Genomic DNA, 72,089 nt, shown 5'->3' with positions numbered 1-72,089 from the left:
CAGCTATCCTTAGTGTTAGTGTATTTTATGTGTGGTACAAGATGATTCTTCTTTCAGTGTAACCCAGAGAAGTCAAAAGACTGAACGTCCCTGACCTAAAAGACCATGTTTGCTGAAATCCACACATTCACTGCCAATTACGAGAAAGGCCTCTGCTCCCCCTCCATCTTCCAAATCTGGTGCAGGTACATGGCATTGCAAGAATCTATAGAGTATCAGAAACTCCAGTAGCAAAGAAGACAAGGAAATGCAGCTCACAGACTTTTAGTCCCCGGGAAGACTACGGGAGGAAATGGAAATGATGCTGAATGACATTAGATAATATCTGGCATATTCATCAATAATAATTAAAATAGTTATACATTTACAGATTTTTTTATATTGACACAGGATATCCTTGACTAATTTTTCATAAATTGAAAAGTAACTTTTACGAGTTCTTATATGTCTAAAAATATCTTTATTTTGAACTCACATATGATTGATTATTTGGATGGATACAGGATCTTAGGTCCAAAATTATTTTCTCAAGACTTTAAAGATACTACTCCATTATCCAGTAATGGGATGGCTGGGTCAAATAGTATTTCTAGTTCTAGATCCCTGAGGAATAGCCACACTGTCTTCCATAATGGTTGAACTAGTTTACAGCCCCACCAACAATGTAAAAGTGTTCCTATTTCTCCACATCCTCACCAGCACCTGTTGTTTCCTGACTTTTTAATGATCGCCATTCTAACTGGTGTGAGATGATATCTCATTGTGGTTTTGATTTGCATTTCTCTGATGGCCAGTGATGATGAGCATTTTTTTCATGTGCCTTTTGGCTGCATAAATGTCTTCTTTTGAGAAGTGTCTGTTCATACCCTTCACCCAATTTTTAATGGGGTTGTTTTGTTTTTTCTTGTAAATTTGTTTGAGTTCTTTGTAGATTCTGGATATTAGCCCTTTGTCAGATGAGTAGATTGCAAACATTTTCTCCCATTTTGTAGGTTGCCTGTTCACTCTGATGGTAGTTTCTTTTGCTGCGCAGAAGCTCTTTAGTTTAATTAGATCCCATTTGTCAATTTTGGCTTTTGTTGCCATTGCTTTTGGTGTTTTAGACATGAAGTCCTTGTCTATGCCTATGTCCTGAATGGTATTGCTTAGGTTTTCTTCTAGGGTTTTTATGGTTTTAGGTCTAACATTTAAGTCTTTAATCCATCTTGAATTGATTTCTGTATAAGGTGTAAGGAAGGGATCCAGTTTCAGCTTTCTACATATGGCTAGCCAGTTTTCCCAGCACCATTGATTAAATAGGGAATCCTTTCCCCATTGCTTGTTTTTCTCAGGTTTGTCAAAGATCAGATAGTTGTAAATGTGTGGTATTATTTCTGAGGACTCTGTTCTGTTCCACTGGTCTATATTTCTGTTTTGGTACCAGTACCATGCTGTTTTGGTTACTGTAGCCTTGTAGTATAGTTTGAAGTCAGGTAGTGTGATGCCTCCAGCTTTGTTCTTTTGGCTTAGGATTGTCTTAGCAATGTGGGCTCTTTTTTGGTTCCATATGAACTTGAAAGTAGTTTTTTCCAATTCTGTGAAGAAAGTCATTGGTAGCTTGATGGGGATGGCATTGAATCTGTAAATTACCTTGGGCATTATGGCCATTTTCACGATATTGATTCTTCCTATCAATGAGCATGGAATGTTCTTCCATTTGTTTGTGTCCTCTTTTATTTCCTTGAGCAGTGATTTGTAGTTCTCCTTGAAGAGGTCCTTCACATCCCTTGTAAGCTGGATTCCTAGGTATTTTATTCTCTTTGAAGCAATTGTGAATGGGAGTTCACTCATGATTTGGCTCTCTGTTTGTCCGTTATTGGTGTATAAGAATGCTTGTGATTTTTGCACATTGATTTTGTATTCTGAGGCTTTGCTGAAGTTGCTTATCAGCTTAAGGAGATTTTGGGCTGAGACGATGGGGTTTTCTAGATATACAATCATATCATCTGCAAACAGGGACAATTTGACTTCCTCTTTTCCTAATTGAATACCCTTTATTTCTTTCTCCTGCCTGATTGCCCTGGTGAGAACTTCCAACACTATGTTGAATAGGAGTGGTGACAGAGGGCATCCCTGCCTTGTGCCAGTTTTCAAAGGGAATGCTTCCAGTTTTTGCCCATTCAGTATGATATTGGCTGTAGGTCTGTCATAAATAGCTCTTATTATTTTTAGATATGTCCCATCGATACTTAATTTATTGAGAGTTTTTAGCATGAAGCACTGTTGAATTTTGTCGAAGGCCTTTTCTGCATCTATTGAGATAATCAATATAAATTATGCTGCTATAAAGACACATGCACATGTATGTTTATTGCAGCACTACTCACAATAACAAAGACTTGGAACCAACCCAAATGTCCAACAAAGATAGACTGGATTAAGAAAATGTGGCACATATATACCATGGAATACTATGCAGCCATAAAAAATGATGAGTTCATGTCCTTTGCAGGGACATGGATGAAGCTGGAAACCATCATTCTCAGCAAGCTATCACAAGGACAAAAAACCAAACACCACATGTTCTCACTCATAGGTGGGAATTGAACAGTGAGAACACTTGGACACAGGAAGGGGAACATCACACACCAGGGCCTGTTGTGGGGTGGGGGGAGAGGGGAGGGATAGCGTTAGGAGACATACCTAATGTAAATGACGAGTTAATGGGTGCAGCACACCAACATGGCACATGTATACATATGTAACTAACCTGCACGTTGTGCACATGTATCCTAGAACTTAAAGTATAATAATAAAAAATATATATATATAAAGAAAAAAAAGATACTACTCCATTATCTTTCGGCATTTAGAGTTGCCAAAACTTCAGAGGCAATTTGATCTTTATTACTTTATAAGTAAGTTATTTTTACCTCTGTTGAAATTTAAAGGATTTGAAGTTTCAAACGTGAGCATTTGTATGGGTGTAGTCTCTTTTTATTCACTCTGTTTGGCACTTGGTGGGTTCTTTCTATTCTCTGACTCACACTAGTACTAGAACATTTTCTTCTGTTATTTCTTTATTTTGTACACGAGCTTTCCCTCTCCAATCTAAATGATCTAGAAGAGCTTTTAGATGAATGTTGGAACCCTCCACCCATCCTTCTTCCTTTTTAACTTTTCTTTTAATGGGAGTGATATGCTCTGTTCTTCATTTGAGGATATTAGCTATTCTTATTTCAAAGCCCTCTGTTTCCTTCATTAAGCCAATCTCAGATTTTCTGTTCATTTGTTTTTGTTTCTGTTTGTTTTATTTTAGTGTCTCTATTTTATGGCATTTGCTTTTCTCAAACATTGTGATTCTCTGTGGCATGCTCTTCTTTATTTCTGAGCTTTTGTTTGCAGGCATTTGAATGCCGTTTCTATTTAGCATAAACTTCGTGTGGTGAATATAGAGAGGGGGAGGGTGTGCTGTGTAGAGGGAGGGTTTGTTTGTGGGTATGTGGACTCCTATGCTTCTTTGGTGGAAATAGCTATCTGAGGCACTACTCTGCCTCTGTGTCCTTAGGGCTTATACTCTTGGGACTGCTTTAGTGTGAGTCCAAAGAGTGATCACTGCCCAATGCTCAGCAAAACCTGGAAAGGGGAAAGGAGTCAGTTGGACTGGATGCTCAAGAAACATGTTCTCAATTAAATATGCACTCATATCTGATGGCTTTAGCATCTGTTACCTCTCGACTCTGGGCTTAGGGCTCCCCCAAATTGCATATACCTCTGCAATACATGGCTTCCACCAGCTAGGTTTCTCTATAGATCTGAGTCCATTTGTCTTTCGGAGGTTGCTCAAAATTTCTGGCCTGGTTGTAGAATCTTTGTTTTCCATTACTGCAGTGGAATTATTTTATCTTTAAATATCTTTGATGCCATTTCACAGGTTTTGAGTAGAGGCAGTGATACATGAATGTATCCAGCCCTACATCTTGATCCAGCTGGTGACTTCTCAATTATGATTTTTCAAAACTTTATTCCTTAAATCATTTATAGTATCACTGAAATGAAAGGAACTCACCATTGACTTTAAACATTTTAATTAAAAAATTAGATTTCAAAACATGTATATTCACAATTATCATCCTTGGTTTATAGCACCAAAATTACAAAGTTGTTATTCTGTCTGCTCTGATGTGTTACAACGTGCAGACCTGCCCAGTGACGGAAAAATCAACTTGTTAATCTGCTGAAATTATTTTTAAATCTGAGTTTTTAATTGTTTTGTTTTTTACTACCCAGACACTTAAAAAAAGTTGTCATTGGCTATGGTTGTGGGTTATAGCTATGAAAAGAGAAGATGAATATCAAAATCATTTAAAAAGTATGTGTTCTCTTTATTTTATCCATTCATTTTCATTCATTCTTTCACTCCATAAGTATTTATAAGACTCCTGCTATAAACTAGGCACTGTGTTAAATGTTAGGAATAGGAAATCACAGTATTTTCCAGAAACCAAAGGAAATGAGGCTGCTACATAGGTTATGAGGCTCTGGTAAGAGATGAAAGCAGTGAGATCACAAGTTTGTAAATTATGCTACAGAATTTAGATTATCCTAAGGGCAATGAGAATCTCCCAAAACATTTTAAGTGGAGAAGTGACACAATCAGATTTCAATTTTAGACACCTCCCTCCCTCTTTGGTTAGAGTGTGTAGAACAGATTGGAGGTGGGTAATTTTTTTTTTTCCAAAAGACCGCCTTGTTTCTAGCACTTTTTTCTTGCTCTTCTCCTACATTTGGTGTTAACATCATTTTACAAAAATGAAAACCTAGCCAAAAAATATAATCTAGTTTAATTAAGAAGGTTGCATTTGATTCTGTAATACATATTCTGTAACAGTAGACATTGCTCACGTTTAATAGATTTTTTCCCATCTCTTTTGTGGTAATATATAACTATGCTTGGTTTATAGCCTTGTACTAGAAATTATGTTCCTTTCTTCTGTAACCATTAATTTCATATTGAATGTGCGAACATTAACAGTTTCCAAGATAGATATTACTCAAGATGTGAAACTTTGGAAGAATCCTTGAGTCATTCTGTTACTCCCACTATTTTCTTAGAGTATATAATTTACCATTAATTATTCATCTCCCAGTAGATAATGAAAGAGCTATAGAAGCAAAATATTGTTTCCGAGTGAGTGCTTGTTAGTGAGTAAGTAAATGAATTACATATAGAAAGTTGTTGACAACAGTTTGAGGTTGTAACTGATTCTTATGTTTTGTTGGGTGATATATTCCGTCAGCAAAGTAAAGGTATGTGACTAATATGTTTGCTCTTTGTGGCTACAAAAATTGTGAGAATAAATATATTTATTTATACCTTACCATGTTCCCAAAATGGCCATACACACACACACACACACACACACACACACACGTATATAGGTTCTCACTGCAGGCAAATATGTGTTTGAAAATTAAATCTCTAATAAAACTTCTAAGAGAATGTAAGTTGTCCAGGTAAAACTATAAAAATTCTTTTGAATAGCTATTTGGAATGAGTTTAAAGTTCATGAAAGAAAAGTTTGTATCTCAGCACTATTCCTATCAAGCTACCAATGTCATTTTTTCACAGAAAGAGAAAAAAACTTTTCTAAAATTCATATGGAACCAAAAAACAGCCTGAGTAGCCAAAGCAATCCTAATCAGAAAGAACAAAGCTGGAGGAATCACACTACTCAACTTCAAACTATACTATAAGGTTATGGTAACCAAAACAGCATGGTACCGATGCAAAAACAGACATGTAGACCAATGCAACAGAAGAGACAACGAAGAAATAAACTGCACACCTACAGCCATCTGATCTTTGATGAAGTCAACAAAAATAAGCAATGGGGGCGAGGACTACCTATTCATTTAATGGTGCTGGGATAGCTGGCTGGCCAGATGCAGAAGAATGAAGCTGAATCCCTGCCTTTCATCATATATAAAAATTAATTCAAGATGGATGGATTAAAGACTTAAATGTAAGACCTTAAACTATAAGACTCCTAAAGGGAAACCCAAGAAACACCATTGTGGACATCAGTCTTGGGAAAGAATTAATGACTAATCTTCAAAAGCAACTGCAAAAAAACCAAAAATTGGCAAGTGGGACCTAATTAAACTAGAGAGCTTCTGCACAGCAAAATAAACTATCAATAGATTAAACAGACAACCTACAGAATGGGAGAAAATATTCACAAACTATGGATCTGACAAAGGCCTGATATCCAGAATCTATAAGGAACTTAAACATTTGAACAAGCAAAAAACAAATAACCCCATGAAAAATGAGCAAAAGACATGAACAGATAGTTCTCAAAAGAAGACATACACGTGGCTAACAAACATGTGAAAAAATGCTCAACATCACTAATCATCAGTGAAATGCAAATCAAAACCACAGTGAGATGTCATCTCATGCCAGTTAGAATGGCTGTTTTAAAAAAGGCAAAAAATAACATGCTGGTGAGGATGCAGAGAAAAGGGAGCACTTATGTACTGTTGGACTTATGTACTGTTGGTGGAAATGTAAATAAGTTCGTCCACTGTGGAAAGCAGTTTTGAAATTTCTCAAAGAACTTAATACAGAGCTATAATTCGACTCAGAAATCCTATTACTGGGTACACATCCAAAGGAAAATAAATTCTACCAAAATGCTGAGTGTGGTGGCTCATGCTTGTAATCCCAGCACTTTGGGAGGCTGAGGTGGGAGGATCACTTGAGCCCAGGGGTTCAAGATTAGCATGGGCAACATAGTGAGACTCCATCTCTACAAAAATTTTTTTAAAAAAATCAGCTGGGCATGGTGGTGCACCTCTGTAGTCCCAGCTACTCGGGAAGCTCAGGTGGGAGAATGGCTTGAGCCAGGTGTTTGAGGTTGCAGTGAGCTGTGATTGTGCCACTGCATTCAGCCTGGGCGGCAGAGTAAGACTGTGTCAAAACAAAACAAAAAAGCAAAAAAAAAAAAAAAAAAAAAAAAAAAGACAAACACCCTGTATTAGTTCATTCTCACACTGCTATAAAGGACTGCCTTGGAGTGGGTAATTTATAAATAAAAAGACATTTAATGGACTCACAGATCCACGTGGCTGGGGAGGCCTCACAATCATGGCAGAAGGCAAAGGAGGAGCAAAGTCACATCTTACATGGTGTCAGGCAAGAGAGCTTGTGCAGGGGAACTCCCATTTATAAAACCATCAGATCTCGTGAGACTTATTCACTACCATGAGAATCATGGGGGAAATTGCCCCCATGGTTCGGTTATCTTCACCTGGCCCCACCCTTGACATGTGGGGAATATTACAATGCAAGGTGAGATTTGGATGGAGATACAGCCAAACCATATTGCCTTCCCAAAACCCAAAAAGACACATGCACTCACATGTTCATCACAGTACTATTCACAATAGCAAAAAACATGAAGTCAACCTAGGTGCCAGTCAGTGGTGGACTGGATAAAGAAAATGTGGTACTTATACAACCTGGAATACTATGCAATCATAACAAATAATGAAATCATGTATTCTGCAGCAACATGAATGTAGCTGGAGGCCATAATCCTAAGCAAATTAACACAGAAACAGAAAACCAAATGCCACATGTTCTTACTTATAAGTGGGAGCTAAACCTTGGGTGCCCATGGACATAAAGATGGCAGCAGTAGACACCAGGGACTAGTTAGACGTGGGTGGGAGGCAGGGGGAAGGGCTGAAAAACTAAATATTGGGTAGTACGCTTAGGACTTGTGTGACGAGATCATTTGTACCTCAAATCTCAGCATCACGTGGTATACCCATGTAACAAACCTGCACATGTACCCCTGAATCTAAAATAAAGTTGAAATTATATTTAAAGAGCTTGCATCTCGGTTCCTTTTAGATAAAAATAACAAAAATAATGAATACTTTATACTTTGTAAGTATAATAGTATGTATGACTCACTAGGGGTCAGACATTGCTTTTAGTACTTTAAGTTGCTAATACATTTAATTCTCACTAAACTTTATGAGGTTGTTACTATTATTGTCCTCCAATTTACATCTGAGGAAACAGAGGCCAAAGGGGTTAATCTATTTGTTTACTGTCACATGACTGCTAAGTAACAAAGGTGGGCTTTGAATCCAGCATTTTGTTCAAAAGTCCAAAGTATTGTCTAGCACATCATGCTGTTTCCAAATAGCTAGGAAGCTGTTTCCAAATAGCTAGGAAGCTATTTCAATAATCCAAACAAGAGATAATGGTAGATTAGTCAGAGGTGATAGCGTCTATATCTATATGTATATCTCCATCTAGTTAGGCAGATTTTGAGAATAGAGGCAACAGAATTTTCTTACGTTTGTCTGTGGGGCATGAAGAGAATAAGGGGAATCAAAGATAGTACAAGAATTTTGGCTAAGCAATTAGAAGAATGAATATGCAAGAGATGGGGAGGGAATGTTGGGAGTATTGTTTTGGATGTGTTTTGAGATGCCACTTATGTATACAAATGAAGATGTTTAGGTAGTCAGTTCATCACATGAGACTGTAGTTCAGGGGACAAATCTGGAAAAATGAGTTTGGGAACTAGCAGCATATATATGATGTCTGAACTGTAAGATGGGTGTAGATCACCCAATGAAGTAAGAGTAAGCATGGATACAGAAAAGAAGGAGACCAAAGACTGATCCCTGGGGCATGCCAACATTTAGAGTTTGGGTAGAAGAAGAGGCAGCAAAGGAGATAGAGAAGCAGCAATACTGAGATGACAGGAAAGCGAGGAAAGTGTGGGGTAGGAAAAGCCAAGTGAAGAAAGATATCAAAGAGGAGACTCATCAGTTATGTCAAATAATAGGTAGAGTAAGATGAGGGCTGAGAACTTACCATTGGATCTAGCACCATGGAGATCATTGGTAACCTGACAAGAATAGTGCAGCTGCAGTGGAATGAAGGTAAAAGACTTATTGGAGAGGGTTTATGAGAGAAGGAGAGGCAATAAATGAAAGACAGAGAGTGGAGACAATGCTTTTGGAGTTTTGTGTAAAGTGAACTAGAGAAGTATGTCAATAGCTGCTGGGAAAAATGGAATCCAAAGTTTTTTTTAAGATGCAAAAAATAATAGCATGTTTTATGCTGAATTTGTAGAAAGAAAAAATGATGAAATGGGAGGGAGAGAAGAGAATTTTCAGAGCAATACATCTGAGATAGTGAGAGGAGATGGGATCTAGTGTACAAAAGGAAGCACTGGCTTTAGATAGCTCATCTGCTGTAGTAGTCAGAAGGCAGAGCATAAGGGTGGTAGGTGGGTTGATGTGTTGGAGGGAGTCTATGGAAACTATCTTCTAATTGCTTCAGTTTCCCAGTGAAGTAGGAAGAAAAGTCATTAGCTGAGGATAGGAGAGGAGGTGTTGGATGTTTGAGGAGGTTTAAGAAAGTGTAAGACTAGGGACGTATAGTGTGATTGCCAGGAAAAATTAAGGGCTCACCTGAGGTTCATGTTCATGAATTTAAAGAGATACCAGTCAGCATGGCTATTTGGTTTCTACAATTATGTTCGTCTATATGGGTACAGGCATGGATTAGGTGGAGAGTTAATTTAGCTAGCATTATGGGTTTGACCTTCTGAAAACAATACATTAAGAGAGAGAGTTATTGGGTTATATGAGAGAGATTACAATAATGGAATGATTAGAATTTAATCTGGGTAAGGAGGGAAGACTAAGGATGATAAGGGACATGGAACGCTTCTATAAATGTATGGAAATCCCAGGGAGGTTGGAGGATAGGAGTCAAGCTACTCAAGAAATTTAGCTGGAAAGACAGGAGATGGTGGTCAGAAAGTGGCATACATGGAATGGAGATAATGGAAGCAGTGTGATACTTAGTAGTGAACACCAACAAAGAAGTGAAGTGTTTCAACAGATTGGAGACATGAGCTTCAAGAGTGAGTGTCTTAGACAGGACTAAGAATGATCTAGAAGTCACATATGAGAGCAAGGATGATACTCAGCATACCTCCTTGAGAAGACTGCAGATGGGGCAGTGTCTTCATGGGACAGACAGGAAACACTCTGTTTACCCCTCGGGATTCTCTCTCTGCTTTTCTTCATCCTGCTCGGCCTCAGAGGCTGAGTTCTACACACAGAACAACTGGGATCCTTTGCCCTCTAATTTCTGGTTGGATTTGGCCATTGTGAAACCTTGGCTAGAGATTGAAGGGTGAGGGAAGAAAGATATTTGGATATTTATTCCCAAATCCTTCCTTGCTAGGCTGCATTTGTTGGAGGCTGAGTTCGTCTCCTAAAGGTCATAACTTCTCATCAGGCAGTGCTTCATCATCCTTTGTTGGTTTCTCTTAATCTGCCAACACCCTGATATAGTTTGGATGTTTGTCCCCTCCGAATCTCATGTTAAAATGTGATCCTCAGTGTTCGAGGTAGGGCCTGGCAGGAGGTGTTTGGGTCATCAGGGTGGATCCCTCATGAATGGCTTGGTGCCCTCTTCATGGTAATGGGAGGGTTCTTGCTCTATTAGTTCATGTGTGAACTGGTTGTTTAAAAGGGCCTGGGGGCTCTCTCTTGCTCTTTCTCTCACCGTGTAACATGCCTGCTCCCCCTTTGCCTTCATGCCTTCTGCCATGAGTGAAAGCTTCCTGAGGCCCTATCAGAAACTGAGCAGATGCTGATACTATGCTTGTACAGCCTGGAGAATTGTGGGCCAAATGCACCTCTTTTCTTTAGAAGTTACTCAGTCTGAAGTATTCCTTTACAGCAACACAAAATGTACTAAAACACACCCTTTTAATATAATTGTCCTTCAATTCTCATTATTTACTCTTTTTTACTGTGCCTTCTGTTTCCTGCTAGGATCTAAACCAATATGGTGATCAGTAAAAACTTAATGACTCTTGGGTCCCCAGGTTTGGTGGACAGCAAACAGGCCGAGAAATCTGCTTCCAAGGAGATTCAGATTCCAAGGAGGCATATTTCTCAATGTCCTTGTAATGTGACCAAGGAGAATAAAGAAATAGGAAGATTTGATTAGAGAACAGAGCCAAGAGCCATGAAGAACATTGGACTGAGGAGCTCCTCTCTGGGAGCATAATGGAGACAGAGTCAAGGAATGTGCCCCGTCTCAATGGTAGAGGGCCTCACAATGTCTGGCCAGTGGAATGCCAGAATTTATATGATCAGTAAATGTGGTGTTGCTCCCATTCTTATCCTTTAGAATGAGCATATTTATTGTGATTATCCTGTCCCGTTTTGCCATTACATATTGAATATTCAGGGAATGATGACTTGTCTTTTTAATTTATTTGTTTCTCAGGTCGAAAGAACCCATGTCTAAATGTGTGTGTGTGTGTGTGTGTGTGTGTGAGAGAGAGAGAGAGAGAGAGAAAGAACTGTATATTACCCAAGACATTGAACTTGATGCCATGATCAAATGATACTTGGAAGTTTTATGTCTTGGGGACAATGTGAGTGTACTTTACATGGAGGAAGGAGAGTAGGCTAAATATTTAGTGACCAGTGGGGTGACAGTCATTGTTATGACTCATCAAATAAATATTTCTGGCTTTCCTCCTGAACTTATGATGAGACTGCACTTTTCTACCTATTTAGAGTTAAATGGGATCATATCACTTGCTTTGGCCAATGAGATGTGATGTGTGCTACTTCTGGGTAGAAGCTTTAAGAGAACCTGTGCATGATTTGCCATGCATGCACGTTCCCTCTTCCACAGTGACCAGCAACATTCCAGATAGAGGCAGCTCCATCGCATTTGGCTCCAGAGCGAGGCACAACATAGAGAAGAATCCACAGTGAGCAGGTTGGGCATATAGCAGGAGTAGGAAATAAACCTTTGTGGTTTTAATTTACTGAGATTTGGGGGTTTTATGACAGCCTGACTTAGCCTTTCCTGTTATACTGTAGTGAAGATAATTTCACACAGAGTACAACGTGTGTGTGGAAGCCTGAAATGTCATGTCATTGCCACGTCAGAGTGAACTGTTTGGGGTTCAACGAGAGTAGTGTTTGTTTTTGTTTTTTTTTTTTTGAGACAGGGTCTCTCTGTGTTGCCCAGGCTAAAGTGAGATGGCACAATCATTTCTCCCTGCAGCCTCGACAACCTGGGCCCAAGCGAGCTTCCTCCCTCAGCCTCTTGAGCAGCTGGGACTACAGGTGCATGCCACCATGACCAGCTAATTTTTTTTCTAATAGACTTGGGGTTTCACCATGTTGGCCAGGTTGGTCTTGAACTCCTGAGCTCAGGTGATCCACCTGTCTCGGCCTCCCACAATGCCGGGATTACAGGTGTGAGCCACCACACCTGGCCAGCTAATATTTAAACTTTTCATAGGAACAAGTTTTCGCTATGTTGCTCAGGCTAGTCTTGAACCCTTAGGCTCAAGTTATTCTCCCGCCTCGGCCTCCCAAAGTGCTGGGATTACAAGTGTGAGCCACGGTGCCTGGCCGAGAGTAGTGTTCTTGAGGAAAGAGAGTTGGTGGAACACTTTAATGTCATGTAGAGGAGTGCAGATTGCATTCTGCAGATAGAAGGGAGGGGCAGTAGAGTCCTGGAGAGACTTGGTCACTATGTGTGGGGGCTGTGGACTGGAGCAAAGGAGACTTGTGAGAAGGCTGCTGCAAGTGTCTACCAGGACCCAAACTAGATGGTGGTTCTGGAAGTAGAAAAGAAGCAAGGACTGCAGGACAGTGTGGAGGTCAAGTTGACACCATTTGATATTCAACTGGAGGTGAGTGGTGGGGAACAGTGAGGAATCCAAGATGACTCAGGTAATTTGGGGGAGCTTGGGGGCCTTAGCTTTGTTCTGGGCTCTGTGCTTGCCTTAGCAGTTTCAGCAAACTGCCTGATTAGATGTCAAGGATGTCTTGTCCAGGGGCTGGGAACACAGGGATGATGTGTTATTTGGCTGCTAAAGCCACAGAAGTCATGTCTCCCCCTTTTCATCCTCTCCCTCAGTAGGAGGAGGGTAGATGGGCCACAATATGCCTATAGCACTTTTTCCCCTATTGTTTTCTCCTCTCAAGTGTTGTGAAGGCTGATGAAGAGCACAAAGGCGAGAATCTTGCTAGAAAAGAGAATGACCTTTGTCAACATTCAGTTGTTCCATACATTTTTGGGTGTAGAGGAGATAGGGGAGGAGGGTGAATCATCAAACTAATGGAACTTTGTGAATTTTCACAGAACATTTCAAAGACATTTACGCAATTTAAACACGGTACTGAAGGAGCCAAGACTCTGTAAAAAAAAAAAAAAAAAAAAAAAAAGAAAATCTGTAACGGGAACCAGGCTAACAAACTGGGTAATTCACAGAATGGCAAATCCTTGCAAAAAGCACTCAGTTCATCTGTTAAAGGGTGGGGAGCATCTTCAGATTTTTGATCCTTACTGAAATCATGTTGTGTGAGAGATGCCGAGTCATTGGTACTCTGATTCCACCTTAGCTCTATCCCAGCCCCTGGCTGCACGATTGCTTCCATTATTTTATTATCCTGCAAGGCACAGCTGTTTATCTTGCTTTTTTCTGGATTCCTCTGCATCCTCCCACCCCCGAACTTTTTTGAATAAGAGTGAATGAGTTTCTCTTCTTGCCCTGCCTCCAATGGAACATGCCCTGATTGAAATGGATTCCCTCAGTGTGGCAGCCACAGAGAATCCACACACCTGGATCAGTTGCATTGTTGACAGCAGGGCTTCTCAAGTGAGGGCTGCAGACAAGCAGTATTAGCATCTTCTGGGAATATGTTAGAAATGCACATTTTCAGGCTTCCAGAGACCTCAGGAATCCAAAGCTCTGGAGGCAGGACTCAGCAATCTGTTTTTAACAAGCCCTTCACATAACTTGGAAGCACACTGACATTTGAGGCCCCCTGGCCTCACTGGTCTGGAAGGTTTGGAGGTGTTCTTTTCCCCCCCTATTGTGAATTATGCTCTTTTATTTATTTATTTTTATTTAAAAAATTTTTTTGCTTTTTTATTTCTATAGGTTTTTGGGAAACAGGTGGTATTTAGTTACATGAGTAAGTACTTTGGTGGTTATTTTTGAGAGTTTGGTACACCCATCACCCAAGCAGTATATGCTGCACCCAACTTGGAGATGTTCTTCTGAGGACCTCAAATAAGGGAAGAAGTCATGAGATGTGGGCATTGTGGTCTGGAGCCAACCACTCACCTTTCCCTCCTCTGCTTTTTCACTTTCTTTCTTTCTTTTTTTTTTTTTTTTTGAGACATGGTCTCGTTCTGTCACCCAGGCTGGAGTGCAGCAGTGCAATCTCAGTTCACTGCAGCCTTGATCTCCCCAGGCTCAGATCATTCTTCTATCTCATCCTTTCAAGTAGCTGAGACTACAGTTACTCCCCAGCATGCCTGGCTACTTTTTGTATTTTTTTTTGTAGAAAAGATATTTCACCTTGTTTCCCAGGCTGGTCTCGAACTCCTCCCTTCAAGTGATCTGCCTACCCTGGCCTCCCAAAGTGTTGGGATTACAGGCAGGAGCCACCGTGCCCGGCCTGCTTCTTCATCTTTGAGATTAGCCAGCTGGACTGGTCAGCAGTTTCAGTTGTCATACAAAGTACTATGAGAAGTTTGTCAAATATTTCTATTATTTCAGAAACTTCTTAGAAATGATCCATTTTCCCCCAGTATGCTGCAGAGGACCGACCAACATATCATGTTTGCTGTTTTGGGGCCCAAATAAGCTACTGGACTGTCAGCTTCTTGTGGTCATTCATGTTCATGTTTCCAGGGCTTATCATAGGGTCTGACCCAATGAGTAATTCGGGTAATGTTTTCCAAACTAAGCTATATAAAACCAGTATGAAGAGACAACTCATTTCATGCTCATCGGAAGCTCATGTGTTTCACATCAAGCACAGGCGTCGTTTGTAGCAGTGTTAGATTCCCACAAATATTAAAGGATATTCAAAATAGAGACCAGGTGGCCGCAACCCTAAACTTGGCTTGTTAGAGCTCCTATGGACCATAGCCCACTGTACTTATTCACAAATCTGTGTGGTTTCAATTATTTATGATTTTCTGCTAAAACTGGATGTGATTCCTTTGGTCCTGTAAGATCCATCTGGGTCACTAACAGGACCCTGCTGCGCCCATGTGTGCAGTGTGTTTATTGGCAGTACAAAATTCGGCAGTACGGCAGGGATCACATCTTAACAGACGGTCTAGGCTGGGGGAGGTGTTCTGTGGGCCACAGGCGAGAACTTGAGATAATGCCAGGAACCTTCAATGTTTCGAAAAGGGCTCACTTGCTCAGAATTATCAGTCTGAATCTTGTGGTATCTTGTTCAGTCCTGTATGTTTTTAAGGGGAGCAGATTGAAGACCTCTCCCACTGTGTTGGCCCATCAGAGGGCAAGAGAAAAGAGATGCGGCCTGCTGTTCCCAAAGGGAAATGACTCAGCAGGGCACTGGTTTCCTTCAAACTCTCCTTATTATCTCTTTGCTTGTGAGATTGTCTAATTCAGTGGCTGCCCTTTTGAAATCTGAACTCCAGGGTCAGACACATGAAGGGGCAAGAGAACAGACCAAACCTTTATTAGTTCACAGAACTCCAATTCTTTATTAATCACAGCTTGCTCACAATGACATACAGGAAAATAGCACTAATGAAGAGTAAATATGCAGGCAGCAACCTTCAGGAGTTGGGAGTTGGGGAGAAACGACTTCAAAACTGCGATAGGTACTTATGGTGGGTATCTGGTGATTCTTAGTTGGCACAAATGCCCTGCCTAGCCCCCTTAACTGCGTCAGCTTCACAGATGGAGTGTTTTGTTGTTGGTATTGTTAGTAGGCAGGATTGCCTTACACTGGGGAAGAAAGACCAGCTTGAGTGAAAGTCCGCAGTGTTTTTGATTTTGTTTGTATGTGTGTTTTAATGCAACAACCAGCTCACAGTTTCCAAGTGGAAAAATATTCAGTAGCATCATGTACTTGTACTATAGGTAAGAGCTTAAAATGAACATCATCAATCATGGCATCCACAAATAAGCCACCTGACACATTAATTAATTCATTCCATCAAAAGAACTTAAACTAGAGAATTAAGCCCACTTTATGAAGAGCGATTTCACGGCTGCTTGAACCATTCGAATTTGGATTTGTGTTCAGCACTTTAAAAGGTTCAACTTTTTGCTTCTACCCAGATTGGTCTCAGGTCTGTCTTCTCATCCATCCCTTTCTAAAGCCAAAGCACATTTGTAGCACATAATCCAGGAGAAGCAGAAGTAAATGCTATGACTGGTGGTATTTCTTAGCCTGGTTTTGTAGTTTTTAGGCAGTAAGTAGATTATGAGCGAACAAATGTGAAGGTTCATGTGGAATCATAATACCTGTGATCTAGGTATGGTCTTAGTCAAGCTCAGAGACAACAAAGCCTTCTAGGTCATTAGGCAATGGTGGGTTTCTAGCACCATAGACTGTCTACTGACCTCATTTTTCTTTTGGAATGGAGTTAGACATGGGGAGCTTCAAAAAGAACAGACCTAGCAAATTCATTTGAGTGGAAAGACACAACATCAAAAGCCTGTTACAGGACATGTAAGATTATGAAATAACTTGCATAATGCAATACTTGTATTTTTTAACAAAAATGTAAGTATTTACAAAATAAGATCCAAGGTATTTTTTAAACATCAAGCAAAACATTCTGCAAAGAGACCGCATTGATTTTTTTTTAATTTTTGATTCTTTTTTTTTTTTTTTTTTATAATGAGTTCTTTTTAAACCATGTCATACATTCCCCATCCTGATATCGCATGATCCATTATAATATAGGCAGGGGGATTTACTATTGGTGGGGCGTGCCAGACCCTCCCTTGCTTCAGCCAGACAGTTCAACCTGGAGTTCCTTGTTCCTGCGCACCTCCGCAGCATGCCTCTCCTAAAAAACACAAAAAGAAGAAGAAATGTCACAGGCCCTTGTTGTCTGGTCCTTTGCGTACCATGTGTTTGACTAGATGTAACCCAGTTTGGTGTCTACTTTTAGGAATTTTTCCCATTTCAGAAGAGAGGAAAATATGGGCCCTGCAAAATGTCATGTTAGAAAAGGTCTTACAAGACTTATTGTGTTTTAAAAAATATATTTAACACTGTTTTTGTTTAAAACTATGACGAAAAGTTCATGTTATTAAGATAATTTTGAATATTAGGATCACAGTGTAAATCCAGAGAAAGGCAATAAAACATCACATTATTGTTTCTTTATCATTTCTAATGATGTCATTCCTTTTCACTAATATTTTAAGGACTTTATAATCCTGATGGACACTCTGGGAGGGCTAGATCCAGGATGAAGACTTTCTATACTGCTTCTTAAACTCTTGACCTGTTTGTCAAGGCCCTTCATAATTGCAGTCCAAGTGACTTTTCCAGTCATAACCCCCATCTTTTCCTACACACACTTGATGTTTCAGTTTAATGGAATTGTCTTGTCATGCAATTTTCAATGCTAGTCTTTCATCTCCACTGGTCAGGATTATAAACTTACTCTTTAAGCCCTATGACCATCGTCCTTTTCTCCATAAAGATTTTTATGAGACTGCAAAGACTAATCTGCAAACTTATCTCACTTTCCATTTGAACACCTGCATAAATCTTTCCTTTTATTCGGCAGTCATTTTATTCTAGCTTGTATTATGAGCCTCTCTGTTCTTGTCTCCTCTGTTATATTTGACTGTAAGCTCATTGAGGGACTGGACTATGTTTTCTCATTTTTTTTTTTCCATTTGCAGGGCCTAGCAGAGTGCTTTGCAGACAGCATGTGATTGGTGGATGTTTACTTACATAAGGAACCAAGGTACTAGCCTTGGGTTGGGAATTGAACTTCCTGAGGAGGGAACTGATGGAGGAAGTAGTTTTTAGTACTAAAATCAGTATTTTTTAGTATGTGACTATACATCAGATGACTAAAATCAAACTGTCTTGCATATATCATAGGTGCTAAATAAATGTTCATTGAATTGAAATTTTAAGATGCTAATTATTAGTAGTATTATTTATATTTCTGTAGAATGTTGCTTACATTGCTTCTCTCCCTCCCTCTGAAGCTCCAGAAATTACTTGAGACTCTATAGATTCTTTTAGTTCAGAAGAAATAAACTTGACCAGCTATAAAGTAAAACATCATTAAACTCTATTAATCTCAAGGAGTCTACACTTATAGGGTTCTTTATATTATAATACTGAATATTTATTAGGCACTTAATGTGTACCAGACCTGCATCAGTACAGGTTTTACCTGTATTAATTCCCTTAATCCTCACAATAATCTTATAGTGGACATTCTATTATTGTCCCGATTTTGCAGATGAAGAAACTGAAACACAGGAAGGGTAAGTAACTTGCCCATCTTCATGATACTAACAAGTGGGATATAAACCCAGGGAACCTGGCTCTAGAGCTCACCCTCTTAATCACTGCTATACAATTTCAATGTTGAGTGAGGAGAACATTTTATAGTTGCGTGGAAAAAGTGTCTTTTCAAGTGTAGATTCTGGGAGAAAAAAGGCATAGACCACCCTACACTTCCTTCAAAGATACAGAGTTGGAGTAAGCAGGAAGTTGACTCTAGAGAAAGAGATTAAAAACAATTTTATTTAATTGGTTTAAATGAGCTTTTGTATATGTTCAAAAACCATGAAGAGAAGGAAAAAGGCATGCATAGAGAAATCAAATCCTGTTTGGAAATGTCACAGGGGAAATTAGCATGGATGCAGCTGATTCTTCTTTTTGTTCTGCTATTATGAGGAAAAAGATGAAGCAAAATCTTTTTCTCATGCAGAAAGAAACTAATTAGTGAGAGCTGAGCTCTGGCAAAAATTGAGAAAAAGCCCAGACCATCACTATGCTAGGAAAAAGAAGCCTCAAGTCTAAAGATTCATAGAAATTCAAATTGATAACATAGCAGGAAATATTATAATTAGTATTATTAGGCTACTTTGGAATACACTTCTTGTTAAACTCAAAATTAGTGTTAACAAAATGGATTTTGCCATAGGAAAGAATAAATATAATTTGTGAGCTTGAGATAATGTGGAAAAAGAGAAAATAAATAATTATGAGTTTCTAATTAAAAATTATTTGTTTTCAGGCATTTTAGTCACTCTATTATTTGAACACTTTACATTCACATTATTGAATATTTGCTCATGAAATCTTAATGTGACTTCATATCAAAACGTGGGAGAGCCAAAGGCAGTCATGCAGGAAGCGTGTAATTTCCCACACAGTCTGTTTTTCTTATCAGCTCACTGTTTGCAATTACCAGATCTTGAATCTAGAGGTTCCTAAGGCAGTTGTGATACTCAGAGACCTTGAATCTAGAGGTTCCTAAGGCGGTTGTGATACTCAGAGAAGGTTCATCGAGAAGACTACTCTTTGATAATATTTATTTCATTATTGAGCTCCTGATATTTGCTAGGCACAGTCAGAGGCCCAAGCATTTCTAAACTTACAATGTTTTCTGCAATTTACCCCCTTCCTCCCATCAATATAAAGGAAATGTAATACAATATTTGAGCATTGTATGCAACTATGCCTTGTATATGAAAAAAGATGTATGAAAGTTGATTTTAGGAAAAATTCTGGTCCTCTAATTCTTTCCTCTGATTTCATAGAAAGATTTCTCTACTGGAAGGTAAGAAATATGGGGTCTTTTCTTTCTTTACTTTTTAATGTCCCTTTAATCTCACCAGGTATCAAATATAAACAAGGACTTGGACTATATGACCTAGGATGTCAATTCCATCTATGGAATTCTGTCATATGAGCCTAATTAAATTCATGATGAGGTCAGTATCATCAAAAATCCTTTTTACTAATGACTGTGCACTTGCAATATAAAAGAGGGGTCAGGAGTGAGTTGTGTGAGCTAAGACAGCACATATTCATACATTAAGATGTTGGTAATCAGGGGTCATGGGGAGATAGTAAAAAGGTTTGGAGTCAAACAGACTTGCATTCAAATCTAGTCTCTGTGGTCTACTTGTGATCTTGGCCAAATGACAACCTTCTTAAAGACCAGGTTCCTTAGATGTGAAATGGGGATAATCACAGTGTTTTCTTTTAGGTTGTTGTTTGGATGAAATGTGATAGTACATCCAAAAATGTCTGGCCTATAGTAAACAATTAATAAAGGCTAGTTTTAATCCCTTTTCCTATTTCATTATTCATTCATCAGACATGTTCAATAGTAAGTGGTTGCACAAATGCTATTTGTGCATCAGAATCACAAGAAAACAAAAGATGAGAAGAATGCAATAGGTGTAAATTGATAATAGCTGAAATCTATAACTAAAGAGTTAAATATTATCAACATCAGGGAAATGCAAATTAAAACCACAATGAAATACCACCTTACTCCTGCAAGAATGGCTGTAATTAAAAAGTCAAAAAACAATAGGTGTTGGCATGGATGTGATGAAAAGGGAACACTTTTACACTGTTGATGGGAATGTAAATTAGTAGACCACTATGGAAAACATAAAGAACTGAAAGTAGAACTATCATTTGATCCAGCAATCCCACTACTGGTATCTACCCAAAGGAAAAGAAGTAATTATATGAAAAAGACACAGGCTCATGCATGCTTATAGCAGCACAACCTGAAATTACAAAGATATGGAACTAACCTAAGTGTCCATTGACCAACAAGTGGATAAATAAAATATGGTATATATACACCATGGAATACTACTCAGCCATAAAAAGGAACTAAATAGTGTCTTTTGCAGCAACTTGGGTGGAGCTGGAGGCCATTATTCTAAGTGAAGTAACTCAGGAATGGAGCACTAACTATCATATGTTCTCACTTATAAGTGGGAGCTAACCTATGAGTATGCAAAGATATAAGAGTGATATAACGGACTTCAGAGACTTGTGGGGGGAGGTTGGGAGTGGGGGCGAGGGATGAAAGACTACATATTGGGTACAGTGTACACTGCTTGGGTATTGGGTGCACTAAAATCTCAGAAATCACCACTAAGGAACTTTTCCATGTAACCAAACACCACCTGTATCCCCAAGACTATTGACATTTACAAAACAGTTACATATTATCAAAATTACCTCTTAGGGAAAGAATCACAAAATCTTATTCCCTGAAAATATTTTTATCATTTTAAGTTACATCATATTATGTGCTACTATTGCCACTAAAATATGGCTATAATATTTTCATTTGACATTTTCTAGATATTAGAAGTGAAATGATGAATTATAGTGAAACAATTTCTTTTATTTCCCAAGTACTGTACTTCATGGTTGGATAGGGGAAAGCAGTTGTGAAGTTTGTCTGGGTTACTTGCTTCTCTCCTTTCTAAACAATACTGAAAGCTCCTTTGGTATTTGTTACCATGTTATGAGCTCAGATGTCTTGGCATTGACTAAGATGATATGGTAGAATTACAAAAGAAAGAAGATATGATACAATCTGGATTAAGTGGGGAATTCAACAAGGTGCAGTAGAAGTCCTCTTCAGTAACTTGCCATGTTAACCCTCTCTGTTCCTTCCATCGTCCTGCTGTCTTATGGCTCCTAAATGCTGAGTTGCTTGAGAGGAAAAGGCTCTTCCCTAATATCGCCACATACTTTCCTTCTCAACTGGTTGTGTTATATGCTTGATTATAGCCAATGGTATTTCCACACCTGTTTAGCAATTTGCATTTGAAAATTTAACTATCTAATTTAATTAAGTACTACACTAATGGAAAATTGTGAGGGTGGAGAGAAACCTTTGGAAATACATGAGAAAGTGAAGTATTTAGTAGATACTGGGTGAGTCAACTATAAAAGCTACAGAAAAGTTGTAAAAAGTCTATATCCAGGTTATTTTGCAGATGTCTTTAGTCCCTACTCAATTTTAAAGAAATTAAAACTGCAAATCATAGCTAATGTGACTTAAGTGTGAATAATGGCAAGAAAAGAAACCCCCATAGAACCCCCATGAACTGATCAATTTTTGGAGAAGGTATTGGGCCCAACTACATCAAAAGATTGATCAATAAGTTTACACTTAAATATTTGACATTAAAATTATATGTTTAGTGAATAGATGTATTGTTGTTAAAATGATTATACCTGCTTTAACTGATTTTTCAAAACTAACTGTCTCACTGCAATTCTTGATTGGGTCATTTGGCGCTCCTACTACTCAGGGTTCCTAAAAGGGACAGGTGGTGAATTTTCTGCAGGATGCTGCATAGTGCATTAGGGGAGAAAGGGACACATCAGGGGAGGAAGAAAGTGTCTTGAATCATTCCTGTATGTCAAGAACAGGTGTTTCCCCCTCTCTCTTTCCTTTCTCTCCTCTCTTCCCCTCTCCTCCCCTTCTCTGTTTCTCTCCCTTTCTACGTCTCATACCACTCTAAGGATAAGAACATTTTTAACTTCACCAGTCATAATCCACAGACTAGTCTTTTGAGTCCTGCATATGACATCAATCGATCAGCCTAATGCAGGTCTTTGTGGCACAGGCATCCCTTCTGAACCACAGCCTTCTCCACATTTGATTCTTTTCTATATAATAACCTGGAGTGTTAAGATGAGGTGTTATGAAAACAGGAAGCTGAAATAAAAAATGAGTGTAACATTCTTCTTTGGAGGAAGAAAGAACACTTATGCAACAAAGACAAAAAATACTAAAATATAATTTATGATGACATCACAAAGCATATTTAAGAAACATTTAGCACAGTGGTTCTCAACCACGGCTAAATATTAGAGCCTACTAGTGAGCCTTTAAAATAATACAAGGTTCTTGGCCCCATTCCAGACAATTAAATCAGAATCCCTTAAAGAGCTGTCCAGTAGATTCTGAAGTGCAGCCAGGGCTGCTTTTGCTTTAGGCTTTCAGTTTTAGCTAAAGGCTTTGAGCTAACATGGCTGGGGCTCTGGGAGGTTTCTGGGAATTTATCAGTCAGTGACATTGAAGACACCATTATGGGCATCATGGTGAAAATATGCTTGAATGCTCAATTATCTTGACTGAAGGGAAGAGAGACTGAGTGCTGAATGGTAGGCAGATTGTGAAAAAGCTTGCACAGAGTTGTATCATGTCTCTTGCTTAATTGATAGGGCCAGTGAGGGCTATCAAAAGGGTGGGTGCATGGTGTAGTGACCTTGATGTGAATTTACTTTTACTGATATTATTCAGTGTCTTTGTATTTACTGTCTATATTGGACCATACTACATGTCATCTTATTCTCTAATTGTTGGTGCTATATTATTTATTGCTGAATTTTGTATTGTCTGTATTGGGAAAGACATGGTTGGTAAATACCTTTGATATTACAAAGGTTCCCCTAAGCATATAGTAGGGATTCAATACATATTCATTGAATGATTAACTCATTAAGAGGTGTCATTTCAGAAGCAGTCATCTTTTTTTCTCTTTTTGTTTTAGGGACAAGGTCTCGTTCTGTTTCCCAGGTTGGAGTGCAGTGGCACAATATTAGCTCACTGCAGTCTCGAACGCCTTGGCCCAAGTGATCCTTTCATCTCAGCCTTTGAAGTAGCTAGGACTACAGGCATTTTTACAAGTGTGCCACCACTGCTGGCTAATTTTTGAATTTTTGTTTGAGGCGAGGTATCATTATATTTCCCAGGCTGGTCTCGAACTCCTGGCCTCAAGCAATTCTCTTGCCTTGGCCTCCCAAAGTGCTGGAACTACAGGGGTGAGCCACCATGCCCAGCATAATTATTTTTTGATATGGTACATTTCAGAACAGCTTATGTTACATTGGCAGTGTCATGCCTTTTGGCTTTACTGTTATTACTGACCCTCTTTTAAATTTCTAATTTCATAGGAGTAACTTCATTCAAGCAAAATGCTAAATATTGCTTCTAATATAAAACTTTGTCTTATTTTAGGAAAAAGCAAAGTAGTTTTAGTTTACACAAACACATTCACAATATGTAAACCACAATTTTGTACTAAATCCACCTGTGTGATATACACAAACCAAAGTAAATTTGGTATTTCCTCTTTATTGAGGAGATAAAAGATCTTGACTGACACTGGCCAAAGATCCTATTAGATTTGAAAAGCACCTCATTAGCTATGAAATACCAGAAAAAAATGTGGTCCTAGAAATTATCTGGGCTGCATTATATGACATGGGATAGAATGCTGACAGCTGAGATTTAAATCAGAATGGGCTACAAACCACTAGTTCTCAAATCTGGCTGCATATTGGAACTATACAGAGAGTTTTCAAAATGTATGGATGCTGGGTCCCATCCTTGGAGATTCTGTGGGTTGATGTTAGGAATTTTAAGCACTCTGGGTTGATGATTTGCAGGAAAAGTGGTGTGCAGATGTACATGTATGTATGTATGGAGGAGGGCACTAAATTTGAGTGGGAGTGGAAAGAGTACAAAAATGAGCTGAGCATGGCTGGGCTGGGTGAAGAGAAAAAAACACACAGAGGAAAAAAATGGACTGTTAAAAGCTAGCACTTCTGGAAATATTAGATAAAATATGGAAATTTTTTGAACTAGTTTACAATTGAAATCAAGAAGGATATGCCCTGGCTGGGCACGGTGGCTCACACCTGTAATCCCAGCACTTTGCGAGGTCGAGGTGGATGGATCACTTGAGGTCAGGAGTGTGAGACCAGCTTGGCCAACATGGCAAAACCCTGTCTCTACTAAAAATACAAAAGTTAGCTGGGCATGGTGGTATACGCCTGTAATCTCAGCTACCTGGGAGGCTGAGGCACGAGAATCACTTGAACCCAGGAGGTAGAGGTTGCAGTGAGCTGAGATCGCGCCACTGCACTCCAGCCTGGGCGACAGAGTGAGACTCTGTCTCAAAAAAACAAACAAACAAAAAAGGAGGCTATGCCCTGTGTTTGTGTATGTGGAATTTGAAAAATAAAAATGCTCCAGGACTGCCAGTGATATAAATCTTGCATTGAGGCCTAATTGAGAATGCTGCAATAAGAACAGCAGGTACCGTTCCTAGCAACTTCACTTAATTTTTTTAGGGCCTAGGATGTGAGATGAAGGTTGAGTCACAGCGATCTCAAACAGATCATACAGTGGCCTTCTGCTGTCCGTGTTACGAGCACTGGTCAAGCAGGAACATCCTTAGTTCTCTAGAGAAGTGCAAAATGGGGGCAGATGGAGGAAGACTGACCGGTTCAAGGTCAGGGGAGTAAACTTTAGCAAATGGAACTTTGCTCTCCTGTATCTGAGTAAAACATGTGTTCCTATACCACCATAAATCACCTGGAGAGAGCCAAATTCTGTTGCCTCTTCCAAATCATGACTTGACTCACTTGGGTGAAACGCAATGACATTTTCCTGAGAGTATAAAAACACTAGCTTATAAATACAAATTTAATCCGAACTTTCATGTTTTGGATAAGGCATCAGGTAACTATTCCGGCTCTTGCCCAAGTCAGCAGTACTCGTCCATGTACCTCTGAGAGCCTCAGTGTCTTACTGCTGCATCAGAGCCCACACACCCTTCCCCAGCAATGCTTTCAAAAATTCCTCAAGAGCACAAATGAAGATCTCCATGCAATTATATCTTTAAAAGATTCCATGCCTGATTTCCTTTGTTTCTAGCTGGATATTTGCAGTCAGAGACTGAGAATGAAAACAGAATCATCAGAACTTCAGGATAAGGTTTTCTGAACCTTAGATGAGATGGGCCATCTCTAATAGAAGACATGAAACTCTGAGAAATAGTCAGAAAACAGGAGGCTCATCTGACTAAACTCTCAGGGCTCTGATGACAGGCACACTCCTGTTTTGCTCTGCATCTCCAATGCCTATCACACAAAGGCACTTGCTACTGGCGGGAAGGGTGACTGACTGCTCAGAAAAGGATTGAGGCATCTTTCTCAAACATCCCATTTCTCAATGCTTATTCCAATTTCTGGAAATGGACACAGCTAAACTACTCACAGCTATACTGTATATTTTCAAAGGAAAGGTTTTTTGAGGGGATAGGTGGGAGGCAGCATAGAGAGTACAAAAGTGAAAGACAGCATTTTTCAGAGGAACTCCAGCACAGCTCCTCCTGACTCATGGGAATGAATATATGTTTAGGTTGTTGAAGAGAAGGGCACCAGGATACCAGAACTGGATGAAACATCCCCTATGAGCTAATCTTTGCTATGGTCCCATGTGATGCTATTATACCCTAGAATGGGCTTACCCGTGTTCATAAATACCCTGGCCTTTTCTGGCAAATATATTTTTCTAATTTAATATTTTAATTAAATATATATTTAATGTCATATATTAAACAAATATTAAATCAAATGTTATTTATACTTTATATCAATATAATATATTGACATTAATATTTCCAATGTAACATTTTTCCTACAGATTGCCTCGTGAGGCTTGTATAGAAGTCTTACACATTTCAAAAGCATGAATCAGCCTCCCTGAATCCACTCACCATGGGAAAATTTGACAAAATTCCAGCTTTCATGTTGGATTCCCACTTCTCTACCATGTTGCACCTCCTGCTAACTCAATGCTACACTGTGAGACCCTGCCCATGGGAGTTAGTTGTCCTCACACCTGCAGCCAATTTTGACTTAGTCTCTGTGCTCAGGCATATGGAAGTTCACCCAGCTGTGTTGCATATGAATATATCCATCTGCTCAGGACTCTGCTGAGATTACCTTTTCCTGCAGACGTTCAATAATAGCAGCTAGATTAGCCTCACGGTTTTCCTTAATTTGTTCCATTTTCAGGATCAGCTTTTCCTCCGCCATCTTGCTGAAGTTGTTGTTCTCCTCCAAAGCCTTCTGAAGGACTTCTCGCTCGTGTTCCCTCTTCTCTGCCAATTGTTTCAGCACCTGGGCCTCCTGAGACTGGGGAAGAAAAACATAGCCATCTTATAATTATCCAAACACAAACCTAGCAGAATAACGGCCCACCAATTGGAGGGAGCGTTCTTTTCAGATGAATAGTACTCCCAGCCTTGAGCACTATTGTCAAGTCTGTACTCATCTGCATGGCTTAGAGTTTTCTATAGAATGTGGCTAGTTGGGAAATGCAGCTAGCTGAATTTTCAGCTGTGAGTATATTTCGGACTGTCTTAGAAGAAGAAGCATTTAATCCTCATTGAGGAGTTACAATTTTTTTTTTAAAAAAGACGTTGCTGCTAAGCATTTATGCAACAGAAAATGCTATAATGAATTACAGGATGGCAATATTCAACCGAAGCCTGAGGAAAATGGTTGAGGACTGAGACAAGTTCTTATCTTCTTCCTGATCCATTGTTTTTTCATCAACTGTAGGCTAGGCCCTACAATGAGCTTTTCAACTTTCATCAATCAAATCATCAAATTCACTTTCTCCTTTTATTTCACACCCCCTTCCCCCTCTCCATCCCCCATACACCAAAGTCTCTTTGGAGATCTGAGAACAGTGCAAACTTAGTGTCCACTTGGCCACAGAGAGCAGAAAGTCCTTGTTTTGACCCTCTCTTTAAACCCTGTGGTTGCTCAGTGATTTAGATCCAGATGTACACCCTGCCCTGCACTTTGAGCACTGTAATTTTCTTCCAGCGTCAGGAGGCTGTTTGGCTCTGTACAGTAGATGGTAATCACTGGAGCACTTGATAACAATGCAGGTGCCTGGCATCTACCTCCAAAGAGTCTGATTCCAAGGTTCTTTGGTGAGGCCCAGTGATAAGCATCACTAGTGATTCAAATGAAGGTAGTCCAGTCTACCTTTTGTAAGTCATACTGGCATGGGCTTTGATGTCAGGCCTGTGTTCAAGTCTTACCTCTGTTTGTGACCCAGGATGTGTTACGTAACTTCTTTCCATATTCTTTTTATTCTCCCCATTATGCAGCTAAGAAAAGTCCTACCCAATACTGACCTATTTAGGTTTAAGACTAAATTATTACACACTCATGGCTCCTGGATAATTTCTCAGGATCAGCTGACGCCCCGAGGCGATCCTTCACAGGAGTAATTGTAAGTGGGAATATCTAAAGTTTATTCTGAAGTTGATCAGGAATAGGTCTGTGGCTCACTGAAGATTAGACAGAAAATCCTGGGAACCAGCTCTGCCTCTTGCTTTAACCCTATAATGGTTTCAGGACATTTTATTATTTATTTGCTTATTTTTTTTAGATAGAGTCTTGCTCTGTCACCCAGGCAGGAGTACAGTGGCGTAATCTCTGCTCACTGTAATCTCTGCCTCTGAGGTTCAAGCGATTCTCATGTCTCAGCTTCCTGAGTAGCTGAGATTACAGGTGTGTGCTACCACACCCTGCTAATTTTTGTATTTTTAGTAGTGATGGGGTTTCATCATGTTGGCCAGGCTAGTCTTGAACTCCTGGCTCAAGTGATCCGCCTGCCTCGGCCTCCCAAAGTGCTGGGATTATAGGTGCGAGCCACTGTGCTTGGCCGGTTTTAGGACATTTTTAATGGAACCAATGCTTTCTTACTTTGTATTTGTTTCAGGAAAACCAATACAAAAATAATAAGAAAATTATAACATAAATTGAGTTCAAACTCCAATGGAGCCTTTCTGGAAGAAACATGAATAAAATATTTTCTATCTAGTTCACTCTCCTGCCTCTAGGTGGGACTGTTGGTAAAGCATCCTACATAGACTTTGCTTATTTGCTGTTATCAGGACTACGGAATTGTTACAGGGAGAGAGGTGTGTGTGTAAATATTTAAAGTTTCTTTCTCTGGGAAAAGTCTTCATGAAATTAATTTTTTTGTATATGGATAAGAATAGTACCTATCTCATACAGTTGTCAGGATCAAACAAAATAATGTTTGCAAGGTACTTAATGCAGTGTCTAATATCAAGTAAGTTAGTACTGAATGAGTGGTAGTCATTATTATCAAAAGAAAAATTTAAGACACTTGTGACAAGGAGATGATGGCAACTGGACTTACTGGTATAACAACTCAACTGTAAAATTTTGGCAATTTCATGTGTGTGAAGTATTTGTTCAAACTTCTTTGATTATGGGCAGTTAGTGGATTCGGGGATCCTGATGGTTGATGAGAGTCCAAGTCCTTCCTAACTCCCTCATCTCCATCTCACGCATGCCCACTGACTCGGGCTATATTAATAGGAAATCTCACAGTGAAGTGAGCACCACAAAGAAATAAGAGGAGATAGCTTTGCACCTTCATTTCAGAAAATTCAATACATGTAACCTCCAGTCCAGAAAACCTTCTCGAGGAAGAAGGCTAGGTTATCACAAAACAAGGGTGCAATGTGTCCAAGAATTAGGAATTGGGTTAGAGCCCTAGGTTTCTCTTGTAATGAACAGAAATCCATGGAGGATGCTCCAGGAAACAAAGTCAAACCAAACAAATCAAAATAAAGCAAAGTAAAACTTCAACATTCTCTAAGTGCAGTGCTTTAAAATCATTTTTCTATCTTAATACACTGTTAGGTAATGCTCTTCTTAGCAACTGGTACCCATCAGCCACAGCTGCTAAAGGCAGGTAGCAATGTAATATTTCTGCTCAGTGGTTAAACAATTCCTTCCTGCTCCTCCTCCCATAGATCAGTGTTTCCAACACTGCCCTAGATAGGATCCACCTGGATTTTTAATGGCCACTTTTTTCAAGTAGCCTTTCTGCAGAAACTCCTGTGGCACAGTGACATGAGCCCCAACCTGGTATTTGGAAAGCCTGGGTTTGCATCCTGCTTTGCTGAGCCTTTGAGATGGACTTCATGGCCAGGGGTCTTGTGCCTGCTGCTCTTCAGACAGGATCAGCTTACAGAGAGTTACTGTGAATTATTATCAAGAGGCCACTGCAACTGCCTAATGTTTCATTTTCAGATGCTTCAATTAACTTTGGCACTTTGTTCAGTTGTGTTTTAACTTAATGTTTATATTTGCGTTCTTAATTTTCCTTTGTGAAAGAACCAAAGTCAAGATGAAACACAGGGAAATAAGATTCAGATGGGAAAGCTTTGAAATTACAAGGTAATACAGCAACACCACTTTTCCATACTTCTTGCCTTGGTGGGACACATTTGATCTGCATGAACAAACTCCTGCGGTTTCCATTATGAATAATGGAGAATTCCCATTATAACCAATGCCTACTGCATTTACTGGAGTGCAACGTTTGGCTCAGTTTGAAATGCCTCAATTTAATGGGGCTAGTACTTTTGTAGCTATTGGGGCTAAATGAGATTACACAGCATAGGTGTCAAGTGCATTTCTTTAGCACAATTAATGGGGTGAAACAGAAACAGAAGGCAGTACAGAGTGTGGTCACGTGAGTCTGCTGCTAACTCACAGAGACCTGCCAAACCGGGCCAGGCTGTGCTTCAGGGCTGCTCCCTTCTGTGGTACCTTTTCTTACACCCTGGAAGGGAATGTTATATCCACTATTATCTCAACTCACACATTTGCAGGACTTAATAATTGTCTGTGTTTCAAATATTTAAAGCTTAAGTCCATACATACAAAAATACAGGATGTCAAGTCAGTTATGGTAGAAAGCATTCTATCCCAAGGAAATACTTATGACTTCCTATATTAGTCTCTATTCATAAGCACTCAATATTTTTTTTAATTTAGAGACAGGGTCTTGCTTTGTTGCCCAGGCTGGAGTACAGTGGTGTGACCTTAGTTTACTATAGCCTCAAATTCCTGGGCTCAAGAGATCCTCTTGCCTCAGCCTCCTGCATAGCTGGGACTACAGGCGTGCACCACGACACCTGTCCAGCAGTCAATTTTTGAACAAATTATTCAGCGGTGCTAATAACCATGGGGGCATCTACCTCAGTTCCTAAGGTCTCTGCTACCCGCTTGGGGCAGAAAGGCATAACCTCGCTTCCTTTTTCACAGTGTAGCATCCAGATAGATATTGCTGCCCATAACTCCTCTAACTCATTTCTTAGGTAGAAATTGATTCTCACATGAACATAGTTTAATCTTCTAGTCAGACCCTCGAGGAAGAAAATTGGTTCTGATTCCAGTGAGCAAATAGGCAGTTTAATCAATGAGAAAATAAGCAGTTAGTCCAGAAAACTGCACTAAAACATGACGTGAAATGAGTGAGGCTGTAGAATAAAAAAATGTGACATACGAAAGTGGCAGCATTTTCCTTCATTTTTGGCAGAGAAGTAAAGTTCTCACTACATGTTCAGATAGGTATTCTTACTTTATATCTTGACTGTGCAGATTAGCAGAAAGGAATTGTGATTGCGTGGACTTATGATACGGAGGGTGGTGAAGTGAGAAAATCGCTAAAAGTTGTTAAAAATAAATTGTTCAAGGAAAACGTATCTGGCCTTGGAGGAACACTTCTAAATAACATGTACCTAACATAGAAGGTCACTAAAATATTAAAATGGAAAATTAGGGCAAGACAGTGATCAGCTGATATAATGCAAATGTCAAGGCAAAATATAGAACTGAGATGTTCAACTGTGACATTCAGGGAGACTAAAGAACCTTCTCGATCTTGCTATTATGGGAACTGAGGCACATTATTGGTGAGCACATTTTCTAGGCATAAACCTCCTCACACTGAACTCAATCATTGAAATAATTACATGAGAGGTACGTGAAGTGAAAAACAATGAGACAGGGAAGGAGACTTATTGTACATTTAGGAACACTTTAACATTTTGCAAAGAGGTTAATTACCAATTTGTATGTTACTGAGTGTAAGAGTTTAATTACTGTACAAATGGAGTGGAAGATAAATTTGAGTGGTACATAAAACTCATTTTACTTTATGTACACAGATGAGACTTAAGACTACATTTTAGATAGCACTAATTTTCCATTTATTTCTGAAGTAAACGTATTTATTTTCTTGTCACTTTTCATTATTTGGGGAATATATTACTTGCTATTCAGGACCGTTGATCAGACACTAAATCTCCTAGTACCAAAAATGCTTTTACACAAGTAGGTTAGGTGATGTGTCTGTAATTATTGACTTTACTGCTAACAATGAAAATCATTATCGACCCATCTAAAGTCACAGATAATGTCCTGTTGAAATATGACAATTGAATATAATTATGTAAAACCAAAGAGTACAATATTCACTTTGTGTTGAAGAGCCTGAAGCATAACAGGAAATTTAAAATGATTAAAATCCAAAGACCTTTAGAATGAGCCCTTCTGCTAAAGTGTGTAATGGGTTTACTGTGGTTAGCTCCTAGGAAAAGAAATGTGGGGGGTGCTCTTCTTCACCGAGAAGGTAGCACACGGAAGATTCTGTGGCACACGTGCCATGTTCTGTAAGGAGCAGAATGTTTCCTGAATGTCAAGCTGTGAATAATCCAGTACTTTGTTTCATAATCCATTGCTGTACAAACCACCCCCTCTTTCCCTGGATTCCATTTTAATTGCCATCTACAATGTGAGATGCCAACAAATGGAAAAGGTAAGTCTATCATGTTTGGTGATTAATGATCTACTTTTATGCCATTTTATTAAGAATAAGCAACACATCTTCCTTTCAGAGGCTTAGTGACTTTGAAGCTGATTATGCCAGTAATGAGAGCATGCTAATGAAATCTCACTGGACTGGTTCGAGTAGGGTGATTTTTAATTTAATTTCTTCTAGGGTGAGGTTTTATCATGTCATTAAAATTCTTTTGTTTTCACAATATTAATTTTTTCAGGACACTTTTAGTTGGCCTGACCTATTTATATTACCTATCAAACTGTCTTTTCTTCTATGCAATTTGATAAAGAATATTTTATAATGTTTAAAAATATTGGCCGGGCATGGTGGCTCATGCCTGTAATCCCAGCACTTCGGAAGGCTGAGGTGGGTGGATCACCTGAGGTCAGGAGTTTGAGACCAGTCTGGCCAACATGACAAAACCTTGTCTCTACTAAAAATATAAAAATTAGCTGGATGTGGTGGTGGGTGCCTATAATCCCAGCTACTTGGGAGACTGAGGCAGGAGAATTGCTTGAACCTGGGAGGTGGAGGTTGCAATTAGCCAAGGTGGCACCACTGCACTCCAGCCTGAGCCTGAGTGGCAGAGCGAGACTCTGTCTCAAAAAAAAAAAAAAAAAAAAAAGCAACGTATTGTATGGTAGCATTTCCGTCTCTGTTAATGAGAAACTTCTTTTCTTTATAAAATCATGAGTTTGCTAGATAATCTCTGTGAAGTCAGAAACTGGATGCTTCTTCACATAGTAATTGCTAACCCTTTTACCATGCCGGTTATATGTCTTTATTGTAGAGTAACCTTCCAATTCTCACACTAACTCCATAAGTTCTATTACTAGTCTCATTTTACAGATTGACAAAGGAAGACATAGGGAGATTAAGTCACTTGCTTGAGGTCACACAGCTTTTAAGTGGTGGAACCAGGATTTGAACACAGACATTCTCTTAACCACATGTTCTTAAAGACAATATTTTAAAGATGCCCTTAAACACTGTGCCCTGCTAAGGATGCTCATGTAATTGATTGTCCAAACTGGAACACTCATGAGAGTAAAGAGAAATAATTAATAATGGTATCAAAACAACAAGAGTTAGCTGGAGTTGTCCTGGGCCAACTGGGATGTATAGTTATGCTAGCTCTGCTGCCTCTTGCTAAATACATGTTGGTTGAATGAATGAATAAATGATAAATGGATGGTTAAAGCGTTCATGTCATTTCACCCTTGTGGGTCGGTTGCATTATGGAAACTTTGATTTCAAGAGATGAGGTTCAAACTGACTGGATGAGATTGATATAGACTCATAGAGATGATCATCACTGACTACCAGCGATAATCAAAGAATGGAGAAAAAGCAGGGAAAGGGCTTATTCTTTTTATGACAAGCTTCTTCTACTAGCTAATCACTGGAACATTAATTCTGGTTCAAAGGAGCCTGAGGGAGTATCCTCCAACCTAGGAACCAGATGGTCAGTGCTGCAGTAGTGTCAACAGATGAAATGGGGAGGTGGGGAAATTGCCAGAACATTGAACACAAAGTGAATCTGAGCTCAAGTGGAGATGCCTCTGTGGCAGCCTTCCAGCTATAAATCCAGAAAGCCCACCAAACACAGCCTAGGTCATAGTTCCCTGAAGGGGTCCCTGAAGTCCCAGGAAGAGGCCTTCAAGGTATTAAGGGTAGGGGGAGTGAGGAGAACTCGTAAGTTTTTTTAAGTTTAAAAAGCCCTAACAGAAATCATATTTCACATCTATATTCATGTCTATCTGTATATTTACTTTGAGTTAGAATTATGTCAATTTAGTGCAAAACTGCTTATCTTTTAATAATCAGAAATAATTAGCAATTACAGATTCCTTTGATTATAATCATGGTAAGATAATTTATTAATACTTATTTAAAAGTAATATGTTTGCTAGGTAGAATCTTCACAAACCTGTAACTTATTGGGAAGGAAATGGGTCCAGGACAACAAAAATGTTGCTAACCCGTGGGCCAGGTGGAACATGTATGTATTTTTGGAAAGTCTGTAGTGACTCCTTACTGCTTATATAATGGAGTTTGCACACTAACCTGGCATTCACAGCCCTCCCTAATCTCACCTCGCTACTCTCCAACTCCCTATCCAAATCCACTAGTCCAAACCATTAGTCTACCCACTGCCCTGAAACACACACTTTCTGCATTCTCGCCTCTGTGGATCCTTAGTTCTGGAATCACTGTCTTAGTCTAGAACGTTTTCCTGTTTTCTCTATTTATCTAACACTATTTATTTTTCTAGTCATCTCCTCCTTTAAAAAAACGGATACTTCTTTAAAAAGATGCTGTGATTCACATAAAGTAGTGAAATGGCTTTATTATCCTCCATGATCTCCCATTTCATGTGAAGTCAAAGTCCTTAATTGTGACCTCTGACTTCAGTTGCTACCTCTCTCCCCCTGCTCTCAGCTTCAGCCACGCTGGCCTCCATGTTATTTCTCAAACACACCTCGTACATTCCTATCTCAAGGCTTTCGTACCTGCTACTCTCATCACTTTGAAAGTTCAGGCCCCAGAGAAGAGCTGCCTCCCTTATTCCCTTGCTACCTTTGTGCTTCTTTTCAAATGTTGTCTTATTCAAGAGGTTTTTTTCTGACTATCCAATAATTATATTATTATATATAGTAATAATAATATATAATATAGCTTCTTTCACCCCCACACCCCCAGTTCTCTTTGTTCTGCTAATTTTATATCATCTAATATGCTGCATATGTATTTATTAGCTCTTTCTCCCCCACTGGAATGTAAGGTTGATGAGTATCCTCTGTGTCTAGAACAGGGCCTATCAAATAATAAGTGCTTGATAAATATCTGTTGACTGAGTGATTTTGCCCAGACTAGGATTTCCTTAGCGCAATTTCAGATGTCATTTGGAAACTTAGTGACTATAATTGTTTTAGGATGGGAGGGTGGAATAAAAAATCAAAACAAGCTATAGATTGCCGCTTTCACATTTGGCCCTGAAAGTTATTATTTATTTATTTACTTAAAAACGTTTGTAGTATTCAGGCAATGACTAACAGGAGTTGAATAAGAAAGAAAAAATTTTTGTAGTACTAACTATTGCCAAGCACTACTAAACAAAAGACAAGTTCTATCTTCATGGAGTTTATACTCTAGTGGAAGACATAGGGTTAAATAAATACATATGCATATACATACTAATATGCCAATCAATACTAATTACTTAGTAATTGTGCTAGGTGCTACAAAGGAAAACCTGTTTACCATGAAAGACAGTAAGAGATGAAACCTAGGTTCAGAGAAGTCCCCTCCCCACAGTGAGGAACTGAAATAGAAACAGAGTGGGTAGCTGAAGAAGAGGGCATGAGATTTAGAAGATCCTATTACTTACAGTACATCCTAAACTTCACACTTGCATTAGTTCTGACAATGTAAAGACTAAAACCATAGAATGGAAATTTCTTTTGAACTTTCCGAGTTCCCATATCAATGTAATTTTTAAAGAATATATATGAAAAAACAAAGTAAAGTTGAATCTGAATAATTATCTGGTATGGATTTTAAAAACTTAGTCCTAAAATTTCCCCATTATTCACTAGATGTTTTCTGTTTTAATATCTGTATCTGTGCTACCGGCTGCCTTTGGCTATTAGGCACTAGGAATATGTCTAACATGAATTGAAGTGAGTTGTAAATGTAAAATACACACTGGATTTCAAATACTTAGTATGAATAAAAGAATGTGAAACAGCTCATTAATACTTCTATATTGATTACATGCATATTGAAATAGTAATGTTTTGAATATATTTGGTGAAGAATATTTTACTAAAATTCATTTCATATTTCTTTTATTTAAAAAAATGTGGCTTCTAGAAAATTTAAAAATACACATATGGCTCACATTATATTTCTTTCTCTTTTTTTTGAGATGGAGTCTTGCTCTGTCATCCAGGCTGGAGTGCAATGGTACCGTCTCTGCTCACTGCAACCTCCACCTCCTGGGTTCAAGCAATTCTTCTGCCTCAGCCTCCCCAGTAGCTGGGATTACAGGCGCCCGCCACTATGCCCTGCGAATTTTTGTATTTTTAGTAGTGATGGGGTTTCACCATGTTGGCCAGGCTGGTCTTGAACTCCTGATCTCAGGTGATCCACCTGCCTCGGCGTCCCAAAGTCCTGCGATTATAGCCATGAGCCACCACACCGGGCCTGGCTCACATTATATTCCTTGGACAGTACTGTTTCACAGAGCTGCCTAGATTAATATTTTTCATTCTATCTATAAGAAAATAACTGCAGCAGGGCAACAGAAGAGAGATACAAATTGAATAGTGTATGAACTAAATAATTATTCTAATTGTTATAGTAACACTAAACATTTATAGATAGAAAATGTGGACATCTATAGTTTTGTTTACTTAAGATCCATTACCCCTTCCTCTTGTGAGAACACCTCATTTTTCTTCTGGGGAACTACTCCTCCACAATTCTCACCCCAGGGATCTTACCTAAAATCCTTTGCAGGTCAGTGGTGGGCATGTGATTCAGGCTAGCATATCAGACTACTACATCCTCTTGGCCACAGTGATTGGTTCTGGGTTGGGCCTGTGATCCAGGTCAGGCCATTGAGACTCAATTTCAGGACTTTTGTTAAACTATTGGGAAAAAGAAGCTCTGTTTCTGCTGGAGTCGCTAAGTTGTGAGAAAAATAATTTGGAGCTGACTATTGAAATTAAACTTTCTTGATAATGAAACCAATTAAATGCAGGAAGAGATGACAGGCACTAAAAGAAAGTTTTCTGAGAATACTGTGATCCCTGGATCCAGCTGTTCCTGATGCTGTAGCCACTCCTAGACTTTTTAGTCACATATTTGCTTTTTGTTTTAACTAGTTGAGTTGGGTTTTGGTTATAGGCATGTCCTTACTAACATAATTACTGAGATATATGCACTTGCTAAAGACTCTTTAAAGATAATTAATAGTTCTTTAAATTAGTGCTAATTAAGTCAGTATAACCCAATAGAATAAAATCAGTTAGTGATTTTTTAAAGTTGGCACTTTCTGCTAATTAGTTGTATTTTCTTTTAGTTAACTAAAAAATAAAAATAAAAAACTAAAAATAAATCCCGATCACTGGGACATAATCTATATGGTGATTTTTGCATTACAAAATTTTTAACAAATAACCGGAAAGGTGATGGAATATGGCTTTTAAAGTGTTCCAAGGAATATATTTTTTTTCTGGGTGTCATAACACTGGATGATTACATTTGTAAATGTCTTTTAACCATGTGGCCAGTTTCTAGTTAAATTCAATTGTTTAAATGTATAATCATTGATAATTTCTTGCTGTCAGGGTGCAGGAGCTCTATCAGATTCATTAATTAGTAACCTCAGGGACTTTTATAAGAACACCTAGTTAATTTTGGTGATCTCAGTTCTTTTTTTATCCTCAATAATTTCTTTCAAATTAAGTGTAGTACCTAGAAACACCAGCAACATCCTAAACCAGGATGCTGAATTTTGGTTTGAGTTTTAATTTCACCTCAGTCACTGACTCCGTATTCTAATCAAGTCATAGCATCTCAATATATGTCGACCTATGACTCTCATCTCTACCTAGTGCCTATAAGATGCCAGTGCTTGGGTCAGAACTTAAACTGCTTTGGGTGCAACATGCTCTCCACTGTTTTAGGTATTGCTTACATCTGCTGGCAGCAAAGTTTTGATAATGTTGAATAATTTATTTTAGCTTTACTATGAGAATAAAGCTATAAATAACAAAAAAAAAGCTGATAAAAACGTTTTAAAGCAACTTCCTGTATATATGTAGTCGAGTTAGTAGCTCAGTTTCCTGCTTTTTAAATCTAGAACAATGATAACTAGTATTATATATATATATACGCATACACACACCAATATTAGTATATAATTATGTTATATATATACCAATATTAATATATAATTATGGCATATATACAATATTAATATATAATTATGGTATACATATACATATATACACATCTCATATATACCGATTACCATTGTTATATCTATATCTATAATTGGTTTATGTAATATATAGAGATAGCTATATATAATATATCTATAATATAGATATCTCTATATACCAATTACCATTATAATTATATATATAAAAATATATGTTATATATATGAAATGCTCATCAGACATTTGGAGAACATCACTCTTAGGTGAAAATTGAGATCAGCATGTTACATATCACAGGAAGATTTTTTTTCAACTACAAAGATTAGTGTTTTCTTGTTTAGAAAATTTAATCTAAGGATTTCTAATGTTTGAGCCTCATTATTTGATAATACACATATTTGTGTACATTTATGTGTGTATATATGCACATATACTATACACAGCACACCTGTGTTTGTCCCGCATTCTCTCTTGGAGAATTCAATCTTTAGGAGAAGGACTATCTTCATTCTCTTTGTAATTATCCAACATAGAAGTATCCAAAGTGTTGGCTGACTTTTTACAGACAACATCATAAAACTGTGCAGGGAACATGTTCTTAGTGATTACCTGATTCTAAAATTATATCATAAAAAATAATGGGAAATACAATGTAGGGATGAATTACATAAAAGAATTCCATTTTTGGATGATCATGAGTACCCTGATGGGATTAACTACCATAACCACATGGTTGGAACAGACACATTCAAACAACTTCTGTCTGTGTACAGAGTCCCTAGGATTTCTAAGTGTTCTCAAATATTAATACCCTTGACTCTTCTTAGCCACGTGATTATGGAAAAGTAAAGATCTGGCAAAAGGAAAGCTCTTTAATACAAGCAGGGACCAATGGCAAAAAGAGAAAAATCCCCATCAAGGCTTAGAAAAAGATGAACATATTGAAAGATCTCAGAGAAGGTCCTGATCTTGGAAGGACCAACTTCCAGGGCAGGCAGTGGGACTCTGAGGAGGAAAGGGGAAGCTCTTGGCCCTTACCCTGGGCAGGAAAGCTCTTGGAGGGAAGATCTGATAATTTGTAATTCCAAGGAAAACCATGCCTGACACAGGGGGCGACACAGATCCTGAGAGGGAGGAAGCAGCCCTTCTTCCCCTCCCTACCACTGGAGTTCGCCAGGGCTGTGTTTTCTCTACAGTGCTTCTGCCTGATGGTCTAGGGAAGGGAGGCTTTTATAATAAGGGGATTCAGTATAGGGGAAGGGGCACTAGGGCACTGAAGCTCTTTGGGTTTCTGAGAGCTCTGGGTTGGCTAGCCTAAAATTAGCATTTATCTTACAGTTTTTACCCCAACTAGCCTGGTTCTGTGTCTACTGAAAACCTATACATGTTGGGATGGCGCAGTTTCAGCTGTCATTGTTCTCTGTATGTGTGTGCATATGTGCATGCCTGTGTGCCTGTGTGTGTGAGAGGGAGGAGCAGGGGAGGGAGAGAGAGAAGGAAAACCTATGGAAAAAGTTACCTTTCTTCTTTCCTCTGCAGCCTCCAGTTTCTTCTGGATCTCCTCCAGGGACAGGTCTTTCTTCTTTGGAGAAGCTAAAGTTCGTGGGGCTTCTGAGATAGGAGATGGTGGCTTCAAGATCAGCTCAAAAGCCTGGCCAGAGGCACGTTTGTTGATTTGCTTCACTTCCATATCTGAAAAATGAACATTTGAGAATGTTAAGCATACAAAGCTGGCAGCACTGGTTTATTTTAATAATTTAGATTCCAGCAATTGGAAGTAGTGTTGTTATTCCCAGAGATAGGAATAAAATGCTGTTTATGAGCATTTGCTCTATGTTGTTTAGAACATATGAGACCTCTCTGTCTTTAGTATAACTGTGGATATATTTTAACAGAATAAATATTTACAATATTGAGAAATTTGACAATATCTACAGGGAGTTGAATAATGGTAAGCATACTTAGATAAAACTAGCCTAAACTGATTTTAAATTAAGCTTTATTTTCCTTTTGAACAAATATGAGCTTTGCCTGAAAATCAAGTAGCACAGATTTATTTTTTTGGAAATTATCGTAGCTGTAGGCCCTTTTTGGTTAGACGAGAAAAATAACAGAGTTCTTCAGTTCTCACATATAATGAGATATCATTATCTAGATATGTGTATATATGCATACATCATTATATATATTACCACCATTCCTGTGCTTAAGAATCACAGGAGCTAGGTTAGAACCAATATAACTCCCTGAACAGTTGGGCATATTTGGCAAAGTCAATGCTGAAATGCAAAGCATCCTGCTGATTTCTGTTTTGCCTTTCTGTATGTTCATTGCTTCCAGTCATCAATCATGCACAGTGCCCACTCCAGGGATGATAACATCATTCTGTGATGGGGGTCCTTGTCTTCAAGATGCTTACAGTCTAACGGGGGCAATAAGACAACACCCCATTGTAATGTCTTTGCTCCTGTGTTGTCGCTCCTTAGAGTATCCTCCCCTAGTGTACTCGGCTGGAGCCAGGAGCCAGGGAAAGAGCCACTGTGGTGGAGGAGGGAGTGGCAACGTCTACTAATCTAATTTATACGCATACACACGGAATACTATTCAGCCTTAAAAAGAGTTGGGGGAAATCCTGTCATTTTTGACAACATGGGTGAACCTGGAGGACACTATGCTAAGTGAAATAGGCTAGGCACAGAAAGACAAATACCACATGATCTCACTTACATGTGGACTATTCATAAAGTTGAACTCACGGAAGCAGAATAGAATTGCGGTTACCAGGGGTTACGGGTGGAGACTGGGGAGATGTTGATCAAAGAATACATAATTTCAGTTAAACAGGAAGAACAAATGTAAGAGACTTATTACTGAGACAGAGTTTCCCTCTATTGCCAGGCTGGTGTGCAGTGGCACTATCTCGGCTCACTGCAACCTCCGCCTCCCAGGTTCAAGCAATTCTCCTGCCTCAGCCTCCTGAGTAGCTGGGATTACAGGCACTCACCACCACGCTCGGCTAATTTTTGTATTTTTAGTAGAGGCAAGGTTTCACCATGTTGGTGAGGCTGGTCTTGAACTCCTGACCTCGTGATCTGCCAGGCTTGGCCTCCCAAAGTGCTGGGATTACAGGCGTGAGCCACTGCACCCGGCTGCAGAAGACTTATTGTACACCATGCTGACTATTGTTAATAACAATGTACTGTATTCTTGAAAATCACTGAAAGAGTAGATTTTTTGTTCTCATCACAAATAAATGACAGGCGTGTGAGGTAATGCATATGTGAATTTGCTTGACTTAGCCATTCCCTATATGTATACATATTTCAAAATATGCTATACGCCACAAACATATACAATTTTTGTCAATTAAAAAAAGAACTGAAGAATGGTTAGCCATTTATTTTCTATCAGTGGCTTATGTATTAAAGATAAGCAGATTATCAGACTCTTATGTTTTAAGCCTGCATAATATAAATTATAATATAAAATAGTATAATTTATAATAGAAAAGATGATAGCTAGCACCTGCTAGGACATTTATAATTACAGAACTCACAATTTAGTAAAATACAATGATTTTTAAAAGAACCTCGCTGGTCATCCCTCAATTTCAGATGAGCATTCTTTGAGTCCCAAACTCCATCTCTCTGGTTTTAGCTCACTGATCCTTGTTTGAAGTCTGAAGCTACCCATGATTAGGCCATTCTCTGTGGTGCACCACCATTTTTCAAGTATTTGAAAACAGTTATGTTCCATTTCAAGTTGTTCCCCCAGGCTAAACATCTTCAAGTGCCCCAGAATGACACTGTTTCTAGATCTTTACCACCATATTATTTCCTAACCTCTAAGTGCTCTCTGATTTATTAACGTCTTTTTTAAAATTGTGGCAACTAAGCCAGCAGGTTATGTTCCCGTTAATGTTCTTTTAGCAGCCTGGTTAGCGCACATGGAGGTTGTGGTCAAGTAAAATGCCAGGCTGGCAGGACTTGACCTCAGATCCTTAGCTGCTAATAGATATAGTCTAGATAAAACTAACTCAATAAGTATATTGTAAATGATGTGGGCTTTTTCCTTCACAAATGTAAAAATATTTTTCATTTTCCTGATGGCATCCAAGATTATACTTAAATTTTAAATACAATTTTATAAAAATTATGTAAGCCTATGGATAAGGATTATAGGAGAACACAGACAAATAAAAACAGCTTATTTGATAAGGTGATGGGGTTTTAAATGGCTTAGATTAGAGGCTCTGGAATTAGAACTGCCTATATTTGCATCCAAATAGTAAGCCCCTCTTAATAGCTGTGTGACACTAGGTAAGTTAATTAACTTATTTATGCTTTTATTTCCTCATTTAAAAGATGGAAATAAAAAGAGTACCTTCCTTCTAAGGTGGTTGTGAAGATTAAAAGATAAAGGATGCTGAATGCAAAGCACAAGCCATATACTTAGTGCTTACAAATGTAAACAATAATAATAATTTCTTGTTATAATGTTGCCTGTAATAAACAAGTCTCATTATTATCTAACATAGAAATATCAGGTCAAGTTAAAGACTGCAGAAATTTGAAATTCTCTACGGACTCTTTTAGGAAGCACAGTTTACGAGAAATGTTGAATTATCTATTCAACTTTAAATACAGCTCAATAAAAATTATGGAAGCCTATGGAAAAGGGTTATAAGAGAACGCAGGCAGATAAAAACAGCTTATTTCAAGAATCAGCTCACACACAACTTCACATTTTTTTCTTCCCCTTTTTTCATTCCCTAACCCAGCAAAAACCATCCCTGGCTCCTTTGTCCTAACCACTCTGTGTTCTACATTCTAGTCATTCTTGTAAGACTCTTCTACTAAGCCCTGAATTCTTTGAAGGTGAGGACTATGCAGTATGGAAATCTGGATCCTCAGTGACAACCCATAGTTAGACATTAGAGTCTCATAAGAAACATAGCTGGATCCTTCTTCACAGCTACATCTAGCAAATAATAAAGGTCTGTCTAATTTATTTGCTGACCGAATGAATTTGTACAAAGTAGGCATTGGCCCTGCATTCTAATGAAAGTTTTGTTTGGAGACAGAATTCCTTTCACATGGAGGACATTTCCTTATGGAACAGTTAATTAGCATTTATGATTTTTGTGCTACGATAGAATAACTTTGGAAGGAAAATGCCTTTAAGTCCTTGAATAGGCTTTAAAGGCGCAGAAGGGGTTAACTGCCACAAGGTCAGTTTGTCTTGTCGTTAATGTCTTTCTTTACATATGTGGAAAAGAAAAATAATTGTGAGCCTGAGAGTTAGCAAAATATGCCTTAGGGATATCTAGGATACATAGAACTGTATAAAATATTTTAGTTAAATTGACTGAATTAGGTAAGGATGATGTTGATAATGATAGCTATCATTGTAGAGTGATATAATGAGCTAGGCTTGGTTTTGCGTATTTGACTTACATTAAACCATTTAAACCTCACAACAACTCCAAGAGGAAGATGCTAGAGTTAAATGAGACTTAGAGAATCCAAGTATCTATTTGCCCAAGGTCATGTGGATTGTGGCAGAGCCAAAGTAAGCAAAATGAATCAGGATAAATCAAACCTAAAGAGTTGCGCCTCAATAATGTTAATTGCCATGCTAATTCTTTAGGCTTTTCTTTTCAGACTCTCTTTATCTAGGGCCTCAGTAGTAAGTCAGTTTTATTTATTGAGTCAATTATTATTATTATCATTAGCTGGTTGACATGTATATACAAAGTATAGAAACTTTATAAAGACTAAAATAAAGCAAAAACAATTATGGTTGTTGATTCTCTTGAGTTTTCTAAGTATAAAGCATTTTCTTACAAATTATGATCTACACCAATTACGGCTTAGCCTATTAAATTATTTGCAAAGAAAGACCTTAGACATATTGTGGATGTTGATATGCTGGATGTGGCTGTTAATGAGAATCCATCCACATTTCTTAACAGACATTGATGTGTTGTTATTAGCACCAAATTCAAACTGTTTTCAGCAATAGGTAATCAATTGGACATAATAGCTAGACACGGCAAGTCAATAGTGAGATCTACAAAATATTGATGTAATTATATCAGGAGCTGTGAGAAACAAATATATGTCAACCTTTCCAAATGATCTAGCTAGCAGGGGCATGTCTATCCTAGGTTACTCACCATCGTAAGTATAGATGTTGATGTTGCGAGGTTCCGGGTAAAAGCAAGAGCAGATCAGTGACAGCATGGACAGCTCCTTCATTTTTTCCTTGTAGGCTGAAATGAAAAGCTGAAGATTAGTATATTTCATTTTTTCTGAATTTCCCTTTACTGCTTCCTTTAATTTGGATAATAATTATTGCCTCCTGCAGAGTGAATATTGCCAGGTAGACTCCTTTGCATTCTTTCACTAAATATAAATGAATGCAAGATGTCAACGGAATTCTGAAGTGCATGTTCCTTATTGCAGAGGACATCAATTGCATAGTATAGCAGGTTAAATAACAAGAGAAAGAAAGGGAGTTAGAAAAACAAGGGAAGGTTGAAGGAATTAAGATCTAGCAGGATAGGAGGGAGAGACAGGAAACAGATGGAATTAGTGGAAGCAGACATGATTACCAGAGAGAGAGGCTCATTCTAGTAAGTGTGCACGCAGGTCTATTGTACATAAGTAAGATTCCAGAGGGCTACTCTGTTGGTTCAGCCTGAATTTCCACATACTCATTTGGGAATAGTCAGATAACTCATCAGGATAGGTATTAAGCAAACACATTATCCAGGGTCCTATGTTGCTGCTTTCTCTTAATCTCCAAGTGCATTTTCTTATCTGTCCATCTTTTCTTTTTTCTTTCCTTTCTCTCCCTCTTTGAGACAGAGTTGCTCTGTTACCCAGACTTTAGTGCAGTGGTGTGATCCCAGCTCACTGCAACCTCCACCTCCTGGCCTCAAGTGATGTTCCCCCCTCAGCCTTCCCAGTAGCTGGGACTACAGGTGCGCTCCACCGTGCCTGGATAATTTTTGTATTTTTTGTACAGACAGAGTTTCACCAGGTTTCTCAGGCTGGTCTCGAATTCCCAGGCTCAAGCAATCCGCCCACCTTGGCCACCCAAAGTGCTGGGATTACAGGTGTGAGCTTCTATTTCCAGTCTCTTTCTTTTTTTTTTTTTAATTTCAAGTTTTATTTTAGATACAAGGGGTATATGTGCAGTCTTTTTACATGGGAATATTACATGATGCTGATGTTTGGGGTGTAAATCCCATCACCCAGGTATTGAGCATAGCACCTGATAGGTAGTTTTACAAACCTCTCTCCTTCCCCCCTCTAGTAGTCCACAGTGTTTATTGTTCTCATATTTATGTCCATGTGTGCTCAGTGTTTAGCTCCCACTTATAAGTGAGAACATGCTGTATTTGATTTTCTGTTTCTGTGTTAATTCACTTAGGATTATGGATCCCAACTGCATCCATGTTGCAGCAAAGGACATGATTTCATTTTCTCTTATGGCCATGTTGTATTGCATGCTGTATATTTACCACGTTTTCTTTATCCAATCTGCCACAGATGGGCACCTAGGTTGATTCCATGTCTTAGCTATTGTGAATAGTGCTGCTATGAACATACGAGCGCATGTGTCTTTTTAATAGAATTATTTATTTTCCTTTGGGCATGTACCAAGTAATGGGATTGCAAGGTCAAATGGCAGCTCTGTGTTAAGTTCTTTGTCTCACCCTCTTTCTACACACACCGAAGCACTGAATCTGAGCTCTGATTACATCTGATAAGGATCTCCTTCACTCTGTTGCAACACAGCTTGTGTGCCAACCTTGCCATGCAGTTGCAAGAGTCCAGATTGTCACCTCCTCAATCCTTCACTCCCCTTCCCCAGTTCATTTTCTCATTTTTCCTCTAGGAAGCCTCCTGCCCTGGTAAACTTGGTGAGTATCTCATCACTGTCAGTTGTCATCAGGCCAAGTATCTGCAAACTACCAGATGGGGATAAGGAGGTAAAATCTTCTTGCCTTTGTTAATTATGCAATTAGTAAAATTAATAAATTAAGGAAAATGGAAGAAAATGATGGGTATACTGTGCACTAACTTGCGAGAAAGTATCAACAGATGGCTGTGACATAAAATATAGACCTCCCAGGTTAAGAGTTGCTTCTTGGCAGGGGCTTCTGATCATTACTATAATATAACCCAAGGAAGAGTGGGTATCTTGGGAAAGAGGATTCTCAGAAGATGAGTTTGGGCATTATTGACAGGTGCATCTTTTCTTGGCCAGAAAGAAACATATTCAACCCCTGGATGCTTTAGATCCACAGATATTAGAATTATTCTAAGAGATTATTTAGTCAACTGTCCACCTACCTCACCACCAATTTTACAAATGAGGATATAGCCCCACAGAGGCCAAAGTCACATGTAGCCAGTGACAACGGTGAAGCTTCTGGATAAATTGCAGTAAATCAATCCATTTAAAAACTACCAGAAGGCTTTCTTCTAGCTCTATAATTTTAGGATGAGGTGCAATGTGTTAACAGGTGCAAAGATCAAATATCATTTGCCTATGATTCAACCTAACACATCCTGAGGATCTGCTAAAAGAATCTCCTCACTATTTAGCTTATTTTCTTAAAATAAGCAATACATGTTGTCCTGTGCCATAAAAATCCTGGAACATCCATTCTGAGGTATTTTGTTGAACACCTTTGGAATTTTAGAAGCCTAAACCAAATTTCTTTGTATCATTTATTTATTCAGTTAATGAAATTGTGTCACTTATAAAGGCCCAGGCAGATCCAGATTTATATGGATGTTAAGTGACAATCATAATTTCTGCCAGAGGATAAAACATTTAATACATTTAATTCCGTGAGCTAATTGAAAACAATAACAGCAAGGTTTTGTAGGCTTGTACCTTTTTTGGAAGAGAAATGCAATCTGGTATCCAAAACATTTTGCAAAATTAAGCACATATTAGAAGCACATGAAGCATATTAAATGCCGACTTTATTAAGAAGGGTCAATCCAAACATAAAAATAAAATGAAAGATTTTCCATCTCAAAAATTAGTAACAGATGAAAGCTGCAGCAGAACATGAATTTTTAGTGAAGAAAAAACTCCTCAATATCTGTCCTTAGGAAACTAAATTCAATAATTTTCAGTAAGGCCACTGCCCTAATTATGCTTGACAAGCTAATAAAGAGAGGTGAGTGTAAAAACTGTCAGAAGCCAGCACATTTAGAGCCCTATGTGTAATGAGTAATCATTACTATTACGGACTGAATATTTGTGTCCCCCCAAAATTTGTATTTGAAATCTAATTCCCAATGTGATAGTATTTGGAGGTGGGGTCTTTGGAGAGTAATTAGGTCATGAAGGTGAAGCCTTCATGAATGGGATTAGTGTCCTTATAAGAAGAGACCAGAGAGCTAGCTCAATCTCTTATTGCCACATGAAAATGCAACTAGAAGTTGGCAGTCTGCAAAACCGAAGTGGGCCCTAACTAGAATCTGATCATTTTGGCAGCCTGATTGCAGACTTCCAGTCTCCAAAGCTGTGAAAAATAAATTTCTGTTGTTTATAAGCCACCTAGTCTATTGTACTTTGTTTTATCAGCTAAAACTAAGAAAATGACTGATAAAAATGTTCTTTCTTGTTCAAGGTGGTCTGGGGACAAAACCCAGTTAACCTCTGTGGGTGATTCCTTTAACAGCATTCTTATCTTTACTGTTATCTGTATCAAAGGCTATGACCCCACATAGCATGACTCTACCCAGTGACAGCCATTGCAGAGATTCTAACTGATGAGTTGCTTGCATTCTAAGGAGATCCTTAAAAGCCAGCTGCAACCACAGTCCAAGCAAATCCTGATTCCTTCCCTGCGGCAAAGGCACACTCTCCTGTGAAGAAGGGTTTCCTCCTAACGTGGTACAATTGCCCAAACTCCCCAGATGGCATTGCTGGAAAGGCATGTCATCAGGAAACAAACTTAAGACACAAATGAATAAAGCACAGCAGGTTATGTACCTGGCTAAGGGAAATAGTGCAAAGAGAAAAAAAAAAAGGGAAGAGACTTAATGAAAGAAGAACTGATAGGAAACAGTAACTGAATTCGGAGCCACTGAACACTTTGAAAGGTGGGATTAACTCATGAAAGACTCTTCTTAGAAAGATTTTTTTTCCGGCTTGTGTGGGAACAATCATTAATATGAATTTTAACACTTATCATTTTGTTGTTATTTAATTTGGAATTGATAGTGCAGTATCATAAAAATTTCTTCTGTTTATTCATCCTAGGCAAAATTTTATTTGAAGCTTTAGTTTTGGCTAATGCTGTGTGTAAAAGAAGCAGTGATGTGTATTAGACTTCCTGATCACATATAAAAGATAGTAAAGAATGCTCTGGAAATGTCATTAGTATACTACTTTGGGAGAAAATGTGTCATAATCCCTGAAAGTAATACTTGTTTGTGTCCCAACACACTGGTGTTCTTAATGACCATAAAGAAAACGTCATTCGCAGGACCAGATGTCTGACCATGGCCTTGTGTTCAGGACGGCTCTGCTGACGAGGCCCAGGATCTGTTAGCACACTCCCTTTCCACTTTTCCTTTCTCTTGTTTTCCCTGCAATCATATTAGTCTAGTGGGAGGTTTTCTTGGCAAGTCCTTAATACTCAATTTAAATGCAACCTCATTTTTTTCCTTTTGAAATGTGCCTGGGGATAAAGTAAAGGACAAAATCAGATGCTATAGAATGCAGGATTGATGTCTCTTGCCCTTGGTTTTACAGCAATTCGATTTGCACAGTTTCTGATAGACAGAAAGGACAAAAGCACTTTATTTGAAGCTTACCGGTTTATATATACGTGGCAGAAAGCACCTCTTTCCTTAAGAAAAAAACCCCTGTCATTTCCAGGCAGTGGTGTCTTTAAACTGGGTAGAGTGGGGCACTAGCTATGGACCCTGCAGTCCTCAGAGCTGGTGCCAGGATTTAAAAGGACAGCAGTTAATCGGAGAAATAGGGTTCTCTGCTAATGGGTTCTAAAAAACCTGAGTCTTGCACCCGCAATTGTTAAACACTGCTCCTCTCCTAATTCTGTCCTTCCTTTTCCCTTTCTCCCATTACCTAAATCTTAACATAGACAGAAATCAGCTACCTTGCAGTTCATTTTTGGTTCCTTTTCTTTTCATAAGGAAATAACATTTCCTTTTTAATTTCAGAAATTAAGCCCCTGATGATAATTTTAACTCAATTCTGATCATATTGTGTGTTTGGAAGTTTGCTTACTTTGGGGCACTATAACTCAAGGTCAGATAATTTTTTTAAAAGTCAGATATGTAATGCCATTTAAAAATCCTTTTGGGAGGTCCATCCCTGTGATCTTCTTCAAAGACAAAATAGACCAAAATAATTTCATTTTGAACACTTCTTACATACTATATCAGCTCAAATTTGGAGCGTAAAATATTTTGGTTGATGAGTATGTAATTAATGATGTAACTTTAAAAAGAAAAAGAAATAACTCAGATTTTAAAATACCCTTTTTAACATATCAGAAGATCACTGACATGAGGTAATATTCTAGATATTTCTGCTGTGATGATGTAATGCTAATTGCTTTAGAATAAAATTAGATTCATTCCACATTCCACCATCTCCCTCTACAAAAATTATGGTTTTCTAAGCCAGGGAGGTTTTGAAAGATTAATATTTTGACCAAACAAAGCATTATAGTTTTTCTATGGGAATGGATATCAAATCAAATAAAGGGACATTTAAGAAGGTCAAAGTAGTACAACCCATCACTGGGTCATACAGAAACATATGAGGCTCTTAAATTTCAGTTTGATGTATTCTTAGCACCAGTGATAGCGACAAGGAAAAGAAACGAGATGACATGAATCAGTCCTTGTGATCAAAATTGTAATAGAAGCAGTAAATTGTTGTAACCTGGTACCTCACCTTACTCTGGATTCCAGTTAAAGCTCCTGCTGTGTTTAATGAGAGTTCCACTACATCATGCAGGCTCTTGTCCTTTTTTTCTTTCCCCTGATGAAAGAAATTCTTACAGTCCTTGATAGAGACCGAATGACACTGTGGTTTAGAGGAGTAATGAAAGCGCTTTATTCTGTTTATGTGTTAAGATTTTTATCACCAAGTCTAATTCTGAGTATTGAGGGGTTTTTTACCCCCCTAGGCTCCTAAATACTAGCAGGTAGTAAAACCTAAAATGATAGCTAGATTGGTTGGGCTTAAATGAGACAAAGCCAGGGTAAAAAATGGAGAGTCTATTCATCTGGTTAAGGACAGTTCTCATGTAAGAATGACTATGCTCTTCCCTTCCTGCAATCTTCTAAACTGGGGTGCTCCTGAGCAGCAATTTGAGGCTGCCATGACATTCTCTGAATTGCTTCTCCAAAATGGCTCAATGTAGCACCCAAGTGATTTAAATTTCTCCCTATTACTTTTTAATTCTTGGCTGAAGAGTAGAAAATATTTTGGATCAATTTTTAATTAGCAGAACTCACTTCCTATGCAGAATGATTATCGCATTTGTGGGGCCAATGTCCAGAGTCACAAATGTTTTGGTCACCAGTGATAAGGATGCCAGCTTCATTGTTTGCTTTGTTGTAACGTGTGGCTTTTCTCCAGAAAATAAACCTTGACTTCTATCTCACATGGGTTTTTGAATTTAGCCTGACTATGACTTTGTATATAAGACTACATAAGGGTGGATAGCCTATTATGCTCTCAGTGAAAGCAGAAACTTTCAGAAATAGAAAGTGCGAGACTTTTATCACACTGCAAAATAAAAAAAAATATTCAGGTGACTTTATTTTAGTTCATGGGCCAGTTGACTTTTCTGTTTGAATTAACCAGAAGTTTGGAGACTGAGAATACAGATTTAATGAACTCAAAGGGAGTCCTAGAGCTATCACCGTGGGATGGGGTTGACTGTCTTTAGATAATGGAATATCTAATTCATATAGAACACTGGGAAGACACAGAGTCAGATTAAGCAGCAGCAATTTGTACCACAAACCTATTAGTTATATCATGATTTAATTCCTCTATCAATCTAAGGAATTAAAAGTTCAGAGCATATTTCTTGAAGAGTTTGCATAAAAACCTCTACTTCTGTAGGCTGGTATGAAGTTTCAATGGATTTGAAGAGCTCCATATTGCTGTTTTAGATCTGAGTATGTCTTATAAAATTCACTTTATCTATAATAGTTATTAACATCAACTGTGAAACAAATATTTTAACTTGGTGTTACTGCCAAGTAATATTTATCGATGTTCCACCAAAAAGAAGTCTTATCTGGGTAGTGTAAAAATTGTACGTAAGGCAGTCTCCCTGAATGTTGTCTTAGGAAATGAACGATATCTAAATAATTAATGGGAGATGACTATTTCAGGCAAAGGCCACAAAAGCTGCATGTAGGAGCCAAAATTTTGCTTCCCTCCATAATCCTAAAAAGAATATCCAAGTGTCCTTCAACGAAATTTTGTAAAATGCGCAGTGTGTAGCATTTCTCAACAGTGTCCTAAAGTTGCATTTTTCAAACCCCACTCATTAGAGTTTTATTTTAGCCATTCATTCACAACACTGTGCATTGTTTTGCACAGTTTGCAGCATTAGCTTGGCTTATGTAAATGGTGCAGTGAACAAAAACTGAACAGTTAGGTAAGAGTTTCCTCCTGAATGACAAGTCCCATGACTTTGCTAGTCATACTTAAGTAATATGTCTTATGGTCACTTTGTGTCAAAGAGAATAGAATAAATATATTCTATTTTATATTTATAAAATATATTCTATTTTATACTTGTAAAATATAAAGTATACTATATATAAATAGAAAATAATACCGTTGAGGTTTATAACTGCCTGATGCTGCAGTGATTTTATTTTGGAGTATCTCTGGCAGTATGTGGGAATAACAGAGCCTGTGAGGTGAGTGTGAAGCATCGTACTATTGTTCCACTGTGTAATTATCTTCAGCATCCATCTTAGAGGCAGCTAAATAGGGTGAAAGAAATCTTTTGGGTTAACCCAGATATGACATTGAAAATTGCTTTTTTGTTTTGAAACTCAAATGTTACTTCCTCAACCTTTGCATGTAGACTCATTTCCTGAAATAGATTTTATCACATCATAGCCTGAACTTTAATTAGTACAATTTTCTGCAAACAACCAAAAGCAATATACAAGCAAGTAAGTAATCCTCCTAAAGCCTTTGCTTTCCAGTTTTGTGTCATCCAGTTTATGTCACAAACAAGGTCAAAATATAAAAGACAACTTACTCTAGGATAAATTTTCCATTTTTTCTATTTTTTTTTGGATATTTTGAAATAAAAGCTCCTCTGAGAAGTGGTTATTTTCTCCTGAATACACAGTTCTCAAAGGAAGACATATTAATGTCCAGCAGTTATATGAAAAAAGGCACAAGATCACTAATCATCAGGGAAATGCAAATCAAAACCACAATGAGATATCATCTCACACCTGTTGAAATGTCTATTCTCAAAAAGACAGGAGATTGGTTAGCCAGAATGTGGAGAAAAGGAATCCTTGTGCACTGCTGGTGGAATGTAAATTCCTAGAGCCATTATGAAAAGCAGTATGGAGGCTCCTCAAAAAATTAAAACCAGAACTACTAGGCCAGGTGCGGTGGCTCACACCTGTAATCGCAGCACTTTGGGAGTCTGAGGTGGACGGATCACTTGAAGTCAGGAGTTCGAGACCAGTCTGGTAAACATGGTGAAACCCCGTCTCTACTAAAAATACAAAAATTAGCTGGGCATGGTGGCGCGTGCCTGTAATCCCAGCTACTCAGGAGGCTAAGGCAGGAAAATTGCTTGAACCCAGGAGGCAGAGGTTGCAGTGAGCCTAGATGGCACCACTACTCTCCAGCCTGGGTGACAGAGCAAGGCTCTGTCTCAAAAAAAAAAAAAAAAAAAAAAAAAAAAAAAAAATAAATAAATAAATAAATAAATAAAAATAAAAAAATAAAACTACTAGATGATCCAGCAGTCCCACTACTGGGTATACATCCCAAAAAAGTGGAATCAGTATGTCAAAAAGATATCTGCACTCCTATGTTCACTGCATCATTATTCACAAGAGCCAAGATATGGAATCAATATGAGTATCCATCAACAGATGAATTAATAAAGAAGATGTGCTACATACACACAATGGAATACTATTCAGCCTTAAGAAGGAAATTCTGTCATTTGTGACAACATGGATGAGCCTGAAGGACATTATGTCAAGTGAAATAACCCAGGAACAGAAAGACAAATACTGCATGATCTCACTAAAAAAGTAGAACTCATAGAAGCAGAGAGTAGAAGGGTGGTTTCCAGGGGCTAGGGTGGAGGTGGGATAATGGAGAGATATTGGTAAAGGATACAAAGTCTTAGTTAGATAGAATGAATAATTTCTTTGTATTTCATAATGAGTATATATATGATAGGCATAAAATATTATATACGATGTGACAAATGCTTCATAAAGAAATTAATGTCTTGAATTTCAAATTGTTTAACTATCAGGGCAAGTTCTACTCTTCCACATGCTACATGCAAGGTCTATTTTTGGCTTCAAATATTCTTTTTCTACTGTTAGAATAAGTGATGCATAAACTATAAGCTTTTTGGATGCCATCTGGAACTCCCTTTGAATTCTTGATACTCATTCTTAAGACATGAGAAGGACTACATGTTGCTATGACTGGCTGAGTCAGATTGGAATAACCTGTGCATTTTATCTGTCACAGAAAATACCATATGACTTGGTCATAAACATACCCAATAAAAAAATTAAGGCAAAAATAGAATCAAGTGTTTGATCTGCATAGATAAATACGACTTGGAATTTGGCATGATAAATTGCTGATAAACCAAACTCACAACTTGGGAATACATTATAAATGAAGGCACAACATTGGCTCTCCTTTATGTCCTATTTTCTCTTGTTTATTCAGCCTAAATATTACTTATAAAAAAAGGGGGATTCATGGTTTTAAACATTGCTCATATCTTCAAAAATTTTACAAAATATTAATAGGAAGGGCCAGACAGAGGATATATGGATTAGAATGTGGTGACAATTCCTAAATGTCTCCAGTAGTTGTGGCCTTGAGGTTCAATAAGACTGGGTTTGTGTCTTCCTAAAAACAGAAGTGAAGCAAACTTAATGGTTTTCTTCACAAGGGCCTTGGAGTTTCTTTTCTTTCTTTCTTTTTGTTTTTTTCAAGGACAAGTTTATTTTCCAGGCTTGTTTCACAGACCTTAGCCCTTACTTCTCTATGGCTTTGTATGCTGCTAATGATTTATTTGCAACTATACTTAAGTTTCCTGAGGGCAAGGGAAGGCATCTCCTTTAACATTTGTTGTATTTTCCCTCGTACATAGGAGTGTGTGTTGCAGTTAGCAGGTGTTCCATAAATGCATATCCATTGGTTGCTAAGCAGGGAGGGGCTGTCCCTCAGCTGCAAATGGTAGCTGCTGAATCTTCCAGTGGCCCAGTTGGCTTCCCGATGAAGAACAAGTGTAGGGTAGGGGTTAAGAGCCGAGATGTTGGAGCCAGATTGAGGTCAACTCTTCTCTCCACTAAATTCCTTTATATTATGCTACTTACTGGTATTTCTGTGCATTTTGAAGTGCAAGAATACTTCTTCTCTTCCTTGGCCCTTACCTCATAGCTTTAGCTACAGTGATAGTTTGAAAATGGAACTACTGGTGGTACCACTCTAATTTCTTGGTGTAGAGGCAAAATTTAAGAAAGTCTTCTCATTTCTATCCTTCAAAAGGCAAACTTCACAATAGCAGATAATCGACCTTCTCTATGTAAGGAGAAAGAGAAAGCAGGTGAATGTCTCCTTTGTATTCATTTATACGTTCTCTCCCTTATTTTAGCTCCAATGCTAGTGAGTGAATGTTAGCTACCCCAGGGTGAGGGCAAGAATATGATAGAAACTGAAGATTCGAGCTCTAGGTCAGGAACTATTCAACCTTAGATAATTTATTCAACCTTCTGAACATGAGTTTATTTATCCACAAAATGGGGATAGGGGGTTGTTGTAAGGATTGAGTTAGGTAATGTATCGAGAAACTGAAGTGCTGTGCAAGACATTGCTCATAAGCATTAATTTCTCCAAATTGATCTTTATTTTATTGATTGATTGATTTTTTTTTTGAGTCAGAGTTTTTTGCTCTTGTTGCCCAGGCTGGAGTGCAGTGGCATGATCTCAGCTCACTGCAACCTCCGCCTCCTGGGTTCAAGTGATTCTCCCTGCCTCAGCCTCCCAAGTAGCTGGGATTACAGGCGGCAACCACCACACCCAGCTAATTTTTGTATTTTTAGTAGAGACAGGGTTTCACCATGTTGTCCAGGCTGGTCTCGAACTCCTGAACTCAAGTGATCCACCCACCTCGGCCTCCCAAAGTGCTGGGATTACAGGCGTGAGCCACTGCGCCCGGCCTGATCTTTATTCTTTGGGTGACCTTTTGAAGTTTTAAGGGGCTTTGCTATAGCCAAGTGTTGTGGAGCCTTATTTCTTATAATTCTCCCTGCTTCTCTTACTTACTTTGTCATAATAATCAAATCACCAAACACAATTAGAGCTCTTACTATGTCTAAGAAGACTGTGTGTACAGTGGTTAACGAAGTCAACTTGGGTCAGACTGATTTGTTTCAAATCCTGGTGCTACCATTTTTGTTGGCTGTGTGTGACTTTACCTCCTTTCCTTTCTCACTTGTAAAAATGAGGATGATAATCCTCCTATAAGATACTTGGCACAATCACAGTACTTGACCCAGTAAGTACCCAATACGTGTCGGCCAGTATTGCAGCAATCCAAAGAAAGGGAAAGTAAGTGAAACAGGTTTCTAGCCTAAAAGAAGTCATCAATATAGTTGGGTATAAGAGAAAAGAAGTCTACAGTGCAAAAAATAAAAAATAGTTCAAAATGAGGAAAAAAGTCTATAGTGCAAAAAATAAAAAAAATAGTTAAAAATGAAGAATCTAGAGTGCAGTGGAAAGACCATTAGATTTGAAACTCGGCTCTTCCCTGGCCAACATTTGTGATCCGGAGCAAGTCACTCAACTTTCTATGGCTTCTTTCCTGTCAAGCAAGAATAATGAGATATGTCTCAAAGTGGTATAAAAATCAAATAGGAAAAAGTGCATGGGACATGTGACTTGCAGCTGGCTCAAGCAGAGCAAGTGAATGATAAATAACAAGGGATATGATAACAAATATTGCTATAAGATGGTATGTGGCTATTGTCAAATTCATTGTTAGATAGTAAACTAGTGAAAGTTCACAAGAAGGAAAGATCAAGGAAAGCTGGATTCAAGGTTGACTTGGAAAGCCTGCTATTATTTGTTTTGTGGAGAGCATGATCTTTCTGAGCAGCAAATTTGAGAAATCCTCCTTGGCTTCTTAGCTGGCTATCCTCACCGTATGTATTCATAGTTCACTTCTAAAATTTATCCAAAGGGATGAAATGTATAGTTTTCTGGATAGAATAATTTCATGACTCTTTGCTATTTGTAGGAGTGACATCTTCTTTTTGCAACGAGTTTAAGTGGACAGGTTTTTATTCTTTTCAGCTATGCAAGCTGGACACAAAGTCTATTATTCTTTTCAAGTGACTTTTTTCCTTCTTTCTTTCTTTTTTTTTTTTTTGAGACAGAGTCTCGCTCTGTCGCCCAGGCTGGAGTGCAGTGGCACAATCTCGGCTCACTGCAAGCTCTGCCTCCCGGATTCATGCCATTGTCCTGCCTCAGCCTCCCGAGTAGCTGGGACTACAGGTGCCCGCCACCACCCCCGGCTAATTTTTTGTATTTTTAGTAGAGATGGGGTTTCACCGTGTTAGCCAGGGTGGTCTAGATCTCCTGACCTCGTGATCCGCCCACCTCGGCCTCCCAAAGTGCTGGGATTACAGGCGTGAGCCACTGTGCCTGGCCTCCTTATTTATCATCTTGGGTAAGTTGTAATATGGCTTGCCACAATCCATAACCAATACACACTGTAACTGTGTACACTGTCTTAAAAAAATTCATTCTCAGAAAAATTTCAACAAATGGAATCTGATTCTTTCAAAGCTGCTTAGTTCAATATTTCTTCAATGTTGTTCCTGAAATTAGAAAAAGTTTTCATCCTAAATGCTGAATTTCATTTACCTTATTTGTTCTACCACAAAACCTTTTTTAAAAAAATCATCAACCAAGTCAGAAGACGCAAAACCTTTTTTTAAAAAATCATCAACCAAGTCAGTTCAGAAGACATGCAAATCTTTTATTTCCACCTTTATGCTTCGGCTCTGCATTCCAGAACCTCATTAGAATTTTTTTTTTTTTTAAATAAGTAAGCTGAACTCTCCTGCTTAGTGCAATATATTATGACCTTGTGAGAGTTTAAATTGTAATGGTGCTTTCATATAAAGCTCCTTCTTTGTCACTATTCCATTTTTATGAGAGAGTAGAAGCTTATTTTATTACCTGTATTTTATGGCTTATAAATGTGAAAAAATATTGAGCATTTTTATATGCAGATTATCATCAACAGTATCTAACATGAAAAAGAACTGTACTATACTTGTAAATATAAGCACAGATTTCTCTTAATATGTCTGCAGCTATGTCATAAATATAATTCCTGGTTTATGTACCACACATTTACATGATTTGATATTTAGGAGGCAAAACAAAATGCTTAAAATGCTTTGGTATTGGTAGTTATCCTTTCTTAAACCTTTGTACTCAGTTGCTAGATGAATACTAATTTGATTTCACAAGGTATCTTTGTTGCTCTAGTAGTTACATTTTACTGATACCTTATAGATTTTAAAAATAGCAATAACAGATTACTGATTGGTACCTGAAACACTATTGATTGTAAAGCCTTTGCTTTCCTGATGGCTGAGAGAATAGTGCTAAACTCTAAGTATCCATATCCTTTTCGTCACCATGCTCATCTAAGGTATATTCTGTTTGTATTATTTGGCTCTAGTGTCTTTGTCGTGCTTATCCACTAATGGGTGGAGAAGAGGAAGGCTAAACTGATCCAGATAAGAAAGTAACTGGAGGATCCCTGAAAGAAAAGATCTAGCTGAAGGAAGGGTGTTTAAAGTGGAAGCAGGAGAGCAGGAGGGTGCCAGGCAGGGAGAAGACTGGGAGGTGGTGATGAGATATTGTGCACAGTCAGGTGATACGGGGTGGGAGTGAAACTGATGGATTGATAAGATATTAAGAAAGAATGAGAGGTTCTGTGTGTGTGTGTATGCATGCATGCATGTACGTGTGTGTGTGATATAATTCTTTTTCCTGCATTCAAAAGACCTCAGTGTAGATTTTTATATTTTAATATTTCTAAAGTCATCTTTTATTTCTACTGAATGATGAAACTTCCTGGGTAAGCAAGAAGGCTCAGTTTTATTGGAGGTATATATGTATTTGAAGTAGGGTAAGATATAAAATATGATAGGGAAACATGAAATGAGAAATATATGCAAGAGAAATAGACTTTTATTTTAATTATCCATCTTGCTTATTGTGCTGTGACCTAGATAAAATGCTTAACTATTAAATTCTGGCATTATGTAGAATGGATTTTTCCTTGGAGATATACTATATTGGCTGCTGTCTCATAAATGTGATACCAACTCTCCCTCTACCACGAAGAATTATTAAGCAGTAATCATTTCGTCAATTCCAAGTAATTTCTAGTAGATTTGTGATACATGTAGAAATTAACAAAGTATAAGAATTGAGATGTTCACTTTAAATTTCTATTATTTTTATTTAGTATTTTCATCATTTATCTAGGGAATCAGGGAAGGGGATTAATATTTTTGATTACCAAATGCTCAACAATCAATTGCTTACTTAACAACCATGTGATTTAGGTATTGTTTTCCCATTTCATAACTGAGAAAATTGTAATACAGAAATGATTAATAAATTTGCTTAAGAATTCTCAGATAGTGAGTAGTGGAGCATGGTTCAAAACCATGTCCACTGGATACCCACACCCACCTCTAATCCACTAGAGCTCTCTCTTACCTGTAACAGGAACAGTTACTGACCTAAGGACTTTTGGGGAGAACTTGTGGTACTGCTTTTTAATTTTCATAGGATTTAACATTCGTTTGAGTTCCAAGACAAGCCGATTATTTTTAATTGCACAGAGCTTTACACTTCTGTTTTAACTTTTGAAGACAGCTTTAAACTAAGCCTTAACACATTTGGACATGGGCTGCTTTGTCTAAGCAGAGTTTGTACCATCTCAGGAAGGTGGACTCAGAGGGTAGAGTGTCAAGGTGGTGCCAAGAAAGGGGTAGACATGGACCAGAAGCAAAGTTAAGTACTGAGTTTTATCTCTGGCTTATCAGCCCTCTCATATTTTCAGTGTCTACTTGCTGGGGACACCCCTGCTTCCAGAGATTCTCTAAGCTTGATGGCTGCCATCTTGGGCCACCACTTACCATCCTTCCCTTAAAGCAGATTGAGTTGGGGAAAAGTTGGATGTGGATTGACTGTAATAAAACGTCGGATGAGTTAATTGCTTCTTCTGAGCCAGCCTTCATCTAAGAAGAAGAAGGCTCTTCTTTAGGAGGAAGAAGGGCTAGCCAGGTGGGTTCTAATCACAAGAACTGCAAAACGTCTGATGCTGTTGTCAGAGGGACTCAATTAACATTTTATTTCACTTTTCATTACTTAGAAAGTATTTTTCAAAAAGCAAATGACTCAGTTTTTGATTGCGCTCCTTCTTCCCTCTTTACTCATTCTAAATGCGTGCACATAGGTATTTATATTATATCTAATGACAATTTAAAAACTCAACTTCTTGCATTTATATAGTACTTGACAGACACTAATCACTTTCACGTTTGTTTCCTTGAGTCTGAAAAAGACCCTCTGATATGGACAAGGCAGTTCACATGGCTATTTTACAGATGCTGAATTAGAGGAACAAAGAGGAAAATTGACCTGACCAAGGTGAGTCAGCAAGAGTAAAGACTGAAACTCAGAATCCCTTCTGGGCTCTTCCTTCCATGAAGCACCAGCAGCACTGGTGGAGAAGGGTAGAGCTGATGGGGACTTAGACTCTGACCTCTTGATGCCTTGTTGCAGAGCTCCACAGAGGAGGTAACTCACATGCTGTCCTGGCTTGCTGCTTGGAGACCCTACAGGTCACTGCTGTTTTAGGTTTACTCCAAGTGTGGTTCTGAATCAGCCTTACCAGCACCACCTAGGAGCTTGTTAGAAATGCAAATCCATGGGACCTGCTTCAGACCCATAGAGTGAGAACCTCTGGGGATGGAGGCTAGCTCCTCAAACGCTGCTGATTCTCAATAAAATTTGGGAAGCACTTTAATTAAAGAATTCTCTGACCAGATTGGTTGATGGACTCATTAAATATTTAAATTTTTCAGCCTTTTGGTGGATCTTAGTACTTCCTAGTTGATGTTACTAGTGTATCATTATGTACTACGTTGTAATATTGTAGGGCAGTTAAATAAAATTGTTAAGATGGTGAAATTGTGAGATGGTGACTTCCATTTATAGTTATAAATTACCATTATTACTATTGAACTTTTTGACATGTACAGGATCTTTTTTTCTGCAAAAGACTAAATCCACCAAGGGTGAGGAACATTTTTATTTTTGTTCTCATAATACCTAGCACAGGCTTCAGAACAAAGTTGGTGCTCCAATCTATTTTACTTTAGTTAGTGACACTGACTATCAATGACTTTAAACTGAAGACAAATATGCCTAGTGTATGGCTATTCTCACTGTGCACATTTTATTACAGGACAGTGGAGGGAGTGCTAAACCTTATTTTGCGTGAGTGTGTATGTATGTATGAAATAGGCACATACATGATATATAACATATTTATATATTACATATAAATATTTTATAATAGGTAAATAATATACACAACTTTATTATATGTAATACATATATTATATGTTATTATATATATATATATAATATATATTAGACCTGTGTTCCAAGTCTGCCTCTGAGGCTTGCCACTGAATAAATTATTTGAACTTAAATTTACCAATCTTTAAATAAGACAACTTGTATACTATGCCCATCTCAGAGGGATTATGTGAAGATTAAAAAGGATGAAGCAGGTGAATGTTTTCTAAAAATGACAAGGTCCCATATAGATAGATCATGCAATTTAATTTTTCTTTTGAACATTTTTTAGTCTTCTATGCTTGCCTGCTCCTTTTTAAAAACTATATAAGAAAAAAATCATCAGAAATAAAATAAAAATATAATTTTTAAAGTGACAAGAGTGCAGGATCATGTAATATGTCATCAAAAAACTAGAACAACTTTGGTAATTTTTCATGTGTTTGAATAATTATTATGAGAAGGGTGCTAATTGGAATTTCTCAGATAAAGCCGTAAGACTTAAATAATAACAATAGATATTTTTCTTGGAAATAAAAAGTAACTGCAGTAATAAAAATAATTATGTTCTGAAGCAGAGTTCCCAGGGAGGCTGCAATATGTCTATCCTAAAAGTGCCTGAGATGATTGATGTTCTTCCCCTGAGAGTCTGGAAATGATAACAGTACCATCCTGATGGAATTTTCTGGTCTCAGTTTTGGAACAGTCAATATAAGTTGGGGTTGTTTCATGTGAGTTAGGTTGCTCCTCACTAGGAAGCCCAAACTGGAAAACTATTATTATAATAGGTTTACTGTGAGCAGCTTTGTTAATGGAAGTTAAACTTTATGGCTGCATTTCATAAGGAAAAAAAACTTCTAAAGAGAGTAGAATGCTAATAAAAATTTAATTTACACTTTAACATGCTCTCTTGTAAAAGTATTTGTGGGACTAGGTTTAGATAAATTTCACTCAATTCTCTTTATCCTGATGTAAAGACATACAACCAAAAGATGGACACATTTATTATCCTGATGATCTATTGTTATATTGGGTACTTGTACTAATGGATAATGTACAAACTCCAACATCCAAAATACAATTATTCCAGAAGAACAACTGCTAAATAGGCACTCTCGCTGGCATTGTTTTACAATCTTTGTAAAAAAAAAATTCAGTCCTAGGCAATATTGTTGCCCTATAAAAATAAATTATTTTAAATGTGCTCTGTGAGAACTATAATTATCTATTTCTTGCCATAAAATAAATTTTGAAACCTATAATTTTCCAGAGTATTAAATATTTTACTCTGGAGGTCAACAACAAGTGAGAAAAAACTTAAAATATTTTTGTTATGGTTTTGTAGTATAATATGTGACTCCTTCTCTAAGTACAGTTCCTAAAGAAGCTATATTTCCACATGACTAGCAAAATGATTGCCGAAATGCATTAATTAACCTTTACATTCATATAAAAGTGTTTTGTGAGAACAAATATACACAAATGTTATCTTTAATCATGACTAATAAAAATGGATATTATAAACACAAGCTTTACTACTGCAAATGTCTCCTTGACAAATGACAGGGCCTGATTCCTTTATTAAAAGATAATTAAAAATGTTTCACAAGGGATTCAGAACCTTCCTACAGTTCTCTCCTGCCTGCCTGCCTGCTTTGATGGTAATATGAAGAGAATCTTGAAATAACATCTAATAGTTATATTAAATGTGAATGTGTAAATTTATTTTATTCAACAAAATGTTAAAACTAAGTATCTCTGGCCTATGGAAGTAGTTAAGGAGGCATTTTGAAATGTGCTAACCATGATGGGACTGAGGAGATTAAGTCAACGTTATTTCTGGAACTGGTCATCAGAGTGTGTTCACGCCAGAAATCGATGCTGTGCTGAGCCTGCAGAATGCCATGTGTCTCATACATTACAACCCACACGGCCTTATAGCTCTCTTTCTCCCAAAGCCTAAATCATGGCAATTATTTGAATAAGCCCCAGGTAAGCTATTAAAACTAGGCATCAATTTGGAAGTATTTTCTCTTCAAGGTGAGTCTGTGATCAGAAAGGAGAAGACCATCTCAGGTCTGTTTAAATAAAATGGTGATATCCCAGGTGTGACCTGTGCAGTGGGAGCTCACCTCTAACGTGGAACAGATATGAGACTAGCAGGAATCGGTGAAACATGGATTCTGAAGCCAGAGGGCCTGGGCCCAAATTCTGGATCTGACTAACTGTGTGACCTTCAGTAAGATACTTCAACTTTCTGTGCCTCAGTTTCCATATCTGTAATAGAAACTACTTCTTAGGATTATTAGGTGATTAACACAGTTAATATGTGGAAAGTTCTTAGAACAATGCCTTGCATGTTATATGTGCTATACAAGAGTTAAATCAATCAATAAAAGTTACTTCCCATAGAGAATATGGAATTTATGAATACACCAGAAAAACTGTTGAAAGAAAGCACCACTGCGGTAAAATGTTTGAGTAAAGAAATAGTTAGGAAGACTTATTGGCTCGAGGCTCTCAAGTTTAGATTTTTGTCATCTCCAAATGAGGTTATACAGATAGCCCCGCCCGACTGCCAGAATTAAACATTTAAAACATGAATTACTTTTGTAATGCTGTCTTAGTGTGTCTTCCTTTCCTTCAATGTACAAGCAATTGCAAAAATGGAAAGTTTCCCAGCTTCTGAGAGACCCTGAAATGAGCTGTTAACAACAACTGAATGGCTAACTTTGAGACTTAGTCCAACTTTGTGTTGAGTAACAGGATATTCTGCAAACCCTGAAGCTAGTTTTATTTGGGATCATGTTTTTAGTGCCCTATTTGGGAAATGCTATATTTTTAATTTGAGATATTTCATGTATTGTATCATTTTTGCAGCATAACATTTCCAGAAAGGTGGTAATGGCTGCATGGTCAGCCAGTCACTGCATGGGAGACCTGACTATGTCTTTGATGCTATTCCTTGAAGATCCTCTTTTTGATCTGTAGGTTGACTTCCTTAGAAAGTTAGAATTGAATAATGAAGATCCTTTATTGGCTTAGATAAGCAGAAGAAGACACTCTTTTCAAATATACAGTCATACTCAATAAATTCTTAAGAATTTTCTCACATGGTATTCAGGAAGAAATACTCTTAGAATAATTTGGCAAATAATAAATAGAAGATATAATGAGACAGCAATCTTTTGTTTTAATTTCTTCAGTATTGCTGTTCATAAATAATAGTAAGCTTGCATTATTGATTTATCATCCTTGTCAACTGTGCCACAAGCCGCATTCACATTCATTTCTTCTTAGGCAGACTCTCTCTCTCTCTCTCTCACACATGCACACATGCTCACACAGAGAGCCAAATTCTTATTTTCTACCTTTCTCTCGAAGGTCTTCTGCTGAGTCCTGCAATATGAATATAATTTAAAAAATCCAATTAAGAGAGAGTGATGGGGCAGAACAGATAATTCCCAGAGTAATAAAAATCCCTAGGTATATGAGTTCAGAAGTAAAATATTTTGTAAAGATTACCATGGATTTAAAAATGTTAAGATATAATACCAGAGCTTACTAGGAGGGATACCTGTATATTACAAGTTAATATCCCTAAAACTGATGTGTTTGGTGGTCAGAATCAGCATCATCTGGGAGCTTGTTCGGAAGACAGAATGTCTGCCTCAAGCTAGATGTATTGAATCAGAATTTGCATTTTAATGAAAATCAAAGGTAATTCATATGCACATCAAAGTTTGAGGAACACAGTAATATGACACTATTAAATATTTTATAGATGATTAGAATTACATAAAATGTAATTGAAAAATAATTCTATCAATGCATACATTTAAAAAATCCACTTTTGATGATACCAAAAATTAGTTTATACTTATATATTTCTTCTTACTTCATTAAAATTAACATCGATTTTCTAATAAACAGAAAACCACTACAAGGAGATGCTCAATAATTGTTGAAATCTGATAAAATTAGATTGAAATCACATTGGATTAGATTTAAAAAGGTATCTTTAAATGGAAAAGAAAGACAGACTTAGAAGATGGGAAAAATAATAGCAGTCAGTTTTTGGTACAGCTCCTCAGTATCACATACCTGCCTGTTTTACTCGCTAACCTGCATATTCTCTGCAGGTGGAGACTCTGATATTTAGATGTGCTCTGAACAGGGGGCACATTTCAAATCGATGAAAAAGTAAACAATGATTTTCTTTAATTTATTCCTTTATTTTTAAGCATTGAAATATTCGGCTGCTAAATAATTTTGCTATTACTACTGACATTTCTCTACTATTTATCCACTACAAAATCTCAGAAGTAACATAAATGGTATTATAATAACAATGTAATAAAACTGAGAAGTAAAACCATCAGGGAATAATTAACCAGGGCGTGTATCTACTTTCAGATTATGACCACTCATTTCATCCTGTCTCCTTGAAAATTGTACAAGCTCTGTTCATCCACTAGGGTAAAGCATGGCATCAGCTTATTGAATAAACACTCGAATGTTCCTGGTAAAAGAAAAGATTTTATTAAACGGTTAATATTTGGAACTAGGTTTACATCAATCATCTGCTTTTTTAGAGAACATGATTGCCCTCTAGCGTGGTGAAAAGTTAATGCAGACACCGAGGTTTTCCAATGGACAGAACCAGTCTAGGTTCTGAAAACATCTGGGTCACTGGCTAAATCAGTATTTTCTTTTTTAATGAAAAAATTCTAGCATTTTTCATATAAGGTCACAGATCTTGTGACAACAGGATAATATGTTTTTCTTCCCACGACCAAAAAAGAAAATGGTGTGAGCTGGGGTTCGCTATCAGCAGCTCCCAGTGGCCACGCCCAGGCCTAGGTTTGTGCTGTGAGCTTCCTCCTGCTCGGAGGCCAGCTTTTTTCAGCCTCCTGTGAGCAATGAGCTACCAAGGTAGCCTGAGCATATGATCAGTCACACTCAGTTGAAGTAAAAAATCATGGTGATTGATAAATCCGGAATTTTCCTAAAGATGGTCTGAATTTATCAATGACAAAGTCTTCCATTCAATATGTAATCGATTCATCCTCCACTTCATTGTTAGTTGTACAGATTTAACTTTAAAATTCTGTTTGATAGCTACTGCTAGGTATTCACAGAACTAAGTAACTATTTGATCTTAAATTATAGGGAAGAAAACTATTTTATTATATGAATCAGCCTTATGGCACTCTGAAAGGACATTCCCTGAATCTGAGTAAAATGTAGCCTCTTGTAGCATTTTTTAATCACTGAGAATGAGCTATTTGATGGAAGTCATATTGTGCCAAATGATCAAATGCTTATTCCACCGTCTATCCATTAGTAATTTGAAAAATAAAAACCCAAAGTAATTAAAACTGCTTTCAATGCAACAAATAAAAGTTTGCTAAAAATATTAACCAGGTAATAGCTGTAACAATAAAAACACTCATTTCTCTTTTAGAATAGAATAATTTACTACAAATCTGTAAGTCACATTATTGTAAAAAAACCATTGTGAATTTTGACTAAAGTTGTAGATTTTAATAGCACAAATGTCCAATCTTAATTATCATTTTAAAATATACTTTCTCTCAGAGAATTTTAACGTGCATAGACAAACACCACCAGGTCTGTTAATTTATCCTATCATTCTAGCTACCTGCGACGTGTTACACTGGGTCAGAGAGTGTTTATTGCAGGCTCAGCTTACTCACCTGGTATAAACTAAATACATGAGATTAATTGATAAACTACTGTCATTTCTTTCAGTTTTATCCTGAAATCCTGACCAAACCCTCAGCTTTTCATTTCTAGTTACTTATATATCCATTCGGAAGGTACCCACTTCATTAGAAAAGATAATGGGGAATATTATATGCACCTCTTACAATCATGCTGAATACGTAATTGTTTAATGAATCAGGAAAAAAGCACTCGCCCTGATAATTAATTATCTTTGAAATTGGAATTAATTTCAAAATCTATTATTTTAATACTGCAGAAGTAGTGTTCTTTTCATGATTTGCAAATGCAGCTAAATTATGGCCAGAAAGGATCCTTGCGTTTGTCATATTTGGGGTGGGATTTTTATTTGGATGGCAGCTACCATTTCACGATCCATGTATCTGTGTAGGATTGAGGCTGTATCAAGAATCAGCAGTTGGAAGAACAGTTTCGGGGGAAAAAACTTAAAATTTTGTGCATAAACTGTATTTATATATTTATAGCTATAACCTTATGTTGAAGATCATCTCAATTATATATGTGTATTTTCACCCATTGCAGCCACAAACAATTCTTTGCAGAGAATTTTCCAGCAATCTTTGGCACACAAACCCTGCTCTTAGCAAGCACCTGCACATGTATCTTAGCCACATGAACATACATAATCCTGGCAGGAAGCAAAAATATATTTGCTTTATAACTTAAAATGAACAACTGGAGAGAAATTTTCATGTTTGTGGGGGAAAGGGATGAGGGCAATTAGGAGGAAGCAAAGTGAATGCAACAAGGGTTAATCCTTAACCAAGAGCAATCCACGTCCCTTTTGAACAAATGAGAACAAATCAGGCTACTGAATCATTAAATAATAACAACGATTTGAAATGATAATAATACTGATGATGACGATGAGTTTGCAGCCGCTAGCCTGCAGCGGAAACCTTTCTGAGGGGTGCAGAAAGCGAGGCGAGATCGCCCCCACCACCCATTCTCAGAACCTTTCTGGACGTGCGAGTGAACTGCGAATTGTGGAAAGCGGGGGTAGCTCAGGACACTGCGCAGAAACCGGTCTCCCTGTCTGCACCGCGGGGGCGAGCGCCCAGCTCCGGGGAGGGGAGCGCAGGGCGCGGCGCGGGGCTCTGCAGGGCTGGCTGCGCTCCACGCACCCAATCGCCACGTGCGCCCCCACCCGGCCAGCGGTAGGCGGCTCTGGGCCTCAGCTGGGAGGGGTGGGGCCGAGCCGCGCCCCGCTGGAGGAGCGAGGGTCTCTCTTAGAGAAGCTCCTCGCGGGGTCTCCATTCTGGAAAATCATAGAGAACAGAGGGTGTGCGGGGGGCTTGGGCTGGGGGAATAAAAGCCCCGAGCTCCGCGGACCGTGGGTGGGCGAGAAGAGACAGCCCTCCCTGAATCCCTGGGAAGGGGGTCACCTCTGCGGTCTCGCGCCCGGGCTGGGTGGGGCCGCGCCTTTGTGTGGCCGGGCGGGGCTCGAGCCAGCTTTTCTGCAGAGCCACCCGCTTGACTGGGAAGGGCTCGGTGCCAGAGCTGAGAGCCACGCCGGGGGTCAGCGCACATCAAGGGGTGCTCGGGCCGTTGTGGACTGCGGGGCTGAAAAAAGAGGTTCCAGGACTGCATACAGCTCAACTGCCCCGCCCATATTCCTCTTCCCCGCCAGTCTCGGAGCCTGAGGTCTTCCCGGCTCCGCGGGGAGGGTGGGGCAGGGCGGAGCCGCGCAGATGGAGCCCTTTCGGCAGCTTTCCCTGTCTCCGCATCCTGCAACCAAGTCCCGGGGGACACGTGCTTCCAGCTGCCACAGGACCCCAGGCCCCACCCTGCCTGTTCACCCCGGGGCCACTGAGAGCCAGAACCGTGGGCACTCAAGGCACAAGACCAATTGCGGATGAAGGCCCTGAATCCAGAATCTTTTCCGGTCATCCTGTGTCTCTACTGTCTTGTCTCTCTGAGCTTATGAAATTGCCGATATTTGGCACTGTCTGACCCACAAGACGGAAATTTCGCGTGGCTCAACTTAAGACTTTGACCTCTTTTGCTTTATATACGGTTTCATGTCATCTCTATTATTATACATACACGTCTAGGTTCTAGAAGCTTTTCCCGCAAACGATCAAAGGTCTTCGAAGAACCCTTTATCTGTGTCTATGTCTAAACACTCTATGTAATTTGCTTCCGAAAAGAAAAATGTTAACCCACTTTTCCCATCTCTCTTAAAAGCAGAACAATGAGGCCAGCGTGGGGAGGGCGGGGTCAGTGGTCAGGTCTCTCTTGGAAGCCGCGGCGGTGAGTCGGGAGCGGGGAGCGCGGGGCGTGGCGCCGCTGTCCCCGCAGGGCTGGGTTCCTGGGTGTCACGCTGCGCTCCCCACCCGACCCCCTTTCGAAGGAAGATGCAGCACGGGGCGGGGGGCGGGGCTGCGCGGTTCCGCACTGGGTGGGGCTGTCCGCATTGTGCGCCCAGCGCTGCAGGTGCCTCCCCCCGGGACCGCTGGTCCGCACACAAAGAAACCCCACCCCAGCGCCTTCGAAGCCGCTGTCCCTCCACCCCTCCCCGCCGCGCGCTTCCCCGCCCCTGCAGCTGCCCACCCGCGCCCTCCACGCCCTCCGCGACTTCCTCTCTCCTTCCCCTCCCTTGCCCTAAAACAAAGGAGCGGAGGTCCTACCCCCACCCTGTCCCCCGCCGTCTTACCTCCCTGCACCGCACCCCAGGACTAGCGGTTTCTCCGACGAGACAATACCGTAAAATGTGCCCAGTTCTCTCCATCCCCTCCCCCCGTCTCCACCCATCTTTCAAACAGCGGGATGGGACCGCTTTGACTTTGCAATTTTCTTTTTCCTTTCTCCCACCTTCCCTTTTCCCCTTTCCTATTTTCTTCTTAAACTAGAGAAGAAATAAAAAAAAAAAGGTCGTTATAAAGCACTTTCCAAAATGTCCCTTAAGCCCATTTAAGGCAAACAGTTAAAGTAGCTTCCTCCCCTCACGATTGAGTCCTAATTTTAAATATGGAAACAGAATAAATTCTCTACCCACAGGAGGGCAACTTACCTGCTTCTACCTTTTAAAAGAAATTCTTCGCTTTAGATTTCCATAGACCTCTTCTCTGCCCTCCCACCTCCCCCAGAACTGCCCTGTCCTTCCTGGTCCTGTGTTACCATTAACGTCTTTTTCTTTATAAAATATCTCTGAATGCTTCTAGAGCTCAAGAGAGGAGGTGAGAGGTGGGCTCCAGGTAGAGCCGACGGAGAACGAGGCGCAGTGCCTTACCCATTGCTGTTTTAGCCATTGTAGGGATGTGCAGAAGCTGAGCAGTGGCGAAGGCAAAGGGTCCGGCTACAGCAGCGGAGAGAGCGAGAGAGAAGACTGAATAAGGCACTGAGTCTGCAGAGTGGGACCGTGCTAGAGAAAGAGCAAGAGGCAGGAGCCCATGAATAATTATCACTCAGAAGCTCAAGCAGATTGGCTCCCAAGGTCCCCTGACATGACTCCCGCAGAGTCAGAATCTCCAAGCATTAAATATTGATCGGCCAATGGTGCTGGAGTACAAAGTACCAGAATGCAGTTTGAAATGGAAATCAGTCCTTCCCTGGCGGCTCCCCCCATTTTGGGGGCCTGATAGTACAGTCCAAGTAGAGTGGAGCTTTAAGCCCTGAAGCTTCCTAGGAGCTAAGAACTGGGCTGTGCCTACCTAGGAGCCAGGAGGCTTGACTTTGCTCATACATGTGCCGTTGCACAATTCAATGGAAAAGGATTCAGAAGCTTGAGAAGTCCTCACTATATGCAGACTGTTGGAAAATTCTGTTTAAATACGGTGTTTTCACTTTTTCATATTTTCTTTCACCTTTGGCTCTGTCCTTGGTTCTAGTCTTTCAGGGCTACCCTGTGTCTGGCTATGGTGGCAGCTCAGAGCAGACTTGCATTATTGTCCTTTATCTTTTAGCACAGCTGGACTTAGGCGTCTCTAAACTCTTGAAGGTCTCTCAGGAGAGGGAAGCATGGTGTTTTCTTCCCTTGGCACAGAGGAAGGGGCTACCTGGTTGCTTGGGAATAGGGATGGTAATTATGGTCCACCTGGAGACATGGGGGAAGAGGAAGAAAGTTTAACTTCTGGCGCCTGTGTCCTGTCCATTTGTTAACGCGGCAGAAAACAGGTTGGCTGGCTGGTTTGGGCATTAAGGAAACCACAGGTGAATGCCACGTTGCCCCGAAGGTGTAGGATTAAGTGGGTCAAAATTTTAGTAACCTTTCCAGGGCTCTAAGGAGAATGCTTTACATGGAAAACTTAGAAGAGATGAAAGGTGTGGTCTGGGTTATTGTTTTTCTGAGATCCAGAAAGACTACATTTATGTAGGCCCAGGAAGGATGTGTTCAAGTTTCGGATTGAGCAATGTTGTATGTGAGGATCTTTGAGACTAGTTGCAAAAAATGACTTTCATTACAAACAAGGCATTTATTAGTTCCTCCTTCTCACTTAATGGATGCCAGTCATTCATTTGTTCTCTTTCACTTGACTTAAATATGTATTGAGCATTTACCATGTGCACAGCTCTGAAAATGGTGAGAAAAAGTTTAGGAGTTGCTGCATGAAGCTTTTAATTACTGCCAATTTAACACTTCTGTGACTTTATTGAGCCAGTCTAATTCCATGCAGAAACTGGTTTTAATATTAGAAAAATAGGCAAAGAGTTGCTAATTCCGACATATTTGAAAGCTGAAAGAAGAGCACGTTGTTGCAATCATGAACAGGTATGAAACCCTGGCAAGTTTTTAATTTCAGAAAAATGAATTTTTTTTCTTCTTATTAAAATAGGCTTTTAGCAGCTTTCTGTCCAATCACGTTTCAATTTTTTTTCTATCCTCAGGAACAATACACAGTTTCAAATACATAAAACCAATTGAAAAATAGCAGGGCACTCTCCTTGGTGCTGAAATAAATTTCTTCACCTCCTATTAACTTGTAAGACATTTTAACCTCATGGACGTTTTGCTGAATGATAGGATGCTACTGGAACTGG

General features: G+C 38.7%; 1 protein-coding gene across 1 annotated transcript; it reads right to left on the bottom strand.

Moving 5' to 3' along the window:
* Positions 1-15,573: 15,573 nt before the first annotated feature.
* Positions 15,574-70,607, bottom strand: STMN2 (stathmin 2). Its single transcript, XM_002819202.6, has 5 exons — positions 70,342-70,607; positions 44,563-44,658; positions 39,904-40,076; positions 26,686-26,877; positions 15,574-16,921 (listed from the first exon to the last, which is right to left on the bottom strand). The coding sequence occupies exons 1-5, from the start codon at positions 70,358-70,360 to the stop codon at positions 16,862-16,864; spliced, it is 540 nt and encodes a 179-aa protein (XP_002819248.1). The 5' UTR covers positions 70,361-70,607; the 3' UTR covers positions 15,574-16,861.
* Positions 70,608-72,089: the final 1,482 nt, after the last annotated feature.

The sequence above is a fragment of the Pongo abelii genome, chromosome 7, assembly GCF_028885655.2.
Source record: "Pongo abelii isolate AG06213 chromosome 7, NHGRI_mPonAbe1-v2.0_pri, whole genome shotgun sequence".
Lineage (NCBI taxonomy): Eukaryota > Metazoa > Chordata > Mammalia > Primates > Hominidae > Pongo > Pongo abelii.
This window is presented reverse-complemented; position numbering and strand designations above follow the sequence as displayed.

Excerpts from the sequence above, each read along its gene's own strand:
- STMN2 (XM_002819202.6), bottom strand. Across the intron at positions 40,077-44,562 it reads CAACATCTATACTTACGATG|ATATGGAAGTGAAGCAAATC; the intron begins GTGAGTAACCTA and ends TTCATTTTTCAG. Across the intron at positions 26,878-39,903 it reads CTGCAGAGGAAAGAAGAAAG|TCTCAGGAGGCCCAGGTGCT; the intron begins GTAACTTTTTCC and ends TTTCTTCCCCAG.